We start from the raw sequence: 67,477 nt of genomic DNA, 5'->3' as shown, positions 1-67,477 counted from the left end.
CTGAGGCCATATGGCCACTTTGTGATGTCGCCTCACTCTTTAATCCTGGTATCATTACACTGCAGTTAAAAACAACGCTATCTGGTAGCATAGCGGACATAAAATTACACCAGTTGTTGAGCGTAGCGGCAGCTTTGGTAGAAGTAGCAGTATGATGCAGTATAGCCCAAGGTTATGAGGTAATTCTCTCTAGCACTACTTAAAGAAAATAAAAAAATCAACTCACCTCTCAAACTAATAGCTTCCTATTGAACTTCCTTGACGGTTATGAGAACCGGTCAGCGCAGCGTCCACTTTCTCTGCGCTCTGTTAGGCCTAACCTATACGTGGACAACGTATTCAATCCCTTTTTGTATGTCTTTCTTTTAGGGTATTTTAAAGTTTACAAGGTTACATATGCCAATAGCCTCAAGCAGGGCCTGTGAATGGTGCATAGGAAGCACGTGGTGTCATTTAAGTGGGTTTTATGGCCTGGAAGAGCTGACAAACCTTCGATATATACACATCATATATAATCTTAACTGTCCGGAATCGCAGCTGCTGGCTTCCCCTTATCGGAGGAAGAAAGGGCTTTGTGGCAGTGAGGATGCAGTACCTTTCTCTGGACTGTGTAGTCGAGTGGTGCGGAGGACTGAGAGCTGCTGCAGTAAGTTGGTTTTTACATTGACTACAGGCCTGGAGCTATGCCGTTATCTCAGTGAACTGCGTAGTTTTTGTTTTATAGAAGTGTGACTGGATGTGTGAGGGTTAAATAGATTAGCTTCAAAAATAGTAATTGGTAATTAATATTTACTAAACTGTGGCATGTTTTTAAGTAACCGGAAAATGCTCGTTTTCACATGTTTCAGGGGATATTTGGTCTTTTTATATTCAAAAAGTGGATCATACAGAGCTCTCCATCATTGATATTTTGTGGCAACGAGCCTCATTTTCAACGTTTTATTCTTGGCAAATAATAGAAAAATACGTATAATTTCATGTGGCAGTTTGAGTCAACGGTCTGCTTTGCACGTCAGAGTGAAAATATAAACATGTGTGTGTAAGAAAGGTGACTGTGAGGAAAATGAAAAGTTCAGCCAAAACTATCAAAAATCATCTGGCGTCCCGTCTCACTAACCACCACACCCTCTCATTTTAAATATCTCGCTCGTGCTCTTACCTCTACGTGATGTACGGAAATTCTAAATAAAGTCCTGTGGTGTCATGCACAGGCAAAGAAAATGTACTTTGTTGAAAGTATACGCTGCGTTTTGAAAATATTTTGTGGCATTTGCTCTGTGTTGTGCTAAAATGTTGTTCTGATGGTTAAATTAATGCATTAGTCCACAGAAAAATGGCTTAATAATGCAAAACCACTTAAGTTACTGTTTGTGCTCATGAGCCGGCGTTCCTGTTGTTTTAGGGTCATGTCTGGGCCAAAGGAACAGGTTTGAGTCAAAGGCATTTTGTAGTGCAAACATGCCATTATCCAAACTGAAATATTACGAAAGGCAGCTTACGTGTTAACTGGAGGCGTGCGTGTGAATGTTTTACAGAAATGTATATTTCTTGCAATGTAGGATTTTTTTCCCCCCTTCCTTTTCTGCACTGAGTTATCAGTCCTAAAGCTGTGTGATGTTATAAGCTAAACAATTTCATGTTGCTCTGTAGGCTACAGTATTAAAAAATGTCTTAGGGAGTAGTTCAGCTTAGAAAGGCTGCTCCTTCCTCAACGTGTGGAACTGCAAATGACTAAATTTGATATTAAGCCTTGTTTGGGTGTGTTCAGCTATGCTGTCAGGCACGAAGTGCAGCAGGGATTCACACGCTACTGATGCTGCATAATGTGGGAGTTAAAAATCACAGAAACAAAGTTTTTTTTTTAATTTTTTTATTCAGCTCTCATCCAGAGGAGTCTCGAGGCTTTAGGCTATGCACAAATGCACTGAAGACTGACCATTTACTTGATGGCTCCTGTCCTGCCTTTATATACGTACTTTTAATATTTTATCTGGATTGCTTTGTAAAGTCTGTGCTGGTTTGCTTTCAGGTGTGCAGGGAAAAAAAATGATACACTTTCAATAGGGGGCACTGTATAACACGCCAGTGTGTGAGTGATACACTGCGGGGGCAACGTGTCCAAGCCAGGGCATTGTTAGTTCTCCTTTCTTCCCATTATTTAATTTGATTTCTTCCCCCCTTTTTAAAGCAGTTTCATTGCTATTTTAAGTAATAGAGACATTTGTCATATCCCATTAACTCCCATAACTCTTTCACTAAAGTGAAACAAAACAAAAGGAAAATATTTGTTTTCCTGCAGAAATAACTGGTGAATATATTTTTTATTTAAAAATAAATGAGAAACAAATATGAATGCGTGTTCTGCCGTATTCATCAGGCTACCGGACGCTCATTATATTCGAAGTAATTTTATTCTCATCCTTTTAGTCACTTTGAATTAAAGATCTTGTTTTACCTCACTAAAACCGAGACTAACCTTCCCAAAACAGTCTAGTATCACCACAGTAAAAGTGAAACGGCACAAACATCCGTTTTCACTGCCATGTTCTGCGCGGTCTTATTCTTTTCTTTGACCTGTGGAGCTGACACTGTCATCATTCAATCCTCGGAGGTCATTTCCGGGTGAACACAGACTTCCCTTTCTCTGAGTCCAAATAAAAACCATAAAGTCTCATTAGATCGTTTTTAAGGCAGTAAGAATTTATTTACAATGTGAAGACAAAGTTATTATTGTTATTATTATTTAAATAGACCGATCGCTGTAATTCCGCAGCGCGTTGAAGTCCAGGGATTTCTATTCTTAGAGTATTTGCCCAAGGAAATACCAAAATGCTTATTAATTTACTTTTACTCTCTGAAAATGACCCGTCCTAAATTTCCGCCCTCGGTCCCAGTTCTGCGGGAACCCACATATGTGAGAGCTTTTCTAGGACAGGCTCGCAGTAGATAACAGGATATCAGAGGCAAGAGGACAGGCTGACGGATCATTAAGAAAAACTAAAAAGGAAACACATCAAAATAGTTTCTCTCTGTATTTGAACTCTGGGAGATTTATTGTAGGAAACATGGAGGAGATGTTTAAAATTAAATAAATTTGGGATTTCGATTATATTATATCATCTCCTATTCGTATTTTTATGTGGTCAAATTTCAGTTTTTAGTTTAATTTTTAGATTATACGGTGGCTGTTTTAAATCAAGCAAAAAAACCGAAATACAGTGCACACAGCGCACACATTTATTCCAGCCTTAAACGCGTGACGTATGTGAGGAGTAAGCTACTTCGTTAATTTAGAGAACGGGGGATAGGTTTTTGGTCTAATACATGTTTTAAAATTAAATATTAATTGAACAAATTATACAGCTAATTTCTTTCTCGAGCATTCTATTTTTTCCAGTTTGGGTACAAAAATTCATTTTGTAACTTAATCATCTTAATCTTTATGAACCTTTGTGAGCCATTTCTCATCATTAACCATTTAATTTTTCGTTCTTTCTTTCTATTTTTCAGGCAGTTCAACGAGCCAAAGTGAGTGAGACTGAGGATTTAATAGTAAGTGTTATGCATCGCCCAACACTTATCCAACTACCTTTAGTTAAGAGTGAAGTTTGTCTGGCGGAGTTATTTTTCTAATGACAACCATCTTGATATCTGCACCCTTAATTTATTCAGAAACTGTTTTCTTTGTCTTGTTTGTTGCTATTTCAAACACCGGATGCCTGAACAAAAACTCCAACTTAAACTCAAATTTCCTGCCTTCTCTCAACTTACTGGAGCGCAGGTTAACCGGATTTAACTGCACTGTGAATCTGATGAACCACATCATTGTTGTAAAACCAACCAGTGGTTTATGCGGGGAATCCAGTTTCTAAAACCCGCCTTTGCTCCCTTGGCTGCTGCGTTTTAAAGAGTATTCATATCCAACTAGTCTCCAGCCTGTCTGCACTTCATTAAAACTTTTTATTTTAACTGGACGATACAGCTTAACGTTATTACACCTGGGGAGAGTAAACGTGGAAAGGCTATTAAGTTAAGGGTTTGATTAAAAGCGCATCGTAGCCATTTTCATCAGGGAGCACAATATTGCTGCACCGTCTGCATCCAGGTCAGGTACTCCGCCACCAAATTAAAAAAAAAACAACAAAAAAAACAGCCCTGCGTGGACAGAACGACCTCCACATAGTTTTACACAGATTTATTTTGTTTACATATGTACATGTGTGAACACGCTTGTAGGCTGTTATTTTGTAAGGGGGGGGGGGGGGGGGGGGGGGGGGGGAGGAAAGCTTAATTTCTCAAATGAACAAATGAAACATCAAATTAGTCCGCCTGAGGGCCTCATTTTTTGTACTTCTACATTATAACTAGTTATTGAACTAGGTGCACGATCTGAAAGCCATTTGTGGGGAGAAAGAATTCATTGCTGTCTCTCCATCAATAATCCTTGGCAGTGAACTATTGGAACCAGTCAAACGCGAGGGGTGAAACGCGGGTCAGGCTGTCTAACTAATATTAAAATGCGTCCGCCAGAGCGCATGGGGCGAGAGGGAGTATGTGGCGTGCATGCAGCTCCTTTCACACTGGTTAGGTGCACGACAAACAGCATGTCTTTTGATGAGAATATGAAAAAAAACCATCCAAATGAATATGAGTTAGATTATTTTTGTTACCACTTCTTGACAGTTCAGTGTGTGTTGGGGCAGGACGCTTTGTTAATCAATTTTTAAAAATCTAATTGATGCGCGGGGTGCTCGCGGAGAAATATGTGGATTGAGATGTTTTTTGACAGTGTTTGAAGCACCCTGTGCATCACCACTGTAATCAATTCCATTGATTCACAATCTGAGCATGTTTGCTGTTTTTAATAACCCCGAAACAGGTCACATGTCTGATATTGCATTTTTCATCCGAGGCTTTTCTCATTAGCTTCCAGAGTGGCAGCGAGAAAGGTTACAGAGCGGTCAGTATGGTAATAGCAAGCAGAAGAAATGGTTGGGAACAATAGAAACTTATTTTTCATGTGTGCTGTCACGCCGTCCCTTTGTATCCTTCGTGTTTGTGGCTGAATATTCATATAGGAGGTACCTCAAAGGCAGAGGCTGAATGTTGAGAAAAGAGACTTTTTCGGTTCTCTGCGTACGACGTGTGTGTGTGTGTGTGTGTGTGTGTGTGTGTGTGTGTGTGTGTGTGTGTGTGTGTGTGTGTGTGTGTGTGTGTGCAGGCTTATTTACAGAAAGGACGTTAAATGTGTATTTTCTTGTAAATGTATCCATAGCATGGGGGTTGTTTGTGGCTTTGCTTCTTTAATCCTGATAAACAGCATCCGCTTTGGCGCACGCTTTGTGTGGTATTTCCACTCTGATGCTTCTTATGCCTGTCCAATTGCAGCCCCGATAACCTGCTTGCCACAGATATTTGCCCGGCAGATGACCTTTACAGTGTCTAACCTAAAAACACATTAGTTGCCTATATGTACCCTGTAGAACCGAATTTGTGTGAAGTACAAGAAATCGCAAATACGTCTCTACAGGAATACATGGGCAACTGAAATACCACGGCTTTCGATGGATTATTCTGCATCTGCTTCCCTTCACGTCTCTCTAGCAGTTTTTGTTTTTTTTAATTCCTGCTTTTGCATATACGAGCATCAACGATGACACATACAGCCTACATCCACTACATCCACAGGCTCTGGCAATGCAATAACACTGTCACAAGTGTATTCATAGCTCAGACAGCCACAGATTGTGTAGGTAGGCCACAGAGAACGTGTAGTGTGTGGCTACTACTGTGTCAGACCCTGTAAAACACGTTAGGAACCAGGGGTCGTTTAAAAGTGACTGATTTACGGCTTTTATTGCTCTATAAAACGCCTCTAACATCCTCACTAGGGGTAATAGAAATGTCGTGCGCATTCTTTACAAACAGTACAGCCGGAAATATGATAAGCAATTTCACGTCGTTTTTAACCGTATTATGTAACTGCTGCTGTGAAAATAGATGCTTAACTTGTAATGTGGTAGTTTAAACGAAAATATATCATTATCATGTTTCTTAAAGATTATTATTATTATTATTATTATTATTATTATTATTATTATTATTATTATTATTATTATTATTATTACTCAACACCTAAAGACGTAACAGTGAAAGAAAAAAAAACCGGGGGTGGTGGTGGTGGTAGGGAGGTTAACTTCACTCTCTCTGCTACAGCTGACTCTGAGATAACAGTGGGAAGAACATGACAAGTTTATACACCCAGGCAGTATCAGTTTACAATAAAACAACAGACCACCGGTGCTGTGGGCTGTGGGCTGTGGCTCATGGTCAGTGTTTCAGCCAGGATTAGCATGTAACATTTGGAAGATGGAATTTCCTAGACAGCTGAACAAAAAAAAAAAAAGTTGTTGCAATACTTTCAGCTTTTATATTTTAATGTTTAGATTATAGTTTGAAGCACTGTGTGTTTGTTTACTAATCATTTGCGATCATTTCTGCTCATACATGCATCCTGCAAGTCTTCCTCTGCACTTTTGATAATTTCAGCGAGTTCATCTGCCTAACAATGTTTTTTTTTCCCCACATAGATGCTGTTCATTGATTGTTCCTGCACTTTTTTTTTTAAAGCCATTACAAAGCTCAGAACATGTGCATCAAGTAACAGATAAGGGCTTTTCAAGCTGTAAAACTAAAGTCACAAGAAGAGGGAATTAGCACCACTCAAGACCACAAGGACTGGCTTGATTTCTATTTACAAGTATCATGAATTGATATTGTGCATTTAGGACAGATGTTCAGTTAGTCAAGAGTGTACAGCAGACTTTCTTGTCTGCACTGTGACACAGTACTAGTCCTGCAGTTAAGTCAGCAGCTCATTACACCCTCTGCTCTGTGACATAATAGTGATGTAGTTTCCCTGGTTTGTGAGCTCCCGGTGAATGCTTCTCTGTAGGGCTGTGTGGCCCTGATCTGTGACATCATATTATGTAAGTTTGATCAGTTGGATATTTCACGCCTGCTTAGCCTGCATCTGTGTTGCAGTTTGGTTGTGTCTATGACATTTTAGTCAGTGGCGCATCAGGGTTTATGCTTTTTTGTAGTTGTTGTTTTGTTGTGTCTTTCAGAAGCAGGGGTTAAAGGTTAAAAGTGTTTTGCCATTTCTGCTTATACAAACACAGACTATGAGTATCATGGATGTACTCTTGGCATCTTTTTATTGTAAAGCCTTTCAAATCTTTGGTTCCAGTAGATTTTGGTTAATGTGACATTAAAGCAGCATCCTCAGATAAAGAATAATTCTCTAATTCAGGTCAATTTTTACTCCTATTCTTACCAATTTTCAACTAAAAGTTAAACGTCACCATTAATGCACAGTCTGTAAGAAATTAACATGAATTCAAAACAGACAGGCTTGAATTTCTCATCGTTGAAGAACCTGCCACTGAGGCAGACTGTTTCTCTGTCCACTTTTGTCCAACATTACAAATGATCAGTCTTCACCTCCTCCACACCTGGAGAGCCCCTCACCTCTCCACCTTCATAGTCACAATTTCTGATCTTATATATTACTGCTGAAACTGTTTATACACAAAAACACTTTTTTCTTTAAAAAAAAAAAAATAACAACAAAAACCAACCCAGCCCCGATTCTTAAGTTTATGAAAGGACCCTGGGCTGTGTCACAGCTGAAGCTTTGTTGTCAAAGACAGCCTTTATTAATCGATCGTCTTGATGTAAGGTATGCTAACTAACACAATGAGTGGTTTGCCATTGTTGTACCTTATCCTTGTCCCTTTGAATAATTGAGAGCACTGTATTTGCCTGTTATATTTTTTCCTTGGTCAGCAACTAGCTACTAGTTTTGTCCCCAAGATCAATTGCCTTGGTAACGCAACCAGAGAGAGATAGGGGGAGAGAGAGAGCGAGCGAGAGAGAGAGAGAGGGGGGGGGGGGGGGGGGGGGGGGAGAGAGAGAGAGAGAAAGAGAGAGAGAGAAAGATTTGTGCCCACAATGGCGACTGTAGGTATGCTAAATACCTCTGGTTCCTTATCCGGGAACTACCTCTTACCCTGCTATTGGGCCACTGGGTCACGTGGTAAAAGTAACTTTACAGGGCTGCTCGCAAGTAGGAGGGCTTTATGGAGCAGAAAAACGACAAAGCTAGAAAAATTATTTTCCACTCCAGAAATTAATGATCATGAGCTCGTATTTGATGGAGTCTAACTACATTGATCCGAAATTTCCTCCATGCGAGGAATATTCGCAAAATAACTACATCCCCGAGCATAGTCCAGAATATTACAGCCGCGCAAGGGACACTGGCTACCAGCATCACCATCAGGAGTTATATCCTCCGCGGGCGAGCTACCAAGAGCGCCAGTATAACTGTGCAAGCATCCCTGAACCTGACACGCCAAGGGGACATGGAATACCCCATTCTGCGCACCTACTGACAGGGAAAGGGCAACCTGCTTCATGTGAAACCCCACAGTTGTCCATGTCCCCCGCCACCCCACCGGCCGCAACCTCCGCCTGCAACCAAGCTACCCCGGAGCATCCAAACAGCACAGCCTCTTCCAAACAGCCTGTGGTGTACCCATGGATGAAGAAAATTCACGTCAGCACTGGTAGGCAACTTGTGTGTTTATGTTCCCTGCACTCCTCATGCTCCTCTCTCCCCTTCCCTCCCTTTATCAGTCCCTCTGACTCCCATCTCGTTGCCAGCCCCTGCTCCGATAGCAGGGAAGCCTTTGAAATGGCACAATTGAGGCGGATTTACGACTCGGCATTGGTAATTACACCCACCATAAATTTTATAGCCGAGGTATACTCAGGGCAGCCGTATCACCATGTGGCTTCTGCTGTTATGTATTGCGCATTGGAGAGAGGGGGAGAAATGAATAAGGAAAAAAAAAAAATCTGAGCTTTGTAATCTTGCATTAATAATTTAGCTCATAGTTGGATGTGAGTGTCCTCTCATTACGCTGAGAAGTTCTTAACTTCCCATTTAAATTTCTCAAACAGCTAAACATTCATAACCAATAAATCTTTCCAGCCATATCTCAGTTGAGGCCATTCTTGTTTACCCCTCCTTTCCTCCCTTCTCTGTCTCCCTTTCTCTCCTCTTCTCCTTCTTCCAGTGAACTCTGGTTACAATGGGACGGAGCCCAAGCGGTCTAGGACAGCATACACCCGGCAGCAAGTCTTAGAATTGGAGAAGGAATTCCACTATAACCGATATTTAACTCGGCGGAGGCGCATCGAGATCGCACACACCCTGGTTCTCTCCGAGCGGCAGATTAAAATCTGGTTTCAAAACCGCAGGATGAAATGGAAAAAGGATCACAGGCTCCCGAACACCAAAGTGAGATCCTCCTCCTCTTCCTCCGGGTCCAACACAAGCTCAGCAGCCGGCGCTGTTGCCGCTGCCTCGGTCACTAATACGGGGGCCCCCGACGAACTTACCGGAGCCCAGCATGGCGAGGATATTACCAGGTTATAAAACCACGAACCAATACTGGGGGTAGAATAAGAACTGGTTATTTATAGAACACTTATATATTTTGTTTTCGTAGCTATCTTGTGCGGTTTCCTTTAAGTCCAAAGTTATATAAAATGCATGTTATATAGCATGGATTACTGCGAATACCGATGAATTATTTTTACGTGACACAGGGTTTAATTTATTTGAAGTTCAATTAAAATGATGTTTTTTATTAAAAAATGTTTTGAATGAAGGAAGAAAAAGTAGAAAAAAATATACATTTTATCAAAAATGTTATTGTGGGCCATTCTTTTGCCCTGCTGCCCAAGGTGAAATGCACAATCTATTTATTTCAAACAACACTGGAAGGAAATCACTATAATAATAGTTATTTTTGGTATAAAAAAAAAAGCTGGAACACACCATTGATCTTGAACTTGTATGTTTAGGAGAATAACAATGTGTGAATTACCTCGTGTATTTCAGAAACAGGATTTTCATTTGCAAATTTAGTTTTGTGGTGTTGATGTTGTGTTTAGACCGTTAAAAGCAGATTATTGTGAAATGCAATAAACGGAGTTTAGTGTACTTGTGCTAATCATATTGGTCAATAAAACAGTGAGTGTCTACTAGTTTTAAATACGTTTGTTCGAAGTTCATTTTAGGTAAGGTGAGGTCTACTGTTGCAGACTGGAGGAGCTCCTTTTAAGTGTACAGATGTGTGAATACTGGACATTTCATGAGGGAAACAAAAATCACTGTGTCTTCAAACTGTGTTTGTCAATACTGCAGCCCCCTTTTTGCGTGTTTATATTAGCAATGTGTACAGACATTAAGTGTGCGTGCGTGTGTGTGTGTGTGTGTCTGTGTGTGTGTGTGTGTGTGTGAGAAAGAGAGAGAGAGAGAGAGAGCGACAGAGTATGTGAGCTTGTGTTAAAGCTTCACTCATTATGGACTGAAGTTATTTCTAAAATATGAAAATGAAATAGTTTGCGCTGTGCAGTATACGTGCAACCTCATCAGTCTGAAGGGCATTCAATTAGTCAAGCCACTGAGGCCCTCCAGTCCCCACTGCACTGCCTCTGCCGGTGCCACAAAAGAAGCTCCGTGCTTCTTTCGTCCTGACTTGAACACAAAGATGCATGCGTTTAATTTAGAGTACATTTGCAATGTGTTAGAAATTTTAGATTGTTGTGAAAGATATTCATTTTGTAACAATAGTAGTTGCCCTGCTTTTTCTATAGTCCTCTGCGCCATGCGACTGGGTTTTCAAATGTGAAATAAATAAAATAAAGTCGTGAACTGCCGATAGATTCAGTATAATGCGTCGTGTGGTCTTCGTTAAATATCTGAGTGAAGATGCTGATGAAGTGCACTAGCTTTTTTTTTTTTTTTAAGGATCTATACCAGTGCCCTTTCCACAAAGAGGAATGCCGTTGTTTTCTTGTGTGTTCACGCTTTGACTCTTGCTTGTATAAACACTTTGCCTCATTTGTCTGCTGACTCCCCAGTGGGCAGTTTGCCTCCGTGGTATGCAGCAGCTCGCGAGACTGTAGAAACTTCAAAAAACGGCGCTAAGGCGTCTCTGTGCAACGTCATCGTGCGACTTTCATCTGGCAGGGGGACCAACTCACTGCAGGACTCTTTGCTGCTGAAAACCTGCTGGACTGATACAACCATTTAAAACAGAAAATGTCATTTCAAACTGAAACCTCAACTGAAGTGCCTGAAGTGCTTTTTTTTTGTGTGTGTCCCATTCTCCCTTTTTTGGGAACAATTTTGGGAAGAAGGATTTCAGATTAAAAATGGTTTGAGCCCAAAGACGCGCAAGAATTTGATAGATTATTGAAATTGTGACATGAATAGGCCTTATAAAATGCCTTGCGTAGTGGGAGGCAAAAGAACACAAAAGGATGAGGTATTTTCCATCATCAATCTTTCACTATAGAGCTTTGTGTTATGTTCTGGAAAACAGCTCTGACAACAACCAGTTTTGATCTTATCAAATATTATGTATACCAGGCCGCATCCGTTGCCACTTTTTCTTCCTTTATCTTTTTCTTTTTAACAAATGTGAAAGTTAAACTGGACTTTAAGGTGGACCACTTTAACAGAACCAAAGAGGTTCAAATCTACTTTTTTTTTTTGGGACGGGGCTTTAGATGGGTAGTAGAATAGTGGTGAGACGGCCCTGAAAAATGAATCCAGAAGCCTTTATGTTGCTGGACAGATTAGAGAAATTAATGTGCTCGCCACAGTCCCAGCATCCCTCCAGCCTCTTTCTAGGCCCTGTCGCCTCCATGTCGCGAGGCTGAAAAGGTACTTTATTGAAGTTTGGGGGCGAAATGGTAGAAGGCCGAGTTCACCTCGGGGACACATTTTCTGTCCCATTAGGCTCATTTCAGTCTGGATGGCCGACCTCTCCAACCCTGTGACCCAACTCACTCTCTATACGTGTACCTTCTGTGTGCGCCCTCGCTGGTCCCCTTCGGCCTCGGCTTTCTTTGTGGATTTTTCTGCGTTGTGCCGATAGGGAGGCCTGCTGCGGGGGATCACTCAGTGTGTTTTTTCCTTTGTTAATCAGGGGGACACTGGACAGGGCTGAACTCTCGGACAGTCGTCTTCCTTGCACCCAGCAGATTTGCAGGATTTGCACACAGGCACCTTCTTTAATCTAAGCATCTCTCGAGCTCATGTGAAATCGTTTCCAAACCAAACAGGCAAAGATTTGTGTAACCTTTGCCGGAGTAAATGGAGTGTGGCTACACACAGTTGCAATACATTTGCAACATATTTTTTAATTCTGCCTTTTTTCGGAAGGGGGGGGGGTGCACGATTTGCACAATTATTGTTTTGTAGACGCATTTAAAATGCAATTTTAATGAAATTGTAAGTTAGATATAAACAAAACTCCCTTTTTAGTGGCATTCCCTGAAGTCTCATCAAACAGGGGCATTAAAAATAGTGTCTCTTGGTGCAGTCACGTGACTTCTATGTGGCTTAAGAGAATAACTGGTCTCCGGTCGGCGCTTACATTCAGAAGTGAGCTGCCAATTATAGATGTTTCTGACAGTACTGGGACAGTTGGTCATTGTGATTAGTTTATGGACAAAGACCTTCAAAAACCTTCAAACTTCCCATGGAGGCTCGGCACTTCCCCAAACTTTTATTTTTAGCCACATGCATATTATTTATTTATTTTTCTGAGACAGAGGCGTGTGAACTTCAGAACAGATCACTAATTAAGTTTTGATAGAAGATGCTCAAAAAATGTGAGCGATGATTTCAAACCTTGAGATATTCCCGATTTGGTAAATCCGCACCAGTTTTTATGGTTATTTGGAAACTCGTATCCACTTTTGCAAGTAGATTGTTACAGTATTTTGATCTTCCTGTTGTGACCAGGACCAAATATTTAGCGTTGATGGGATAATATTCGACAGCCCCTCTTCCAGGATAAACAGTTAACACTGAAAGCCAAACTGCTCTCACTGTCTGTCAGTTGTTTATGTGATAATTCATCCTCCTCCTCATCGTGTCTGTACAGGTGAAGCTCGAATTACACTGTGAACAATGACGACATGTCCCTTTTTGTTTGAGCTCTTGTAACTGAAGATTATGTCTTAAATGGAAAGACAGTATATGAGGCACAATTTGACTTAGCGTTGCCAAGCATTTACTAATACACCTGTAATAGGCGTTGTCTGATTTATTATGGGAATAAACAAAACGTGCGGTTTAATATTATTGCTATTCAAACAAAAGGCCAGTCAATCATAAATCAGTGTCAGTCTGGTGTGTGGGTGTGTTGTTGTTGTTTTTTTTGTTTTGTTTTTTAACTTTGCTCTACGGCAGAATGGAAACTTTTTCTCATAGCAACACAAATGTTTATCAGCATTAAATTTAAGGTTAGAAAAGAATCATCGAGTACTTAAACACGAATATATTTCTGTTCTAAGTAAGCACATAATTCACTAAATCTATAAACTTCAGTTATATTCCCTTACCGGTGACAAGATCAGCATAAACAGCTGGATTAATTCTTTAAGTTAAATTAAGCATTTTGGTTTCACTCCATTCAGCTTTTTAGGGCATGGTACATTCTTTTTAATTTTTTTTTCTTTGGGATAAATTTGAAGAATTAATCTGAGATAAATTACTCTTACACCATCACCTTCCAGGAATCTGGTGTATTTTGTATATTTGAAGTTGAGTGTATAAATTCCTCAGTCTTTACTCAGCTAAATGGTTTCTTCTCTGACTTGAGATTGTTGAATCACACATGAATTTCAGCTCACATTGCACTGCTGCAGGCTCCCTGTGATTTACGAGCACCTCGGGCGAGGACTTTCTCTGGGAAGAAATAAAAAAAAAAAAGAAAACTTGGCACACAAACACCAATCGAGATGTTTGAGCAAAACCAAATACGAGATACAAATGATTCTGTTCTGACGCTTATGCGCTTTATTGCCTGCTTTTATTGTCTGTGCCGGGTTAAGTGCAAACTCTTTCCACTCGTCTCAGGTGAGTGTCTTCTTCAACCACTTCGGTTTGTCATGAAAGGTCCCAGTGCATTGTTATCGTGTAGTGTGTTTAAACGGCAGCCATGGCAGCTGCATAAAGGCTGAGAGTTGAAACTGGGGTCATGCTGCTATTTTCCAGGGATAGAAAGACTGTCTCACATTGACCAGCAGTGGGTGTGTCATAAATCCGTAAATCTCTCTCCCATCCGCTCACTCAAGGGAGCAAATGCGCCAGTCAGTGTGCGCGCGCGCATGCGTGATGGAGGTGGGGTTAGCTTAATTTACATAAAACTAGATTTTAAAAAGCCATCAGAAATGTTAAAATGATTAACTGTCGGTGCTGGCAAACATTTCAGGCAGGAGACGACAAAGCAGCTTGGACTGATATCCCACTGTAGACTTGACATCACACAGGAAATGATGGCCTGGATAAACTTACGAGTATACTTTATGTCATCATAACGCCTCGCTGAGAAATATTTAATTAGCCCATTTGCTGCATCGTTGAGGACCTTCGAAATTACAGTCATTTTCTTCCGTTAGAGGTGTCACAGGGGGCCCAGACAGTCACTAGATTGAGTTATGATTATGTTATTCGCTTTTCATTAGCAAAAGTGATCTGACTATGCGATCCTGAGACTATAGATCCACGATTATGTATAGATTTAGTGAAATGCGCTTTTTATTTGATTTGTTCTCTGAAAATGATTATCCGGTGTATTTGTGTGGCCACCAGTTGCACATTTGCAGAACTTTGTGCACTCTGAGGACTGCTGCTGCAGTTCAACTTTTGTGTGCCTTTGCGTACTGCTGCAAGATGCTGCATGTGATGGGATGTTAAAACGAAGGGTCACATCATCTTAAATGCAGGAATGGAGCAGGCCTCACGCCTTTTAAATAAACTATACAAAAAACGAAGCTAAAATAAACACAATGTAAAGCACGTTTATTTATTCAGACTGGTGACAAATGAAAGGAAAAAAAAAACCCAACATAAAGCAGCTTAGTAAGAGTAAGGTGCTGGCAATCAGAGCAGCTTTCGTGCACCTTGGCATTGATTCTTCAAGTCTCTGGGACTGTGCTGGAGGGATGAGACACCATTCTTCTACCCCCCCCTTCAAATTTGGTGTTTTGATGATGATGGTGGAGAGCGCTAACACGTGGTCCAAAATCTCCCATAGGTGTTCAGTTAATTTGCACTCTCTAATATGATACCATTTTTGATTCACACCATTCTCACGCCCACTAAACCATTCAGTGACCCTCGTGCCCAGTGGATGGGCGAATTATTATGTTGGAAGAGACTTCATCAGGGTACAAATGGTTTATCATAGAGGTGATCACTCAAGAACATCTTGCACTTATTTCCAGTCATCCTACCTTCTAATGGAAGAAGTTGACCCAAACAATGCCAGCAAAATTTACCCCACAGCACGAAACTACTAGAATTTCTTACTGGAGGGGTTAAATCCTGTATGTACATTTATGATCACTTGAGAAATAAACTACATCTTGGCTCTAGCTGTTAATTTACAGTTAAGAGTGCATTTAGCACGCTTGATTTCAAGGTAAAAAAAAAAAAAAAATTAGATAGTTTTTATTGTTTAAACGAAAATCATAAAAAATATTATAAAAACTCAAAAACAAACAAAAAAAATCTTGAGTGTTATTTTAAATGTTAAACTTTCAACTCGTACTTCTTTCTCTCACGGCTGCAGGATTGAGGTTTGCCTTTATTCACCAGACTGGCCGCGATTTACATCAGGGTTAGGCCCAAATTAATACTCTATGTTAATGCACATGCTTATAGGAAAGTCGGGACTAGTTTGTGAAATTGTCATTGTGTGTCTTTTCCTCACTTATGAAGTGCAGTCGGCAAACTCTAGTCTTTTCATTTCACTCTGCATTGTTTACAGCAATATAGGGCAGTGGGCCCATAAATCTTCTCCTTGCTCTGCCAAGACAGCGCCATTTGTATGCACCGTTTTAACCGACAGCATCCTCTGCCCATTAACGTCTTCTCCCCAGCTCTCTCTCAGTCTCCTTTTATCTGCGGAGCTCTGTCCCCTGGAAATACATTAACTGATCCGTGTTTCCGTTGAGTTTTGTGAGCTATTTATAGTTTTTATATTTAAGAAAAATACACATATTATAAATAAATAAAAATTTATGGGTAAATAACAAGAAAAGAAAAAGGTAATTGTGTTGCATTTGCCGGATTTCCCTGTTGTTGCGCAGCTGCAGATATTCTCGCGTTCCTTCTCTGTGTGCGTTATTGTTGTGAAAAATAAAAGTTTATAGACAATTTCCTTGGTTGTTTGTGTCAGCAGGCGAGAGAGCGGAGAAGGTAAGGAGGAATTGTAAAAGGGTTGACACCCAGAGCGACCGGCGCGCTTTTGTGTGAGAGAGAAAAATGATTTATTGCCACTGAGGCGGTTCAAACAGAGTTCACGGAGAATTGTGGTGGAGGCGCGGAGGAGCTAAATTATGGTCTTGCTGAGCTAGTATATCATAGATTCTATCTCCAATTCAGAGAGTATGTTCAAGGGTGTGAGGTAAGGAAAACAAAACGAATTTAATTACTTTCCCCACTTTCAGTCAGCCTTGATGTACACTGCCTTATTCAGCTGATAATAACACTAATGCTGCTATTACTACTACTAATAAATTTATTTAGGCGTGAGTCAAAATACAAACAGATGTCAGGTTTTCATCAGTTTATTTTCTATTGTTGGCCTACATTTACCTCACAGGGAATATGACAAATTTAATTTGTAACCAATTTCAATATAAGCACAAAACCTTACTATAGTCTTTATTTAACTGGCCACAATTAAAAAGGAAAAACAAATATCTACACTCAGCTTTTAGTGTCTCAGATTTTCTTCTTAAAACAGTCAAACTGAAATTATATTAATGTTGTAAGCAATATGCTATGGCAGCAGCTGCTTTATGTCCTTGATTTGATCTAAAATATTTCATTATGTAAAAAAATAAAATAAATAAATAAAATCTAAGGACGTGACACCACTCTAAAGGTTCAGGTAAAACATCGGTAATAGTGGCAGCAGGGGTGAAGCGGAGAAGGAGGAAGGTTTCTCTCTTTCGATGCAACCCTGAGTGCATAATCTATCACCTCTGAGACATCTAAAGAGGGTTTTCTCGACAGCTTTGTACTGAAACACCAGAAGGAACTTGCATCTAAAACCTGGTTCAACTAAGATTAATACCGAGCTGGAATATTATAGTCTCCAAAACTCTCTCATTTAGAGGATGGTTTAGGGAGCACTATTTATAATTTTGTGATAGATTCATTATTCTCGTTATGTGGCCGTTTTGCATAAAATTGCGCATTGCTGGAATTAAACAAACACATTTTATGAGTTCTTTTTTCCCTACAAGATAACTGAGTTAGGCCACAATTGATGTAGCTTTAAGCCCAAGTAATTTTTCCCAGAAAAATATTTATTATGGGCTTTAAAATGAAGTTGAAAAATTCATATTTTATTTAAGTGTTTTGCGCCTTCGTGGGCAAGTCCCCCGTTGTTTTGTATGCTTGGCACTGTGGCTGCAAACAGGAACGCAAGAGCTCTAAACTGAGCATTTCTTTTGGTCCATGCAGTCGTGCAGAAAGCGGAATTTAACTCCCAAAAATGTCCATAGTATTTGAGTGCTGCGTCCTAGAGCCACCGTCAGGACTTGATACTGTACAGTGATGCCTGATTAATGCAAATGCGTTGAATTGTCCTATAGAAAAAAAAAATCTTTAACGATTGCCTCCTTTGTCTTTGTGTGGCAATGACTGTCATGTCTTTGTTTGACCACTCCCAGTGAATCCCATTAAGCCAAAGCTCCACTTCCACTCCGACTGTTATGAACACACGCTGTGTCTTAAAGGAAAGCCCGCCGATTTATAAAAGGCATTTAAATTAGTTTCAGAGCAAGTTATCCAAAATAAGCGTAATGATGTCGTTTTACAGACTTAAAACAGATTTACTCCAGATAGTGTCCCCAGTAGAATGAAAATACGCGAATAAGAACCGTTATTTATAATAACGTTTGACTGGGGAGAAAACAAGGAGAGCAATTTATTTTTAATAATTTTACACCTTAAAATGTTCAGCAGAACAATGAGCTGTGATCCATAACCAGTTATTAACCACATCTTATTCCACCTCATAGACGCATACTCTAGTGCAGCGGAAATTCCTCGCATCGTATTTGTTAAAACCTACCACCAAAAAGTTCGGGATGTGCAGCTGCGAGCGGCGGTTCCTTCATATAAACGAGTCCTGTCAAAAGATTTACAATATTACAAGAAATCTGCGCCCAATTTCTAATGAGACGCTCCTCACCACACGTGTAAGCTTTGTCTGTCTCCCCCTTTTCTGCTATTTCCCCCCCTCCGTATACAAACACATCTCCCGCTTTCTCTCACACTGATTACACAGTCGTTTGACGTCTATTCATATTCCATTATATGTTTTTTATCCCTAGGTAAAGAAAGGCAGGCTGCTCATAGAAATGTCTGAAGAAATATGGCATTAGCGTCCTCGGGGCTCCAAGTTGCCAGTGGATTACTTTCCAACTCCAAAGCTCCGTCATTGGAGGACTGCCACACGTGACCACGGCACCCTTCTGGTAAATATTATTCAATTGTTCCAAATGGTTACTCAAAGTGCACTTTCCTGCGTGCCTTTTTACATTCAGGTTAATTGTGATCGAATATTAGATAGATACACGTCCTCGCATTTTACTGCTGCTGAGGGACTCCTGGTTTTATTTGAAACAGTTTGATGAGCTGGGTCCATGGACCCCCAACAGTTTGCCCTCCCACTGCAGCTGCATGGCAACAGTTTTGCTATGAGTTCTGGACAGGTGCCAAAATTAAGCGCGGGATACAATGAAGGAGGAGGAGGAGGCGGAGGAGGCCGAGAAGCAGAACTTAATCAGCAAAACATGACCCCCTCTTCTCGTGTCAGTTCCAGGTTGAACCCAGATGAACAATCTGAGTGCCCACTGGAGCCCGTGGTTCACTGCCATGGCAAGGGCAAGCTGGACATCAAGAACAGGAGCTGCAGTCTACTCACCATCTGCCGCTCAGAAGTAATTTTTCCCTGGATGAATCCACGGACCACTGGCTCTGAACAATCTGGTAACCGGTTTCTTTATTATCTGTATCTGTTAAAGCTAACACTGAGTGTTCAAAAATATTTGTGAAATTAGCTTCATTAGGCTCTTTACAAACTCATGTGTTTGTCCCTCTTTTTAAAATGTATTTATTTAATGTGTAACTCAAACACTCACTGGCTTTGTCACCTTTCTTTGTTGCAAGAGAACACAGCCAAATAACTGGCAAAACTTTTCAAGAGTGATTGAAGTCATCCACTTTATCACGCTTAAAAGAACTTTCATCCAATGTGAGGGCTCTTTCTGCTTTGTCAGTGAATGAGAGTTGGTGTTACTGAACAGTTAAACAAATGTCACTGTCATGCTCACAGCACACAGGGCTGTTTTTCTAGTCCTGTAGGCAAAGTGCTGCTCCAAACAGGCAAGATGCAGCACAAATGCTGCACAAAACTTGTTTTAATCCACACTTTCCCAGAAAAATCAGCACTTTGTTTGTGACATAGTCATAAAAATGGATTGCATCAGTTCATTAATTATGTCACACTGTGGCCATAAAGGTGAGTGTGTTTATTTTGAGAGCAAACTCTCTCTTCTTTTTAAAAAACAAACAAAAAAGCAAAAACTTTTTGAAATGTTCAAGCAAGAATTATTATTTTTTTAATTTCATGAACTAATCATGCAAGTATTTTGTCTCTGAACCACTTAAACATTGCTGTGTTGACAAGCTAATGTATAATAAGGAAGCAGTCCTCCAGTCTGGCAGATTATTATAATATAGTTTTCACCATAGGTCTTATTAAGTATCCATTAACCCTGGTATGTTACATTATTATCAACAGAGCCCGATATTGCTCATATACATGTCAAATTGAATCCCTAATGGTAGTTATTTTCAGTGGTGGTCCCAAGATACCTTTTAAGTGACTGAGATGAGGATTTGACAGGTCTGCTTCCGTGTGTAGCTCTGATTAATGTGTCCTGTCAGGCAGCCGTAGTGGCGTCAGATGTTTCCCCCAGACTGCTTCTTCGGGAGGTAACTTTCCCTGAACACATGACACAGTAGACAGCCAGTCTTGTATACTGTCTCAAGCATGACTGAATGCACAGTAAGAGCTGAGGGCTCCACTTGGTCTCAGGTTGATTGGCTGAGGATTAACACGGGCCTCCCCGGCACTTGAAGTCTTCCATGTGGAGGTTATACATTTCAGGATAGAACTGTTAGATGTGTGGCATTTCCTTTTAACAGGCTCTCTTCTTTATGTGCTTCCTCCATTATCAGTCAGGAGTGGTGTGGCAGCTGGTCTATCAGGCAGAGGAAGGCAAAGTGTGAGGCGGGAGAGGACAGCCTTTACCAACAACCAGCTGCTGGAGCTGGAGAAGGAGTTCCACTTCAGCCCTTACCTGTGTCGTCCTCGGAGGCTGGAGATGGCAGCTGGGCTGCAGCTCACTGATCGACAGGTTAAGATCTGGTTTCAAAACCGCAGGATGAGGTACAAGAAGGAGCAGAAGTATGGAAAGGTGACAGGTTCATCCCAGTTGTCCACCTGCAACCTGCCCCCCAGCTCAAACTCCTTTGTAGACCACCTGAGGTTTCCAGATGCAAGTGCTGTTAGACCTTCCTCCTCCTCAGACCTGCACTCCTCTCTCTTTGGCTCTTTCAGTAACAGCAGTTGTGGTCAGTATAGTCACCCTTCAGACCTGCCCCATTTGAACTACATAGTTCCATCTGTTGCAAATGGTCCATCGGCCTCCTTTACGGCTGTAGATAGTCATCATCGTGCTGGCATTTCAAAGTGGCCCTAGGGCCCCATAACGGCCAACTCCTCCTGTGCTCATCAAAATCTCAATATGATACATCTACTTTCACTTACTTATGAAAGACTGGAGGATGAGTCTGATCAGCAGGGCTGAAGTTCCCTCAACACATCCTTTCAGCATTCATGGAACATTTTAATTAAACCATATGAACACATCTTAATTAAAGGAAACCTACAGCGATATCTTTTGTGTTTCTCAGGCACAGTGACTGAAGACTGCAGGGCCTCAAACTTGCTGTGCCTTTTGTACATACACACAGCATGCACAAGACATTTAAACAAGTAATAATTACATGTTTTTTTCTGTAATCTTACGGGTGTATTGTTGCATGTTTAATGCATGCATGATGTAGACTTTGAGTGAGTTTTCCATTCCCTTCCTGTTGTCAGACACTAGCTAAGTGGTTGTCATTTTGTAAGTGTCACATTAGGATTTTTTCTCATTTAAATAGCAGGTTGTTTGTGTGAAATATTGGTAAGTGTTAAATGGGTAAATTAATGTTCATTTTGAATGATGTTATATTTTTGTTAAAGCCATTAAAAAATTCGGCAAGTCTTTGATACGTCTATTGATTAATTGAGATGTCACATACTGTACAGGCTTAATAAATGAATGTGGGAAAACTGTAGCTCTTGTGCAATGTTTACCCTATTCATCGCTTATTAGAATTACATTTTTTTCAAGCAGTATTTTATGATTAAAGATTCCTGGATTAGATCCCAAATGGAAAAATGAGAATGACTCTGTAATCAAATTAAGGCATGCTTTAGATTTGCTGAAAACTCTATAGTATTGTGCATTCAAGTTGCACAGTCTTGCCACATAAGCCTCTCCCTCACTTCTGCCTATGAGTTCCCCACCATTAATCACGGAGACAAGGCAGTCTTTCCAGCACTCCAACCACAAGCTCTGAACCCATTGGGCACTATGACAAGATCTCTTGCCTCCTCCTTCCCAGCCTTTGCCTTTTCAATAGCCAAATTGTAGTGCGGCAAGTTGGGGCTGGCCTCCCGCTCAGGGGGCATGTTAGTTGTGTAGCGTAGAAGCCCTTCCAACATCCCATAGGGCGGCATGAGACCAATGGCATTCAATCACTTATGACAAGATATTATCTTAAAGGACAATGAGAAGACTTAAAAAAACTGGCATTCACTGTGCCACTGTGACATGTGGATTCTGAAATGTAAACTGTGTCATGGGAATATTTTTATTTAGCTATTTTTGATTTTAAAAAAGCTGACTCTCATCGAGGAAAAAAAGCCATTATGTAGGCCTGTGTATTTGACAGAAGTAGGTCACATGTTCTCCTGCGTCTCAAGAGTTTATAAGCTAGACAGTTACTTCCAAAGGAGCAATTTTTGTCTTACGCCTGATAATGTGAAGCCCAGTATCAATACTGTACATGAATTATAAGCATGTATAAGGGTTGTTGTCACTGTGAATGAGCTATCACAGATGACTACTGACTGCCATGAAATGGGGGGGGGGGGGGGGGGGGGGGGGGGGGGGGGGTCTCGATAGAATACCTTTCTGCTCCTAATTCTGTGCTAATCAGCTGGCATTTGGTAAATATTTGACACCATTTGCAGCGCACCTCATGGGTGTCATGGGAGATATATGGCACCTATAAGTCTATGAACATTTTGATCTAAATAAAGCCAGGTCTGCACCACATCTGTATCAAATAGGTGGTGACAGCTGGGTAATTTAGGGGAAAAGTAATAAAGGGTAAAAGAGAGAAAGAGACAAGGAATGAAAAAGTTCCCCTCGAAGAATATGTTAGTTTACAAAGAACCAGAAAGAGGGGAGGGGAGTGTAAGGAAGAAGGAACAGACAGTGCTGGATTCCTGAGATTCTTCCATATGCTGGTTGATTTATGATTTTAACGGTGCCGTGGCTCAATAGGACTTTTACCTCTGGTTCCTCTACATGAGCTCCTTCTAGACACTAAAAGCAGGAGGTTCCACACACTGAAGTGCAGTAATTCTGTGGATGGGGTCAAGGGGTGGGTGTGCGGGGGTTCCCAAGGGTCAAACAAAGCCTCCCCCCCGAGGTCCCCAGTGCAAGGGCGAACAGACTGCTTTCATTTCAACATTAAGTTAGCCAGTTGTTCAAACACTGGATCACTCCTAGTTAGCAGCATAAAGTCATTATTTCCTTTTCACTCACTTGACTCCTTTGCCCTGTTTGATCACATCTGTTTTTAGGGTCTGAAGATCAGGAAAGCCAAAAATCCTTACATGTTTTTCCAGATTCTGGGCTTTGCCTTAAGTAGATGTTTGAAGTGACAAATGATTCCAGCCGTGGTACCGTGAAACCAGCTTTGGTTACGGTCCATCATTAATTTCAAAATTTTGCATTATGTCCTTTACAGTGACTGATGTTCAACTGTCCAATTTGCAGCTGTTGTGTAACTGATTTTGGGTTTAGATTTGAAAAATGTTCCGTGCATCCAGACTTTTCTTAAGCTGCAGTGAAAACAAAACGGCTCAAAGTTTAACAAAGATGTGCTGCTTTAAGTATCTTTCCCCTATAATCAGCACATGCCAGCTGCTCCTTATTTTACCATACCATAAGCTGCTGCTGTCCAATGGAGAAGTGATAATTCCTTTCATTATATGGAGATATATCAAAGCAAATAAATGATGATGATAATAATTAATGCTTATGAGTCAGCCCTTTCACTTATTAGTATATATTTCCATAAACAGTTTATTCTGTGATTGGCTGGCAGCCTAAATCGAAGTGAGAGCACCTAAAAATCCTCTAAGCCCCATTTTGAAGTTTTTTCTCAGTTTGTTCTTCATTTATTTACTAATTCGTTATCCCTTCCTAGGCCACGATCCATGCATGCACTTATTTACATCAGTAATTAATGCCAATGACTAACCTGCTTTGAAATGTCATAAACTGGGCCAGGCGTCCTCCAAAAGCAGAACACTGTTGCAGTAGTATGACCTCCATTTATTTAGCATTGATTTATTTATTAGGTTTTTGCTTTGGTAAACAAACCTTTATCAGGGAACACAAAGAAAGGTAACCTCCTCATTATATAGTGATTAAAAAACATCTCCAGGGGTAGTAACAATGGACATTATTTACATTTAAAAGTCATTAAAGAAAAATGTTCAAATCCCTCTTTGAAATTATCACGCAGTGTCTTAGGAAAATGTTTCTTTAGGCAAGTTTATAAGTAGGTATATAACCTCAATATTTACCGAGTTTATGGCCCTATTTAATCACAGATGAGTTCAGATCACAAGGCGAGTTTGACCCATTGCAAGAAATAAACAATAAAACAAAAAGATGAAAGCAACAACACAAGTATGCGTGCCTCCTAAACAACAGGAATGCATTGGCCACAACATATAAAACTTTACAATATAAACATAACACAGAATGTGCGCAAAAGTGTACATCATGCAGAAATAAAATTCATGCTAAAACCTATCAAAGTCTTCCATAGGGTACCATTATGTTTTCATTAGAAACTAAGCAACATATTTGGAATTTGTGGGAATTTTGCTTTTGTTCCTAACATAAATGAGTCCAAATGGAAGGCTGTATTTTCTAAAAACTTGAACGATCTTAAAAGGCTTGTTTGAAATTTGTCATTTGTATGTCTTAATGTAATGTGATGTTTTGTAAAAAGCATTTGAAGAAAACACCATCATTATAACTCTTATACTTTCCACACTATTTAAAAATTCACAGGAATCACCAGAGAAGTGATATAAGAAAATGGCACTCAGTAACAAAGATGTTATTAGAAAAAAGTTTGGTGAACAAAGCGGAGACTTAAATTATGAGGGACAAACTGCTGCATTGCACGCAAGCACCAACAGAGTCCTAGAAGTTGTTTCCAGGTTGGTGTGTATATGTTCTGCAGACTGGCCTCTGTGAATTACCATTTCATTAAATAAAACCTTTGATTTTGCATGTTCTCCTGGTTTTTATCACATCCTTGTGGGTCAAACTCTAATATCTACTTCTGCAAAATCATTTGTATGAGCATAATGCTAGCGCTTATGACCAAGCTGGGAAACATCTTCCTTTTAATTTTTAAAGCAAATCATTGAAATAAAACCTTGTGAATGTCACAAACACAACCTTGTTCCATTGTGCCGTAAAACGCAGAACTTTTATGATTGGCCTTTAGGAGGTTTTACTCTTTTTATGACCTGCTAACCTTCTTAGCTTTATCCCTCCACAGTAGTAACTGCTGCCCACCAGTCTCTCCAGGTGCTTGTTGCTCAAGATGATTGTTAAGTATCAATTTCCTGTGTCACCTTTATGGGTTTTATTTATTTGTCTGCTCCTTCTTGTGGAACAGAGCCCGAGCATCACTCAGGTAGATGGATTATAACTCAACTGCTACGACTCATCAATCTTGGAAATTTGACTTCCTGAATCTCATACAACTGTTACTGTCATATTACGGCACAGCATTATCAAGATCAATGGCATTTTAAATGCTTCCCAGTTAAGGATGATCGGTGACAATAAAAAGGTAAGTTGGTGATGAAACTGTCTCTGCTGTGGTGAGCTGCACTCAGCACAGCGAGGGAGTCACCTACTGCAGCTCACTTGTCCCTCTGAAGAGCTCTGCGCAACTGAATGAACTTGTAATCACAACAGTCACCCTGCGAAATGTCACATGTTTCCCATTATTGATCATTCAAGACTTATTCAACACCCGATGACTTCATCACAGAGTCTAATCAATAGACTCGTTATATTTTTTGGTTGTTCTCACGTATAAAAGCATTTTGATATTCATAGCATGAAAGCATTTTGCAGTGTTATCACAACATTGATATCAGGATATTGGAAATATGAACTGTATGTAAGTTTCAGATCTCAATGTTGTGTCCCCCTGGAGACAGAGGGACCATCTGTAACAGCACAAGAAAATAAATATAATTGATTTCCTTAATACTTTATAGTGTTTACCTATCAGCCTGCACACACAATTTTATAAACTGACGTAATGTTTCAGACCAGAAAAAAAAGGTGTTTCAGTTCTGAGAGACCCAGCTGTAGCTAAATATAGTGGATTCTCAGACAGCCTATAATCTACATCTGTAACTGGTATGGACAGTACTGTACTTTATTTTATACTGCATTTATTCTGCCATATCCCAAGTAATATTGCATAGTGTATAATAAGGATGTATATAAGTTAAGGTAAATTTCAGTTTTAAGCTGTTAAGCTGAAGTGTCTGGATAGCACCAGAAGTTATATTTCAGAAGTCTGACAGCTTCATTCTAGTGGACTTTCTGGGCTTTTAGCTTGACCTGAATTATATTCAAATAGTGTAATAGCACCGAATAATTCCAGTTTTTATTTATTAATTTTAGTTTTATAGAAGTGCTGATTTACTGTCCATGCCATTTACAGCAAAAAAAAAAAAAAAAAAAAGTGGAGCAAATATTATAAACATCCATCCATCCATTTGCTTTCTTCTGCAAAGGGGGGGTGGGGGTGGGGGAGCTATCACAGCTGTCATAGGAGAGGCAGGGTACACCCTGGACTGGTTGCCAATCTGTTGCAGGTCAACAGGATAATATTATTAAGTAAAACTAGCAAGATGAATCAACTCATCTCTAAAACAGTTTGAATGTAAGTGTTTTTCAGCTCAGTTATACTTTACTATTTCAATTGTTTTTTACTTAGAATAGGTAATAAAGTAGCATCTGGGTGCACCAACCTTTTAATGAGGAAAATCGAGTATTTTCAGAGAAATATAGCTTCTTTAGTTTTGCAAATGTATTCTTTTAGTGTCAGAGCTGCTGAACAATGAAACCATCACACTCTTAACCCAAATTAGTTGAGTTTACTAGAAAATCGCGTGGAAACTCGTTGCCTTAAACCATTCTAGTTTTTACACAAAGATGAAACTAAATATGTTTAGTAGTCTTTACTAAAATTGATTACCTCATATAAATTTCTTCCCATTTATGTGAGCTAATCAATTTTAGTAAATACTACTAAACATGTTTGATACATTGTACTAAGGTTCTAAGTTAACACAACTAAACATGTTTAGTAGTCTTAACTAAAATTGATTACCTCATATAAATTTCTTCCTATTTATGTGAGCTAATCAATTTTAGTAAATACTACTGAACATGTTTGATACATTGCACTAAGGTTCTAAGTTAACACAACTAAACATGTTTAGTTTCATCTTTGTGTAAAAACTAGAATGGTTTAAGGCAACGAGTTTCCACGCGATTTTCTAGTAAACTCAACTAATTTGGATTAAGAGTGAAAATTACTTTTAAGCTAAACTGTAAAGCAAATAAGCAATTTAACATTTAAAGCTATTTATATTTTGTTAATATAATTAATAACATTTCCTCTTACCCTCTTCCTATTACCCTTTTTATGTTCAAGTTGTATTGAATGTAACACTAAATTGTAAAGAGAATAAATCAAATACATTTCAACATTCCAATATTTTATTTTTTGCAGAATACTTACGCAAAAGACAATTTTAACTGTAGTTTGTCATGTTTTTCAGAAGTATAAAAAAGTATCAAAACAGTAGCCATTCAAAAAAAAGTTTGCCATACAAAAGGCAAGTAAAAATAGGCATATGTGCTTGAACTCAATTCTAACATGTTTAGAGAAGGAATACAAATGCAGCAGCATTCAACAAAAATATTTGCATCCTTTTGAAAAAACTGGACACCTTAAAATAGGACACAATCTCCAACTTGGAAAATGAACAGATCAACTATGTTTAAGGGAAGATTTTGCATGTTTTATGTAAATGTACAGTCTGTGTTGTTAGTAAATGTAATCAACTGAAGCAATAAATTCCTGTGCTGCTATTGACTGAAAAAACCTGTAAAATAAGCAGTAATGTTGCTGTTGAGGAAGAATTACATTATTTTGAATTTACTGCTTCAAATGACTACATTTACCATCAACACAAACTGGACGTTTACATGAAAAGTGCTGAATTTTCCTTTAACTGTATCAACTAAATATTACTATGGAGCCCTGAGCATACACTTCTAAATCCTGTTTTTTAGAGTACAAGTGGCTGGACACTGATGTCTCTTATAACACTGTAAGCTGAACATTACAAACTTTCTTAAGAAATAAAAGTTGTGGCAGTACTGCTGCACTGAACTGCATTAGATAAGAGCAACTTTATCAACTCCATCTGCATTGAGTATATTTTCAACCCCCTGACTGTTCACTGACAACACACAAGACATTTCGTTACATCGCAAGCTGGTTTTTCAATGTTTGTAACTTTGGTTTTAGTTCAACGTGGCCCAGCTCAAGAAATACCTGTTGGATGAACTGGAACGTGAACTTCATAGAAATGGGGTAACTGAGATGCATTGCATATGCAAGTCCAAAGAGAAGACACATAGCTTTTGGCAGGTCTTGAATGTTGTCCATCACCACTTCTCCCTCAATGACAATTTTTAGTGAGGCTGGACTGAGATGCAGGGAGGATGAGGGCACAGCACCTTCAGGTTCAACAAGGAGGATCCCAATGTCAATGTTGCGGAAAGAGTCATCATCATCTGAGTCCTTTATAAATGACAAGAGCACAACAGTGATATTTCAGTGACCATCAATAATTGATAAAAAAAAATAACTTCCACAATCAAATTGAAATTTCTGTCATATCTGTTTTATCATGCTATGCAGCCCTAGTTTCCTAGTGTAAATGTTGAATGAGTTGGAGCTCCACAAAAGAACATCTATCCAGCATCTTCATGTGCTAGTGCTAAGTGGAACAATACCTTATCCTTTGAATTGTTTAAAACTATGCTCACAAGTTTTCTTCAATCACTGGAACTGCCATCTGTTTTCCCACGCCTGTCTGTCTATGCCCAAATCCTGACATGAACCCAACACAGCATAGCATAAGATATAAATTAAGATATATATATAAAAAAAAAAAAAAAAAAACTATCCCTTTAAAGTGGGTTGCATGAGGTGCTTACAGATGGTCAGCATACTTACCTACAGTAGATGGTGGTCAGCCTTTCCCCACTTTGGAGAAGCAGCAGGTGGATCAGTGTAGGTAGATAAGCAATGTACTGCTGCAACTTGTATTTTTAGATAAGTCAAAAAATTTATATCAGTTTTAGTGGACGCATACTATTTTCAGCATCTCAAACTGCTGTCCAACGGACCTATCTGACTAGAAAATTAAGTTACAGCACTCTCTTCATGCCAACCAAATGCCATAGGAAAAATTAGTAATTTTACCTCACAGAACACAAGAGTTGTTAGTCTAGCATGTCCTTGATCCTTAAATGTGTGCTACTGTGTGATTTTAGTGAATCCAAACCAATCAAATAATAACACAATCGAACAGACTGAGGCAGCAGTAGAAGAGCCGTTCCTCTGTTCAGCAAAGTAAACAGATTTTGTCTATGAAGTTTGGCAGGAGAAATCTATATACAACTTATATAAAAGTAATTTTATGTCAGAAGTCTGACTGACAGTAAGGTAATGCAGTGAAAATATTCTGTGTATAGTGTACATTTCACTGATCTAGATTTTTTAGGTGGCTAAAATAATGTTGTTATAAACACTGATCACAGCAGTATATTGCTTAGTTTCCTACACCAGTACCTCTGCTGCTTCTCCAAACCGGGGCCGTGTCAAATGGCACTTAATTCAAGTAATACACTGACTTTGGATAAATAGGTCATACAACACAGCTGCAAAACATTATTGCAAAGTAAATATTAAAGAATTTAAAGTATTTCAAAGACCCATGAGAACCGTGTATAAGAGTGAAAATTCAAGATTGAGTTGTTATTGTTCCTTTAGGTAGTCTTTAAGTAAAATTACTTACAAAGGCTGGTTTGTAGAAGTCTGTGGGGTTGTCACCAAGGATAACAGGAAGTCCTCTGAGCACCAGTGTTCGAATATCAGTTGGCTCTGCAGTCTTTTGGGCAGTAAAATGACAAAAATAAGCAAGTAACTAAGCACAATTGATTGTATCAAAAAATATAAAGTCCCCACATCTTCTTAAGCATCGTTATTACGAATGTACAATATATCGGCATTAACATCGGTATCAGCCAATATTAGTCATTTGTTAACATGTGAGTATTGGTCCGATAAACAAAACTGGGCCAATATTAACAACCCATATCTATTTCCATCTTCTTGTCATTTGATTCCGGACGGGCAGGGGAGGAGGTTGGTCATGTGGTATTTGTTTGGTCATGTGACAGCAATGCAGCGCAAGATTGTGAGGAGTTCATCTGAAGCAGAGAATCAATGTCAGCTGTGGGATTGTTTTGTTTTTTCCAAGGTGTCGAAAGGGTAGTGAAATATATATATTGTATACATTATCAGTTATCTGCCATAACAGCAATATTAATATCGGGTATCGATATCATCCCACATTTTAATATCAGTGCATCCCTAATGGTAATCAAGGACTTTTGAAGGCACATTCCCTAAAATTTAAGAAATACATGGCTCATGGTTAATTAACCCACTGAGACAGTAACACCCTTAACACTGAGAAGAACTAGCAGGTTTTACTGAAGTTCTCTGAAAGTTTAAGTGAAGTTCAGAAACTCAGCCTTGTTTTTCCATCCCTAAATTCAAAATCTTTTAATCATTTCAACAATCTATGTGAAGCATGAAAATAAATACAGTTGGACTTAAAGCCAAGTCATTACATGAGCTGTTGCACACAATGCAAGTGATTAATAGGACCAACCTTTGTTTGTTGGGAAAGCTGTGTCAACATTTGGCCAATGTTCCCTCTCTTGGATCGAAAAATCTCGATAAGACGAGGACTGTGCCGATCAATGCTCTCATAGAATTCCTGTTTGAGATTCTTGCCAACAATCCTGTTGAACTCCATGCATACCTGCAAAATACAGAAAATGCTCCAATATTACATCTTTACAGCTAATAACTGAAGGTGGAAGCACCAGAGTGAGGACAGCAATAAAAATTGCACAGGTGTGGACATGGTCAGCTGTAAAACACAAAGCCCCCTTCAACTCACTCACTTAACACTTTAAATTTGGGGATATTTCAGTTATTCTAGTCAAACTTCTTTAACAAAAACTTTGTACCGCACACAACACAGGAGTTGCTTTTCTACTGCCCTGATTGTTTGTAGTATTGTGTTACTTTTGTGTAGCAGACCATTGCTACATATAAACAGACTATTAATATTTTGTGTCAAATTATATATTTTTGTTGGCAAGTAACCTTTTAATAAGCAGGATAGCGTACCGTGAATAGGGAATTAATAGATGATAAACCTCTTCAGAATAATCTGAAATCAGAGTTCTGCATCAGGGTGTTGATTTCACAATAACGACCAACTCAATATACAATATTCCTTACCAAAAAAAGATAAAGGCAGCTGTAGATAGCAACTACCATGTCCTGCATGGTAAAATTACTTTTTTTTTTGCTGACAGTGGGAATGGCTAACAGATAAATATTTTTAGGTTTTATAAAGGCAGTTTCCTAAGAGAAACACAGACACATATTTAAAAAAAAAAGTTCTCATTATTTTATTCATGAATGAACTAACCTGATCTTCTGTGAAAAGAGCAGGCCAACGTTCCACCATCTCACATACGGCAGGTTCTGACTCCACCACCTCTTTTCTTCTCAATGCAAACGTCAGATCCATCTTCTCTTTTACAAGCTGTCCATTTGGTGTTCTCTTCTGCATTTCATTAACCAAGTCTTTGCGGGCACCCTCAAGGGCTACCTGATTAAATCCGTCTGGAAAGTTGGGTAAGAAGTTGATCTCGCCTTTCTTTGCCTTCTTGATGTTCTTGTTGGCTGGTTCTCCTTCAGTTGAATGCCCTCCTCGTTTCCCTGCATTTACTGCTACATCAAGGCACCCTGATCTTCTGCGCTTTGTTCTGTAATTAGCCATTTTAAATTTTAGACTATTTTTCCAGCCGCTACAGCGACTGGTTGAGCCTCGCTCCTGGAGAGAGGGGTGCTTGCTTATGAGGGCTTGTGCAACACTTTCGAACTGAGCATTATTTGGGTATGCTGTGTAACTATACATGCTCTCTGCCAATCTTTCAAGAATCTCATGTTTCAGCTCTTTTGTTACTTTCAGGTGCGTACCATCACGAAGAAACTGAAGATCTGCTTGCCTAAGTCTATATGCTACATCAACAGAAAAATCTGGGATATCAAAACAATCTGGCCACTGTTTCTGTCGCTCCTGCGAGGATGTAGAGAGGATCTCTGTATCTGCTACACTGGGTGTGCCACTCAAAATTTCTTCAGATGTTGAGACAGATACCAACTCAAGTAGAGGGATGACCTTGACTGTTGGTTTTTCAGGAAGATCTTCGATATCTGTCAGATTGCACACTTCATAATTGAATTCAGGATCTTGGTACTGGAGACTGAAGTTGAAATTAAGTCCCAGTGATTCTTTAAGCTTGCCTATCAAATCCTCCACTGTAGTAGGTCTTGTATTCAGAACAACCTTTCTTATATCTGTCTCTGTGAAAATTACTCTCAAGGTCATCTTCTGGTGTGCTGCCATCTTGGAAATAAAAAAAATAGCTTATTAGAAATATATACACAAAGACATAGATATTCAGTTTAACATATGGCTTATCAAAAAAGATACAAAATTACCAATTAGGCTTACATTTAGACTCTATCCAGAGCAATGCTAGTACTGACAACACTTGTGGTTTCTCAACACAGAATATAGCGAGTGAGTGTCACTGCTGAATTTTCTCCAAATCTGTATGCTGACAGAGGGAAAACATCATTCAGCTCTTTTAGTTCCACCACACACAAAGAGGGATTTGCGCTGCCACAGAGTTCAAATGATCTGAAATGTTCATGGTACCATGCCGTCATTGTATTGCACACAAACAAGATCTCTGTGTTTATTGCCACAATCTGCTTGATCTGTTTGAAATTTGGGAGGCCTGAACATGAACCGACAGAGAGTATCATATCAGCACAATATCTAATTCCATCTACAGAGACTGATGATGCAACCAGAACCTTTGTAAGCTGGGGTACTCTCTTGCAGAAAACTTGTTGGACATTCTCGGGGAAAGATGTGATCAGTGCTGTGGTAACTTTGTCCAGCTCAACTGAGGGCTTGAAAAACGAACTTGTGTCCAAACAGTAAGCCATCATTTTCTGATGCTTTACAGCCAGTGTAAGTGCCACATGTCTGAAGTTGTGTGCATTACGAATGACCCGCTTGAAGAATTTATGTTTTCCCTCGAAACGCATTGTCCAGACATCTGACAGTGGGCCAAATGCCTTAATCATCTCAGGATAATGCTCAATGAAGTGGTGTTTTGGACGCAATTTGAAATTTGGGAATGTAGTTTGCAACAGTTCTCTGTGTTCTGACACTTTGCAGTCAAAGAAATGTATAGACTCTTCAGTGTGCCTTGTTGCTACAGCCAATTCAACAATATCTTTAAGGAGCATCAGAACGTTCCAGGCATCGTCCCCTTCAGGCACTTTATGGCCAATGAGAAGTGGGAGCAACCTGATTAGAGCCCAGTTCTCATGGCCATTTCCACCTATGGTCCCTTTGGTAGAGAAGCCTTGGGCAATAGGCTGAGGCTGGTCAGTTTTGTCATGAAAAGCATATGCAAAAGATTTGATAGCATGGTTCAGTGTTTCTAATGTGAAATATTTCTTAGAAATCAGTTCTGAAATGCAGAGTGATAACTCAACAGGAACAACCCCTTCAAAAAGGTCGTGTAGGATGTCAGGGGGATAGCCACGAGCAACATGAAAGTGCTCCAGACTGTCAGTTAGTACACATCGTCCCTTTACACCATACTGTTTTGCCAAAGTGGGATCCTGCTGTACCTCCTGTACCTGTTTGTTGTGAATGTCTGCAGTTCGGGGTTCAAAAGAGCCCGAGCTTACCTCCTTGTCTTGGATCTCACTCCTCGTTGCCATGCAGAACCTGCAGAACTTGTCCACTCCAAAGCTCTCAAAGAATCCTGCAAAAGAATGAGCAGCCAAGTTATCAGCAGCCACATACAACACTGTGCCTTTGACACATGCTCCCAACTTCTCAACATATAGGCCATCTTGCTCCAAAGAAACCAGATCCTGGATCAGAGGATGAAGAAATTTAGCATAGCCATATTCTTTTACATCAGAGGCTTTACATAAAAGAGCAAGTTGAATGGACTGGAGTGTGGACCTATATTTTGATGGCACATTGGCAAGCACCCAATACACTGCACTCATTTTATGTTTCTTCTTAGATGTCCCTAATGGATTGGACACTTCAAAATCATCTGTGTAAAGTCCAACAGCGATTCTGAATTCCTCGCTGTTAAGGAGGCCATTTCCTTTACAGTACAAACCATCTCTGTATGTACTGTACTCATGTGGCACATGTTTTTGTACTGGAAGAGCTTTATCTAAAATGTCTGCCCTGTTCAACATTTTCTGTAACATGGCATTTATAGGAACATATACAGCACTAGATTTCTTTTCCCTGGCAATAAAGTACTCAACTGGCATAACCACATCAAAGTTTTTGTTTACATATGCTGCTCTCCTTTTAGAGGTTGATAAGGAGCCACCCTTGCCACAATACTTTAGTATGATATTGCTCTCTGAGGCAGCCCTGACTACCTGTTTCACAGTTGAATCATCTACATCTGTGTGTAGCTTCAAAATGTCCTTGACTGAATTGTGCAGCAGTGGTTGGGACAGTTCACTTAAATGTAGGAGCTGTTGTATAACTTCATCGATAGAACTTTGTGGAATGTGGAGGATGGTTTGCATCTTTAAAAAAAGAGCAGCTAGGTTGTGCTCCAACTGTTTCCCAAGATCATGATGCTCTTCATTGCTGGACTCTTCGCTGCCTTCTAAATCAACAGTGTTGTTTGGGGGCCCATGTTCCTCTTCTGCCACTTCATTGGTTTCACTACCAGACACTATTTCTGGTTTGAACATCTTCCAATTGCCTGTTCTGTGCTGTTTACTTCTGTGTGCATTGAATGTGGAGTACACAGTAGTATGAAAGTTACACCCATTATATGGACAGTGGACTCTGTGATTAACTTTTAAATGTGTACTCCGCAAGTGAGTGATAAAAACTGCCTCTGTGCAAGCAGCAGAAAAATCACAGGACTGACAGTGAAAGGTCAGTGTTTCACACAGTTGTGCATCTTGGTCTTTCTGGTGAATTTTGGATAAGTGGACCCTAAGTGCACTGATGGACTTAAATGTGCATAAACACTCTTGGTGTAAGCAAGGAAATGGTACAGTTCTGGTGTAGCTTCCATGTTTTAGCCTGTAATGTTTTAAGAGGTAACCCCTTTTCTCTGATGTAAACTCACAGTATTTGCACTTCCACTGCATCTTCACACGGACCTGTAAGAACAAAAAATAATAAAAATTTTAGCACACTTGTCCACAACCATGTCATCAGTGATCAAGGAAATATGGTACTTTGAAATACTGTCTCCCTTTGAAATTTCTGTTCTCAGCCTGAAAATTTTGTTTTCCCATTTCACATTAGAGTTAAAATATTGCCAAATGAGTTAGGCTTACCCTTCTGTCTGCAGACAATTGACAGGTTTAATAACGTTTCTAACTTGTTGTCAGTTCTGTATTTTAAGAGTCTGGAGATCAGAGGTGGAGAAGAAGAACTGGCGATAACCTCAGCTTCAGCTCTTTAGTCATACAAGATTTCAACCTTTGTGTCCGACCATTACATTTCAGTACATACGAAACCGTATAGAAAAAAAAACGTGGACTAGGTTAACACAAGCACATGCTGTTACGAACGATGTGAAACGCTAAGCTAACGATAGCATTTAGCTGTCTTGACACTACTGGAGCGGCTTTTTCGATTAAAAAAAATTACCCTCAGAGACAGGATACACTCGGCTTAAACTTGGTGTAATAAAGGTTTATTTCAGCAAAGTACATCTCTCCTAAAGTAACTGTCCGTTATAAACTGAGACTCGTCAGTATGCTAACACTAAGCCAATGCTAACATTCGCGCTCGCCACTCCACTCGCGATATTTAACTTCGATTCCAAAACCCCTCACTTTACCAAAGTGTCGATAATGGTGGCGGTAGGCTGTAACTATAATTTTCAGTTATATCTGCACATGGAACTCAGCTATCTTTTAAGCAAAGAAATAGCTAGAATTATTTAAAATAGTTATTCTTCACACTTACCAGTCAGGAGTCGTTGAACTTGCCACGGTGCATGTTGCAGCAGGACTGAGTTTGAATATGCCCCGCCCCTTCACTTCAAAAACATAATATCTTTAGTAATCTCTGCTTAACAAGTTCATTACACTCTATATTTGTGTAGAAAAGTACAGTTAACTAATTTGATTTAGTAATGGGACAACATTTTTACCAAACACGAAAGAATAAGTAATGATTACTAAAACGTTTAATTACAATTAATATCTGGGTTAAGAGTGCAGAGAGCAAAGGTAACTTTCATGAAATGTTCAGCATTTCAAAAAGACTTGCATTAATTTTCACTGCATTATTAATTTTGCAGCATAGCAGTGTTGCTGATGTAATTTTCATAACAGAACTTTACATTAAACTTTTCACATATTACATGGTTAGTTTTAAAGAAATGTCTATATGATCCACAAAAAGCCAACACTGGAGCCCTAAAACTATGATTTAGGTCTGAATACCTAAATCATCTTAAATGCAAGAACAAGCTGACACAGACTGACAGGCATGGAGGACTAAGGTTTTCACTATCTAAAAGCTGCCTAATAAGAAACAAAAGCCATATAACTATACTATAACTATACTATAACTATACTATAACTACATATAACGACGTTGTTGACATTTCCCTTCTTACGAATAAAAGAATAATCCATCTTAAATCTAAACAGAAGATTAGTGCTTTATTAATACAGCATCATTTTTCTATCAGCATTTTGCTATTAACCATGCTTAGCATGCACAGTAGACTACTGATTTGCACTGTGAACAAGCAGGGGATGTTTAAGTAAAAAAAAAAAAAAAATAAATAAATAAAAACAACTCCTCTTTCCCCGCAGCTAAAACAATGCTGTATGAGGGAGAATATTACAGAGTGTGCTGCAATGATGAACATTTCCTCCTGTTTCATGTTTAACCCTGCTCATTTCCCACAGTAAGAACTCCGGAAACACACAAGTGTGCACAGCAGCTTGGGGGGAAGATGACTGATGGCTTGTTGTCATGATGTTTGGGATTCTGCCGACTCGAAGCCTCCTGGCTCACTGAAGCTGTGAAGCACTGCAGCACATACTACAGGCTATAGTTGAAAAGTCCTGGTATTAGTAAGGTATTGCTTCATTGTCACACTGTTGAGCCTGTGCAGGATGCAGTTATCTGTAATGTCCCTGGCCATTTGCACAGTAGTTGCACTGGATTTATGATTATGGCTCATGTGCTAAGACAGATTTCTGCTATTCAACAATGAAGCAAGAACAATTATTAGAATTTCACACTGAGCGGATGGGTTATTTTGTTTTCAGCTGGTATTCCCTGGATTGTGTGTGGCCAGGGTATACACTAAGCTAAACCTTACTTCTGACCTGAGGATTTTTCAAAAATGTCAATATTAGGGGAAAAAAGCTGACACGCTCCATCAATCACACAGATAGCCATCTTTCAACTGGTCAATGTGCCACACTTCTGTGTGTGCTTCTTCTTTAGTCCTTTCTCTGTGCCTTGAATTATTTCTCTTTGTCCCTCTGCCATATTACAGCTCTATCATGACACCTGATGAGCCCACCATAAACATGGCATAGATAGCTGTCAGCTTCCCCTCTTGGAACTGCATTAACAGCAGTGACCCGTCTGGCTGGTGGCGACAGTCGTCTGTCAGCGCTGGTTAATTCTCAGCCTTGTGAGGGTCAAGAGCTGACACATAATGAGAGTTGACAGTGTTGCAGGGCTAGACAAGGGTCTGCAGTGTCAACAGCGGTCGCAGCATCATGTCAGCAGCGGCAGGATGAGAGTTCACTTCAAAACCAAGGAGGTAATCTGAGCACGGCTGCACTGATCCCAGGGCCTTGACTGCCTATTGACACACATCAATTCAATTCAATTTTTCAATTCAATTTTATTTATATAGCGCCAAATCACAACAAACTGTCGCCTCAAGGCGCTTTGTATTGTGGGTAAAGACCCTACAATAATACAGAGAAAACCCAACAGTCAAAACGACCCCCTATGAGCAAGCACTTGGCGACAGTGGAAAGGAAAAACTCCCTTTTAACAGGAAGAAACCTCCAGCAGAACCAGGCTCAGGGAGGGGCAGTCATCTGCCGCGACCGGTTGGGCTGAGGGAAGAGAACTGTGGAAGAGAGCCAGAGATTAATATCAATTAATGATTAAATGCAGAGTGGAGTATAAACAAAGTAAATAAGGTGAATGAGAAACAGTGCATTATGTGAACCCCCCCAGCAGACTAGGCCTATAGCAGCATAACTAAGGGATGGTTCAGGGTCACCTGATCCAGCCCTAACTATAAGCTTTATCATAAAGGAAAGTTTTAAGCCTAATCTTAAAAATAGAGAGGGTGTCTGTCTCCCGAATCCAAGCTGGAAGCTGGTTCCACAGAAGAGGGGCCTGAAAGCTGAAAGCTCTGCCTCCCATTCTACTCTTAAGTATCCTAGGAACCACAAGTAAGCCAGCAGTCTGAGAGCGAAGTGCTCTGTTGGGGTGATATGGTACTATGAGGTCTTTGAGATAAGATGGTGCCTGATTATTCAAGACCTTGTATGTGAGGAGAAGAATTTTAAATTCTATTCTAGATTTAACAGGGAGCCAATGAAGAGAAGCCAATATGGGAGAAATATGCTCTCTCTTTCTAGTCCCTGTCAGTACTCTAGCTGCAGCATTTTGGATCAGCTGAAGGCTTTTCAGAAAGCTTTTAGGACAGCCTGATAATAATGAATTACAATAATCCAGCCTAGAAGTAATAAATGCATGAATGAGCTTTTCAGCATCACTCTGAGAAAGGATGTTTCTAATTTTAGAAATATTGCGCAAATGCAAAAAAGCGGTCCTACATATTTGTTTAATATGTGCATTGAAGGACATATCCTGGTCAAAAATGACTCCAAGATTTCTCACAGTGTTACTGGAGGCCAAAGTAATGCCATCCAGAGTAAGTATCTGGTTAGACACCGTGTTTCTAAGATTTGTGGGGCCGAGAACAAGAATTTCAGTTTTATCTGAATTTAGAAGCAGGAAATTAGAGGTCATCCAGGCCTTAATATCTTTAAGACATTCCTGCAGTTTAACTAATTGATGTGTGTCATCTGGCTTCATTGATAGGTAAAGCTGAGTATCATCTGCATAACAATGAAAATTGATGCAGTGCTTTCTAATAATACTGCCTAAGGGAAGCATGTATAATGTAAATAAAATTGGTCCTAGCACAGAACCCTGTGGAACTCCATAATTAACCTTACTGTCTGAAGAAGACTCCCCATTTACATGAACAAATTGGAGTCTATGAGATAAATATGATTCAAACCACTGCAGTGCAGTACCTTTAATACCTATAGCAAGCTCTAATCTCTGTAATAAAATGTTATGGTCAACAGTATCAAAAGCTGCACTGAGGTCCAACAGGACAAGAACAGAGATGAGTCCACTGTCAGAGGCTCTAAGAAGATCATTTGTAACCTTCACTAATGCTGTTTCTGTACTGTGATGAATTCTGAAACCTGACTGAAACTCTTCAAATAAACCGTTCCTCTGCAGATGATCAGTTAGCTGTTTTACAACTACTCTTTCAAGAATCTTTGAGAGAAAAGGAAGGTTGGAGATTGGCCTATAATTAGCTAAGACAGCTGGGTCAAGTGATGGCTTTTTAAGCAGAGGTTTAATTACAGCCACCTTGAAGGTCTGTGGTACATAGCCAACTAATAAAGACTGATTGATCATTTTTAAGATTGAAGCATCAATAATTGGAAAGACTTCTTTGAACAGTCTAGTAGGAATGGGATCTAACAAACATGTTGCTGGTTTGGAGGAAGTAACTATTGAAGTTAACTCTGAAAGATCAACTGGAGCAAAAGAGTCTAAACAAATACCAGCAGTGCTGAAAGCAGCCGAACATGAAGAATAATCTTTGAGATGGTTATGAATAATTTTTTCTCGAATGTCTAAAATTTTATTTGTAAAGAAATCCATGAAGTCACTACTAGTTAACGTGAAAGGAATACTCGGCTCTACAGAGCTCTGACTCTTTGTCAGCCTGGCTACAGTGCTGAAAACAAACCTGGGGTTGTTCTTATTTTCTTCAATTAATGATGAATAGTAAGATGTCCTAGCTTTACGGAGGGCTTTTTTATAGAGCAACAAACTCTTTTTCCAGGCTAAATGAGCATCTTCTAATTTAGTGAGACGCCATTCCCTCTCCAGCTTTCGGGTTATCTGCTTTAAGCTGTGCGTTTGTGAATTATACCACGGAGTCAGGCACTTCTGATTTGAAGCTTTCCTTTTCAGAGGAGCCACAGTATCCAAAGTTATACGCAGTGAGGATGTAAAACTATTGACGAGATAATCAACCTCACTGGGAGCAGAGTTTAGGTAGCTGCTCTGCACTGTGTTGGCACATGGCACTGAAGAGCATAACAATGAAGGAATTAGATCCTTAAACTTAGTTACAGCACTTTCGGAAAGACTTCTACTGTAATTAAACTTATTCCCCACTGCTGTGTAATCCATTAAAGTAAATGTAAATGTTACTAAGAAATGATCAGACAGGAGGGGGCTTTCAGGGAATACTGTTAAGTCTTCAGTTTCTATGCCATATGTTAGGACAAGATCCAGAGTATGATTAAAGTGGTGGGTGGGCTCCTTTACATTTTGAGAGAAGCCAATTGAATCTAACAATAGATTAAATGCAGTGTTGAGGCTGTCATTCTCAGCATCTACATGGATGTTGAAATCACCCACTATAATTATTTTATCTGAACTGAGCACTAAATCAGATAAAAAGTCTGAGAAATCAGACAGAAACTCTGAGTAAGGACCAGGTGGACGATAGATAATAACAAATAAAACATGTTTTTGATTTTCCCAATTAGGATGGACAAGACTAAGAGTCAGGCTTTCAAAAGAATGAAAACTTTGTCTGGGTCTCTGATTAATTAATAAGCTGGAATTGAAGATTGCAGCTAATCCTCCTCCTCGACCTGTACTTCGAGCATTCTGACAGTTACTGTGACTCGGGGGTGTTGATTCATTTAAACTAACATATTCATCCTGCTGTAACCAGGTTTCTGTAAGGCAGAATAAATCAATACGTTGATCAATTATTAAATCATTTACTAATAGGGACTTGGAAGAGAGAGACCTAATGTTTAACAATCCACATTTAATTGTTTTATTCTTTGGTGCAGTTGATGAAGCTGTATTATTTATTGTTTTTGAATTTTTATGCTTAAATAGTTTTTTGCTGATTTTAGCTTTGGTTTTTGGTGGTCTGGGAGCAGGCACCGACTCTATGGGGATGGGGTTTTGGGGGGATGGCAGGAGGAGAGAAGCTGCAGAGAGGCGTGTAAGACTGCAACTCTGCTTCCTGGTCTCAACCCTGGGTAGTCAGTTTTTAGGAGGGTTAATAAATTTGGCCAGATTTCTAGAAATGAGAGCTGCTCCATCCAAAGTGGGATGGATGCCGTCTCTCCTAACAAGACCAGGTTTTCCCCAGAAACTTTGCCAATTATCTATGAAGCCCACGTCGTTTTTTGGACACCACTCAGACAGCCAGCGATTCAAGGAGAACATGCGGCTAAACATGTCGCTCCTGGTCTGATTGGGGAGGGGCCCAGAGAAAACTACAGAGTCCGACATCGTTCTTGCAAAGTTACACACCGAGTCAATATTAATTTTAGTGACCTCCGATTGGCGTAACCGGGTGTCATTACTGCCGACGTGAATAACGATCTTACCAAATCTACGATTAGCCTTAGCCAGCAGTTTCAAATTTCCATGAATGTCGCCTGCTCTGGCCCCTGGAAGACATTTGACTATGGTCGCCGGTGTCTCTAGCTTCACGTTTCTCAAAACAGAGTCACCAATAACCAGAGTTTGTTCCTCGGCGGGTGTGTCGCCGAGTGGAGAAAAACGGTTAGAGACGTGAATAGGTTGGTGGTGTACCCGGGGCTTCTGCTTAGGACTACGCTTCCTCCTCACCGTCACCCAGCTGGCCTGTTTTCCCTGCTGCTCGGGATCTGCTGGGGGGGAGCTAACGGCGGCTAAGCTACCATGGTCCGCACCCGCTACAGGGGCCTGGCTAGATGTAGGATTTTCCAGGGTGCGGAGCCGAGTCTCCAGTTCAGAAAGCCTGGCCCCCAGAGCTACAAACAGACTACATTTATTACAAGTACCGTTACTGCTAAAGGAGGCCGAGGAGTAACTAAACATGTGACACCCAGAGCAGGAAAGTGCAGGAGAGACAGGAGAAGAAGCCATGCTGGTAGTGAGTCGGCTAAGGGCTAAGCTACTAGCTAAGCTAAGCTAGCGAATTTCTAAAAACAAATAAAGTGAGTAATGTGAATACAGGTGATTCAGCAAAGAGTATGCTATTTAAAGTAGGTGAAGATTACACTAAAATATGTTATTATCCAGATAAATCTAGTTATACAGATATAACAGCTAACAGACAGCAAAACACTGTGCTCCGAAACAGGAACAGGAAGTGATACAATACCGCAGTGAGAGCCAACACCAAGTGACAGCGCCATCAGAGCATGGACGCAAAACAAATTAGCATCAGTCAATATCCCCACTCCCCACACCCCTCCTCCTGACACAGCCACCCAAGTGCTGCCATGTTTACCTCACCTCCAGTCAAAACAATAGAGACCACAGGGATAATGATGAAAAAAAAAAATGTCTGTACTCAGTTTTAAGAGGGTATTTTATGGGCAGAATATTCCCATTTCTGGTCTGTGTGTAAAAGTGCAGAGTTTGGTTTGAGGGGGATTAAATTCTGAATTGTATTTGCAGGATCCATTTCATTTAAACCGTGAGATTATACCCTTTCTAAATCTTGTGCAGAATTTGTGGTTTAGGGGACACAAGCTGTCCAGAGGAAGGAGTCTCTGCTAAAAAATATCACGCAACTTCTGTTCCACTGGGCAGTGATGTGGAACAACACCTCATATATGCTAATCAAACATATGGCACTTCTAGGAATAAACATGAATTGTTGTTGTTGTCCTACAAGATTAAAAAGGTTACTTGGTTTTGAATGCAATTTGAATGCATCCAAGGGCTGCAATAGTCTGTGGCTGCTGCATTAAAAAAAAAAAAAAAAAAAAATCATTTGCAAATGTAAAAGCCGAGATTGCCCGCACCTGTTTTTTTCCTCTTCCTCTTCTTTCCCCTCTCTGCAACCCTTTCCCGTCCCCCGCCTCCCTCTGCTGAAAGCCATTACAGAAATACAATTTCTAATACCTCCGCACAGGTCTTCGATCGACTGCAAACAAATTTATATTCAGGCGGTAAACAGAAAGCTGCAGAGATTTATTTATTGAGTGTGGAGGAGAGAAACAAGCTAGCGCGTGAACCCTGAGTAACCTCCGAGCTGACATGAAGATGGATCAGTGCACCATGCAAATGCATGGAGAGAAGGGATATATTGCACTCAGTCATTCAGCACATCGCTGCCTGTAGAATCCCATTAACTCCCACAGCTGGGACCATATTTCTGTGTTGTAAGAATGCAGTTAGAAGTTGTTCATTACGCTGAATTATTTTGTAATTACTGCAGACTTAAAAGACATAGGAAATATAGTTAAAATAACGCGATAAGAACGGAGGCAGATATTTTATAGGTTAGGGTTTTAATTAAATGTTACCTGTTAGATAGCATATAATACTAATATTAATAAACTTAATAATAGTTCTACTACTGCTACTGCTAGCAGTAGTAGCAATAAGAATAATAAAACTAATATAACAGTTATTGTTTTTAAGTATTAATAAAATGCATATATAAAAATTAAACGTATTCATTAATATGATTTTTTTGACTAATTAATCCAAGAGTCCATGGAAAACATAAATACTGACATAAATAAGTTAAAAATAATAAACACCTTAAGATATCTTCAACTTATTGGCAACATCACAGCTCATCTTCAGAGATAATTTAATAAAAGTGCCAATCACACGAAACACGATTAAGAGACTTACAGCTTAAAACAGCAGGCTAATTATTTATGTTTTTGTCACTCTTTTTCCCCCCACTCACAAGTACTGGATTTATTGGAGCTATAAGATGGCGTCTCTTCGCTATAAAGTGAAAGTAAAAATAATTTGGTTTGGAAATTCACATTAGAAGTCAACACTGGCACATCAGGGTATTATCAGCTCTATTAATTCCCATGATTTAAAATTTATGCGGGCAGACAGGCTGAGCGTCACAGTGATGCGTGAATTTGAAAGTAGGTCACCGTAAATAAATAAATAAATCAAAACAAAAAAACAAAAAAAAAAAAAGGAAGAAAAAAGAAAAAGAAAAAGAAAACAGCTGCACTGTGGAGCTCCTCGATTACTTCATTCTGTGGGTGAAAAAATACTGAGGTGCTCGCTGTGTGCCTGTGGCTCTGCTGTGTTTAGGACAGTGCAGGCCCAGCAGACGCTCACTTGTGTTATTTTTAAGCTTGGTTTGTTTTTTACTGTTTGCTTCTGTCACTCACACAGTGGTTCCTTCCCGACTAAACGTATGAAAAGTACAGTCCTAAAAGCAGACCGCTGTGCTGTGATCGCACGATATTCTTAGTGCGGGGACCTGCGAACCCAGCTGATGCGCAGGTTTAACTTGAGATGAACACGTCCTCTCTGTCACTTACAGCTTCTTGATCTTCGCGCGGAGACATTTTTTGTATTTGTTCGAGACTAATTACAAATCTGCTGCCACTGAACTTCTAAATACCAGCTGTCACGACCTCTGAACCCATCAAGTGTGTCTTTCACATGACCTAAGCCCTTTGCTAAAAAGGACCCTGGGTTTTTCAAGAAGCCTTGAAGAATTTGCATAATCCATTAGCTACATCAATGTAGACTTATATTATGCTAATTCGACTTTAGGAGGAAAAAAAGTTTTCATTGTTATCTTGAAAATGTAGATGTTCTCTAAAGGGACAAAAGCTGTGTTTTGGCGTCATATCCTACCTGTCTGAAGGTGAGAGGCCCACAGAGGCCCTCAGTGTGATGATGATTGACTTTCCTGCTGCTTTCTAAGGATGTTTGTAGTTTTGTTCTGTGGGTCTGCTTGCTGTGCTCGGACACCATGAAATGTTGACCTTAAGTGAGTCTCACAACTTGCTTGCTCGGCTTAATCAATTTTGTCCTGGCTGATGACAGAGATGTCCAGCTATTGGCCGAGAAGGGGAGGGCACGTCATCTCCATCAATCAGGGACTGCTGTTTCTCCTCTGAGGAATGTCCCCACGGTCGTCCAGCCGCCTGACCATGCATGAGAGGCCGGGCATGAAGTGCAAGCCCGTCCAATGATTATGCAGGGGAAAGGTGATAATGACTTCCTATCGAGAGTTAACGGCCGAAGGGGAGAATAGCCCTCTGTTAACAGGCTGCTGCCTAGTAAAAGAGGTCATAAACCAGGACCTGGGCAGCAGGTCTCATCCTGAACTCGGTGGCTGTGATGAGGAGAGCAAAGTGGAGGTGGAAGTTGCCTCAGGATTTTATTCTCCGCATCTGACTTTGTGCACCTCTTCGGACAGCACTCCTCCTCCACCAAGGTTTGAGACTCTGGAGGGATTCTCGACACTGGCCTGCCCCCACTCCTCCCGTGTCCCCTGGCGGTGTAGGGCGCAGGGGCAGGGCTCTCCAGGGCACGGATACCGCGCGTCAAATAAAGAAAAGCCACACCGCTTTGGGTCACTTACGGAGGAAATTCACATTTACCCTCACAATAGCCCCGCGATTCACGTCGCCGTGGGATGTTCCACCAGCTCGGACTGTAACGAAGCTGATACGGATGAAAGGAGTAAAACTTTTGAGTGGATGAGAGTAAAGAGGAGTCAGCACCGGGCGGGTAAGTTTTTGTCCAAGGATAATGAGCGAGAGAGGGAGGGATAAAACCGGGAATTTATTTAGGGTAATTATTTTGTATATATATAAATATATATTGTTCAGCTGTTACCTTTAAATAACTTTCCTTTATAGTTGAGAAAGTTTGATCGAAGTTTTCTATTCGAGCAGGGGGAAAAAAGAAAAAAGAGCTGACGTGTGTGGTGCGTCACCGTGAACGATTTCCTCCGTCACCAACAAACAAAAGATGAATTTCAAAGATAAAACGTTCCCCCTTAAAAAGCAAATCAAAACGTTTCAAAGGCTGCTATAGCTGTTTTTTTTTTTTTTCTTCTCGACGCCACATTTGAATATGCTCATGAGAACTCGGGTACAATTTTCTTAACGGTTTCATGTTAATGTACGTCTGTTAGGTTATTTAACATTTTTTGCTCCACCTACTGTTACAAGCCGGATTTAGACTGTGCACAGAGGGAGAAGGTGAAGTACAGTGAAAGGCCTGTTTAGCCTCAGTGTATATTCAACCCAGAAAACAATCAATTATTTACCCTTGCCCTTACTAACCAGCAGACTTTGAATAATGCAACAGACCACTGCCTGTCGAGGCTCGCAGGAAGTTGAGTAAAACTTACTCCTGTAAGCTGGAGTGCTCCCTGAGTATTGATTAGTTGTCTGTTTGTAATGAAAGTCCTTGTGTATTGATTTCAGTTTGCAGCACCTTTACATGTGTCCACCTTTTTAACATAATTGCTGTCACAGATCATCATTTCACTGACTGATGAGTTCTGGGCAGAGAGCCCACAGAAGAATACATAGTCCAGACTTAAAAAAAAAAAAGAAAATTACCAGGAGCCTACTAATGTGAAAAATGCCTATCAATCCCCAATTTTATGTGAGTTATAGTATCTTATATAGATCCGTCATTTGATCAATAATGTCACTTGATTGACTGGCCACTGTACTTGGGTTGGGTTTCATAAATTTTACATGGAGGAAGATTTACAACAGTGGTGGTCCAGTCCTGTTTTTTTTTTTTTTTAAACAGTGCAGTCTGTGTCTGCTGCTGACCCAAATATCCAGTAACCAAATCTGAAACAAACAAAAAAATAAATAAAATGAAAACTGTCTGTAGCAGAAGACCCCAGCTTCTCTGAAAGGGATGCAACAAAAAATTGTGCATAAAATGATGTCATCGTCTTTCTGATGCTGCTCCTGCATGCTCTCACAAAGAGGACCCACGACATTTGATTTTAATCTTGATTGTTTTATGACACAGCAAACACATCTCTAGCACCCAACTGCGTGCTCAAAATTTAGATTAGTGGTTAAAGTAAGGCTCCAGGAGGTCCCAGTATAAGAAAGTATATGATGATGGGACAAACTCAAACCTACAAAACAACAGCTGCATTTAAAAAAAAATAAATAAAAAAAATCATAATTTAAAAAAATCATAAGTGGCTAGGCTACTGATGTGCATTCACACATTCATATAAAGATGCCGCTGTGACAGAAATAGAAATGTCCCATGAGCACAGCTGATTTATCATAAATATTGAAATGATGTAAGAAAAACAAAAAATAAAATAAAATCAACACAACTTTCATGTTTTTCAGACTATAGATTGATGCCAAAGTGACGAAGGTAGAAGGTGACAACCACACTGCTGATTGATCTTGAAGTCATTTTATCCATCAAACACATTGGAGACACACTCACATGATTCAAATCCATGTGCTTGAGAAAACCATTTGCTCACACCCACCCACGCAAAAAGACATTTCCTGCCAGTATTGTTTGCATCTCTGTAACCTCTTTCTGTATCTCTCTGAAGGAGATCATCTGTAGGAGTAACTCATTAGCACTACTGTGTAACTTGTAAAAAAGTCATTAGTGAAAGTATGCTTTCCTCTGGAGGTTGTATTGGTTTTGGCACCAAAAAGAAAAAAAAATGTCTTGCGTATTCTTCTACGTTGAAAGGCCTCCACAGACCTGCTGTAACCTGATCTCCTGGCTCAGTGTATATACTCCCAGTGCGTCATTCTTCAATTATGCTTTGACAGCACCTGAATTACTGTGGGCTGGATGCCCAGATGACTGAGGCAATGTGTATTGATCTATCCCTTTTCTTCTTCCCTCTCCTTGGCTTGGAAGGCCCTTCCATTCCCTTTGCTGGCTGGCTATTTTTAAGCGTGCAAGTCATTCCTCAAATATTTAGTTTGATTCTTTTATGCCTTCTGGCTGGCATCAATTCTATTATCTTTAGAGCCATTAATCAGAATGTGCATGTGATTTGCACGCCAGAAAGCTGAAGTTCTTAATTACGTACAGTTTCTCTGTATTGGTTCTTCATATTTGCTGCCCTCTAATTCTCAGGTTCGGTTACCTTCGCATTCATTTTCTTAAAACACAGATGTTGACATTTATCCTATAACTGACCTTTCCATCTGCTATGCTTTTCCAAGTGGCTGGAGGCCTGTTAACCTTCCTCTCTATGAATTGTGGTGGGAGGCATTGCTCTACACCTGGCACACTGACTCCATTATGCAGAAGCAGCAGCCCATTTTCTCAGAGGCAAAGACACACTGACGACTGCCCACAATGTCAGCAATGAAAAATCCAGACATAGCTGCGCTTCCTGTCATTCATTGCACATAAGTAGCACAGATGATACTTTAATGTGTAACCCAGAAACCTCAGAGGACAAAAATGGAGACATTTGTCATTAATGCAGCGTTCGAAAGGATTTGTAAACTGTTAAACTGTCATTGACACAGAAAGACCCAAAGGCAAATAATTAATGATTCTGATGAATACAGTTAATGGACTGTAAATGCTACAAAGTTGTGTTGAATCACCAAACATCTGACTGCTTTACATCAGAATATGTAATGGCATATATTATTTTCTATATGATTTTTAATGAGCTCGCTGGATGTTTTCATGAACACACTTTTAAAACATTATAGAGCCTTGTAATACTGTGAAACAGCCAAACTCTCAGAGGTGCCACTTTATATCTCTGGGTTTCGGACTTTTTTTTTTTTTTTAAAGCCTGTCATGTCTGGCACTGTTTGCAAGCAAAATTGTGATCTGAATGCATTGTTGTGCCAAACATGGGTTTCGGACTTTAACCCTCTAAGCTTGTGGACTGCAATGTGCTGCACAGATCTTTCTGTGATTATGTCCACTGTAGAGAGCACAAAATTTCAAGTCTCTCTGCTTTACAGTCCCTCAGGCTTTTGTGACGTGCCTATGAGCTTTTGGTAAAGTTAATATCATCTTTATTATACAGACAAAAATTGGAACACTTTAAATCACCAAACTGGCAGAGAGCCAATTCCTGTAAATGAGTTTTATATAATTTTATGAATGCTTCAACGCTTACTCTATGTCAAAAAGAAAGAAAAAAGAAAAAAAAAAACCCTGCTATTATTTATTTAATTTTTATTTTCCATTAGATTGGATATCTGTATTCATAATGAACATTTATTTTTCAGGGAATATACCCGAACAATATGAATGTTTCATGTTTCAACTCTGGAGTAAATGTTCATCTTATTTTCAGGATATGGGCGTGGATAATTTAATTCAGGAAGGTTTTGTGCTTCTTTTGTTGGTTGCCTCATTGATCTTGCTGAAGAAGGTTTTCATGTCCTCTCTCCCCAGCCAGGACGCACATGACCTGTGGGTTCAGTATTGTTGACTCGGGCCTCGGTGCTGTGGAGGCTGGAAACCGCATCTGCGCGGATGGCCATCCCACTTCGAACGGGCCCCCGAGGACCAGTTATAGCACCAAGCAGCTGACCGAGCTGGAGAAGGAGTTCCACTTCAACAAGTACCTGACGCGGGCCAGGAGGGTGGAGGTCGCCGGCGCCCTGCAGCTTAGCGAGACCCAGGTGAAAGTTTGGTTTCAGAACAGACGCATGAAACAGAAGAAATTACAGAGAGACGGGCTGCTCTCCGACCCGAGGCCCGCGGCTCCGCACTCACACGCGGACACTTTGGACACCTGCCCCTTCCCCGGACCGACCTAGCCAAAAAACACCTGCCCCTGAACTTGTGAACAGCAGGAGCTGCATCGTGCGTTACAGGGCAAGCCTACAAATGTTTTGATTGGCGGTTGCATCATTTTCAATCAGGCTTCACCTTTATTTGCTTACAACGATGGATGCTTAACGCAAGAAGCGCAATGGCAAGTTTCTTCATGCAAGAACGGGTCGAAACGATCAGTCATTCTCCCCGGCTTCAGACTCTGATTTGAATATTAAAATTCAGCTCATCCCATTGTGCTCTTATCTACACAATGTAAACGAAGATACAAACTTATATTAATTGCCCGTGGAAACTGTGGAAGTCCGTTTGCATATTTTCTTTTTCTTCTTTCTTTTACAGTTTATTCGGGAACAAACTTGAATACATTTATTTAACTCGTGCTTCGCAGATTTCTGTTTAAAATGTATTCTTTTTATTTATTGAAGATATACTTATAAAATTATTTATTATGATATTTTACAGCATTGAGTTCCGAAAATTATTCTATCAAATCCCCTAGCTGCGGTCTCAAACAATTAAAGTCCAGAATTATGGAGCTTTCCTTTGCTATTTAAGCTGTTTGCCTCTGACAGCTCACATTGGAAGATAGGGGGAGATGCACCTGTTGTAAGCAGAGCACACGAAATATGTTAATAAATAAGTTATCGGGTTAATTTAGCAGCGCTTGAATTCTGCCTTCGTGTTGTGCGTTTTATCCACTTCTAAGCTTTCCTTTATCCACACAACGATTAAAATACCGTGATTGATGGAGAGATTTATTGACGGGCTCGTACTGGAGTATTGATCCGTTGTGATCCATCTATTTGAGGCACAAATATGGGAGCATTTGCATGCATGTGTAACTGCATGTTAATGGAATGTAGAAACGTCACGATCGGGAGCTGTTGCGTCTTTTATTGCCTCCATATATGCATCAGAAAATGATAATTTAGCTGAAAGACTCATGCGGGAGAGCAGACAATAAAACGGTGCCTGTGCTGTTTTGCAGATCAACCAATAAACTGTGTGGCCCCAGCAGTTCGAGCAGCTAAATATTCCTTCCAGATTCACATCTCATCTCATATAAAGTAAATGATGGTAAACACGGCCCTTAAACACTGTTATGTTTCCGGTATCACACTGCGTTTCTATCATGTTAATGTCTACTTTAATATCAAGATATGGGCCATCAGGCACATTAATTTTGTGTAAGGGAATATTTTTGTTTAGCTTTCAATTAGCGTGTTTGCACTGGATATGAAGGTTACTAGATCCAAAACGGATATTAATCATAACAAAGGAATTAAACTTGAGTGTTGGAGATTAGAAATAAAGTGCTAGGATTAAAAAAAAAAAAGGAGGAGGAGGAGGAAGAAGAAATTGGGCCTGTTTTGAACCTTTGACAAGCATGCTGGTTGGAATTTGACATGTAAGTAAAATGCTACTGGTAATACTTATTTAAAGTAATACAATCGCACCTTTGTGGGGCACAAGAGTAGACATGAAGGCTGCAAGGCCAAGCTAATATATGCAGTTACACCAGAGTTCACCCCTCACCTCCTGACCTTTGCCTTGCCTCGGAACAACGATGACCCGGTCAGCGGCTCAGAGAGAGCAAGATGCACCATTAATTTGGGTGACCTCGAAGTCTGAGCTTTTCTCTTTCTTTCTTTCATTTTCTCTCTTTTTTTTTTTTTCCAACAGGCAACTCCAAATGCTTTTGTTCTGGTGTGGGGTGTGTATGTCCACACAACAATATTTCATCGAGCTGAATAGAAGGGCGAGCAGGCCATATGATAATTGTTCATATTATAATTCCATACCAGGCCAGATAATGGATCCCCCCCCCTACACCTAGAGGTAACCTAATTTTGCCCCATCTCTTATTTTAATAAGCCAAAAAAATATGCTACTACCTCAGTTTATAAACTGGATGAAAGAGTCTTTTCACCCAATAAGTTTTTGGATATAAACTACAGACCTATTTTTAATAGCAAAGTTGAAATATTATAGTTACTTGAGCATGCTCAACAGTTAATATGATTCTATGTCAGAGCCAGCATAAACAATATTTGGAATAACTATTCATTAGAAGCTTGCAGTTTATATATTTTATGCATATTTGCTTGAAGAATTAAAAAAAGAAAAAAAAAACACAACCCTACACACACCTATTATTCACCAACCCCCAAACAATATCTTTTTAATGTGCATCTCATTAGTGAATGCCAGAAAGGAAAAGAAGAAGTCCAAAGTTAAAGAAGAGGGGTTGACTTTGCAAACATTTAAAAGTTTTTTTTTTTTTTTTAATGGATATGCAAGATTTTAGATGCAAGCAGGGTCAAAATATGTTGAGTCCAATTTATTTTGAATTTGCATTTAAACAAAACAGACACCATTAAGGCTGCCTTCCTCTAAACAAAATAGCACAAAGTGGAATGTTTAACAAAACCATCAAATGTGTTTGTCTCGTTAATGCAAAGTGTGCGCTTGTGAAGGTCATGAGGATAACGATGGGCACGGCGATGTTGAAATCATGTGATTATAAAGCCAGCAACTATAAAAATGCTCTCTTATATCCGCTGTTCTCACTGAGAAGTATTGTATATGCTGACCTTATTAGAAACCCTTTTTATCATCTTGTGCACATCTCCTTCACTGTGACAGGGCTTCATGTTACAGGTTGTAATGTGCACAGAGGATGCTTGCAGCAGGTGTGCACTCCAGCTTTTTAAATAAAAAAAAATCATATGTGCTGCACTTAAAACCACACAGCAGGTTTAGTAATAGCAAAAAAATAAATATGCGAGAAAAGGGAAAACTTAATGTAAATTAGAAGAAATAGGGAAAGGTGGGGAAAAAAAGAGTTGATTTATTTTGTGTGAACTATCACTTTCATTTCATTGTGTGGCAGCTTCAGCATTTGTGTCTCAATTGATGAAAGGAGAACTGCATTGTTTGTTCAGACCTGACATTTAGTTCGAAAGCATTTGAGCGTGACTCGGCTCTGATGAATTTGTACTCTCCTGTAATTCCTTCCTGAAGATGTACGGTTGGTACACAAGACTGACAGCTGCACTCTCCTTAGACACGCGCCAACACGTGGCAAGTGGAAAAAAAGTTCAAACCAAAATTCCTCAAACCCAGATGTATTATTGCCACATCATAGTGCCAGCATCATCATGGAGCAAGTTACACTTTTTCTCTTCTTTATCTAAAGCAGTTATTTCTCATGATGAGAAAAGTCTGTATTCTACTCATTAATTCAGTGAGAAACAGATTAATAATTTAAATAAATATAATAATTTGTTTTAAAAATAGCTCCACATATTTTGTTACAGTATTCCTGAACAGAAAACTGAGATATTAAAGTAAATCCACTGATGTATTAGTGTATAATGAATGAGGCTATTGACAGTCTCTCATTTCTTCTCTTCTCTATTGTAAGCTGGCTGATGTGGGCAGCTGTTACAATCCTCCCGAGGAGCACTGAGGCATGAGCAATGTGTGCCTTACAGAATATCTTACACTACATTTTAAATGAACAAATATAAGTGGGTTCTTGTTCTAATTAATGCTAAGTTAACCTGAAATTAACTTAATGCATAATATGCATGTAATATTTTCACCAAGCTCAAGGGAATTAAATCAATTGATCACGTTAAGCTTTTTCTAACTTTATGTGAAGCACTTACAGAATAGATAGCTTAGTTGTTGTTTTAATTATAGGCCATTTGAATGCCCTCCTCCCTTTTAGTTTTCTCCTGCTTGTCTGATTTTACTGTTTTTCTTTATTTGCAAAGACTTTCATGCACTATTAGTCTTTTTGATCGGTGTCATTCACATATTTGACTACCAAACAATTTGTACATCAAGAAAAGTCGAAATGAGGTGCACCTGTTTGTGCGCGAGCGTGTGCCAGTGCATATTTGGATGTTCTGTGTACAATTACACAAATATGTGTTTTGTTTCCTAGGTGCTGCTAATAATGCGCTCAAAAAGATACAAAGCACCTATTTGAATAATTGTTCACTCACACACGTGCGCACACGCACATACAAATCCATACATAACACATTCTGATAGAGCTACGCTAAACAACATGCACACCAGTCCAGTCCTTGCCTCTCCTCTCTTGCTCCACTCCAGGGAGCAGATGTTTGGGGACAGCTTACAGCCTCAGCGAATTTCTGTGTACAAAGCAAACAGCAGCACTCAGCACTTCTGGCTGCAATGGGAAATGTGCTCTTGGAGTGGGGGGAGGGGAGGCCTTTGAGTCACTGTAAGGTATCATGAGAATGGGAGGAGAGGGGAAAAGAGTGAGAAGGAGGGTACACACAGAGGTGAAACTGTGTCAAGGTTACAAGTGGGTTGCATAGGAAAATCCCCCCATTTCCTGAGACTTCTGCTGCTGTGTGCCGAAGCGGTGCAGGGCAGCATCCTGGCCAGTATACTTAGCATCTCCTGTGTGACATCATCAGGAAAATCAAGCCACATATCTGATTGTGTGTCTACATGACCTCTCCAATGCAGCTCTGTCTACTCACTAGTTTGGATTGCCCTTTGAAAAGTTGCAGACAAGCATAAAGTGAAGGGAAAAAAAGGGGGGAAACAATGTAATAAGTCGTTGCAGATATTGCTGATATTGCATCTAAGACATCAGCTACAGCATGGGAGCAGTTCTGCTAATAATGCCAGTGATATAATGCACTGATTTAAAGGTGCTGGTCCTGTGGCAGTATGCTACCCATGCCCTCTTTCATTTGCCTTCTACAGAAAAAAAAATATGCCGTCTTATTTAAAATGATCCCTAAACATAAGCTGTCAAGATTTCTCATGAAAATCACAATATTATATTGCATTTAAATAAATGCCTTGTGCCCTTTTCATCCATTCCAAAATATTTACAGTGCAGCTTTACCACATATGCTCGCCAATATGCTGTACACAATTAGCCCGAACATACACATGAATACACTTTTACTTGTGTATGCAAGAAGACACATTTTGACCTCTCATCAGTGTATTATAATCCCTAAACAAACCATCATAAATGAGCCCTGCCATGCTTATTTGTCTGAGCGAAAGTAACCCCCCCCCTCCTCTTCTGCCCTTGGGGTGAGGTTGCCATAGTGACAGATTCATAGACATATGGAGAGAGAGAAGAGGAGCTTGGCTGAAGGGGTGGGGCTGAAGGGGTGAAGTGGAGGGAAGACAGAGGAGAAGGGGATGGGTACCGGTTTGAGGACGCTGGCGCTCTGTCTTTCAGATGTGTCTTTGTGTTTCATCTGTCAATCAGCCATCCGTGGCAGTTTGTGCTCAGCGAGTGAGCAGTTCATGAACTTTACTCTCAGGCGCCATCTTGGCTGTATTTCACAGGGGACTGAATTGATTTTTGAGGCAGCTTCACAGTCCCCAAAACGCGATAGGCAACAAAATGTGTATTATTAAATTGACTTGCAAATTTGTGTCCGCATGCTGCAGTCTCTTGTCATTTTGTTGCTTACGCTAATGACTAATGAGCATTAGGGAAACAAACATACAGATGTTTTTGCTCCTCGCTAATTAGATTTGGATGATGTTTTCAGCCAACCTGAGGACAGCTTGACAATGGACACGGAAAGGGAGGGAGAGAGAAAGAGAAAGAGTGAAATAGGGAAATAAGTGAGAGTGAAAGGAAGGGGTGTAGGTTTGCAGCGGCCATCAGGGCTGGCCTTGGTGCTGTAAAAACATATTTTTTCATCAGACATTTTATGCAAAAGGGAAAGACCAGGTGCTCAATCAAACCTCACGCCCACTGTTTTATTTTTCATCTTCAAACCTCCCAGTGCCTCTCTGCACAAACCTTCTGTGTGCCTTCCCTCTACCCTCACACCATTCTTCTTTTCCTCTTCCCTCTCTGTGTCATTCGTCTTCCATTCTGCCCCTCTGCTGCCTGCTCTCCAACTGATATGAGAGAGTGACCCTTGGGCCCTCAGGGGTCAAGTGATACAAGGTCATTGGCAGGTCATCTCTGCTGACTGGCTGACCTCTAAAAGGACTTCTGGAAGGAGCCAATCGGGTCTTGCTCCTTCCCCCCTAAGGCGGATCCCCCTCCCCAGCTCCTCAGCAGCCTGTGTCACATGACCAGTGTGAGGCGTCAGAGGGAGGATGATTAATGATGCTTTTAGTACCTGTTTAGAATGAAGCTGTCCACACCGCACTGTAATTACCCACTCCCAGGCGGCAGCTGCCCAACGTAATTGCTTTTTGTTTGTTGACCTGGTTTATTGAGGAGAAAGATGGCTTTGGCTGGGTAAGACGGTGCTATGTACAGTATACAGAGGTGACAATATATGTATGTCAAAAATTTTGGTGTCATTGTATGGTAGAGATTTATGTAAGCTAGGAAACTGTGAGCGAGGAGACGTGTACCTCAGATGTGTGCAGGAGATACAAATGAGGCAAGACACAAAGTCACTTTAGGTTGGTTCTGTAATACAAATCAATTTCTTAACACACAATAAAAGTGTTATGGTACGCAGCCACAAAATGTCAACAACAGTTGTCAACCCTTGCACAGAATTCCACAGACCTCCTGTGCAAGGTTACTGTGTAACACTAAAATACACACATGTTCAGCATGTACAGTCACTCAGGGGTATGTTCTGTCATGCACAATTTATGACAACATCTCAAAGGTGAGAATTCAGAACTAAGTTCAGAAGGTCAGTGGAATCCTGCACCTAAAGCCCCCCCCCCCCCCCCCCCCCCCCCCAACCCCCATTTCTTGTTTGGCTACATGCCTAAAGCAAATATGAAAATTTCAGTACCTGCGGTGCAGTGCCACGAGGACAGTGACAATGAAACTCAGATAAACAGCCCCTCGTTTGACCTATGGAGAGCATAAATTTACCACCCATAAATCCCTGAGTGTTTCAGCTCTGTTTGGCGCATTTGCAGTGCCTCTCTACCCAGACTGAGAGAGGCAAGTGTCGGGTATCAGTGCTTCTGTATGAGCAGCTTTCATCCTGCTCCTGGTTCTCACATAACTCAGTCCTGCAGCCTTTATCACCGCCTCATAAATAACGAGGCTATCGCCTGATAATGTCCGCTTAATGCTTAGTCAATAAAGCCCACAGTAAGAGGGGCCTTTTTTAGCCTCTCTCTTGTACATAAATATAAACAGTGCAGTAGATTGATGTGATGGGCAGGCTCTTTCTACACTGGGACAAAAAGAGGCAACGTGTGGGCCCGGGAGCTGAAGGTGGGCTGTGAGGCTGCAGGTGTTTAGAGGAGATAGTGGGCTGTAATGAGGGGGCTGCAAGAGAAAGGCTGAGTGGATAGCCTTGACTGATCACCTGTGAAAGGCACATGCACACATATACACACAAATGACAGCACACAGACATTAATGCACAAAGCCACATGTGCACATCGGCACAGTCATTCACACACCAACACACACTCTAATGCCATCATTAGTTAACCCATTGGTGTCGATGCCCAGTGCACAAAAGCTCATCCTCCCTATTTGAAGGGCATTAGACCATTATGATAAAGAGACCCAGTGAAGTGCTTTTGTATCTTGTTAGCATCGTTTCTTAATCTATTGACACAATTGCAAAACCAACCATATGCCGCTGCCACAGAATTACAGCCAGGGTTGTAAGTTTCATTGTCTTGTGTGCACGTTGCATGGACATTTATCGACCCTCGCACTAGTCATCAAACCATCCAATTCCAGGGTGGCGCCAGGGGCAGCTGTAGCCAGTGTGATGACTAAAATGGGATCAGACTGAGCCCTAGGGAGACAGAAGAGACTGACAGGGATGTTCCTGGGTTGAACGAGGGGGCTGATTGTGATCCATGAGCTAGTCAGCATAGCAGCACCTGGGCTTGGAGTAGTGGCTTAGAGACACAGAGTGTGTTCAAACTGAGAAGGATGATACCATCAGCTCATATTGACATGCTTGGTGGCATGCAGTTGGTGGTTTTGAATTTTTAGACAGATTTTTACAAAGCCAGGTTTGTACTCAGTATTAGAAAATACAAATTTAACCTGAAAGTGAAATCCTCAACGTGAATTTTATGGAAGGGATAATTATACAGATGTCTGTTTTTTTTCTTTTATTATAACTAAATAAACATATTAAAGGCAGCTTTCCAAAGCCTGCCATTGCCTGATGATTTGTGCCATATATACCTCTGGGATACATTCATATCCATTAAAATTTCAAGAGTCCATGAAAGTAAATAAATAAAAACTGAGTGTCATGATCTCAGTTGCTTCTATGCTTTAATTTCAGTATATTTTATACCTTAATTTCATGTATGATTGTGTTTTTGTATTTTGAGAAGGGACAACAGGAAATATTAATGTTATGTGTAGTCTGATAATTAAGGGTGTCTTCTTCAGTATTGATTTTGGGAATTTTCCAGTATAGAAAGAAGTTAGCTTAAACAGTACAAAGAAGTCTTTGTGCGAGATGGCATGTTCTACAGATCCATCCATAGCCTCCCTGTGTTTGTGTAAACTGAGAAATTTTTTCCACAACAAAAAAGACAGTTTACTTAAGCAAATATAATGACTAAGTATAATAGTAAGGGTTTATATCAATGGATAAAAGGACACAAAAAGAAAAAAAAGTATTCTGTAAACACAACACTGGCAAGTGATAACAAACCAGCCTTTTCTTCAGCCATAGTTAGGTTTACCTCAAAGTAAGGCTTGTGGCATATAAACTTCTCAGAATTCAGACACAAAGACTGTCTCTTTGGGCCAAGGATTGATTTGGCAGAGAATGTGGGTCAAAATTCAGTTAGAATTTTAGTTTTAGGGCCCACATGACAAATTAAGCAAGCTGAGTCATTCTCCAAATGCACAGGAGTAGACATGACCTAGGAAAAACTCATTTATCCCCAAACTGTAGGACTTTTATTGCTTCACAAAACAAGATGGAAAATGTACAAAATCAAGCAGAGATGTGTGTTTAATCTAAACCACATGCACAACACAAACAGCAAAACAACAAGGTAGCCTACACTCTAGGAATCACTATTCGAGAGAAAATAATGAACTCATAATTTATGCATAACATGTAAGGCAATGTAAGACAAATTAATGACCAACCATCCAGCCTTGAAGTTGCTGGAAGGACCATTTCCTCACTACAGGGATGTTAGCTGCTCTCAGTGTAGCTCCCCTCTTAATATGCTCGGGAGTTAACAGCAGCGCAACAGCTATTTTTCTACAGAAGCCAAAGAGATGGGATTATTACAGATGAGTTTGTCTGACTCTGGGTAAGTAATACAATAAACCTATTTGATAAAATGTTGGATGTACTTAAATGCATTATATCCAGCGTGTTTGCAAAAGCATCACTGTCATCTACCGCTCACACTGGACCTCATTTGTCAATATTTGCTTCAGTAAATATTGCTGGAATACTCTGAAAAGCTTGAACAAAAAAATGAAGCTGACATGCAACACTTCAGCATTACTAACTTCTTGTTGTGCATTGGCTTAACTAAAAGTCGTACTTTTGAGCTATTTAAGCTTACCAAAGACATGCATAGGCATGCAAACTCAGATGAAAACCACAAAAACCTTTTAGTGCTAAAAGGCAAAGCAGATTCAAACTACATATTCAAATATTTTTACTCTCATTTAATTTGAAGTCACTACATAGGAGGCAGTCTTCTAATGACTCCAGTTTCTGGTATTTACAACTTCCACACCACCTCAGGCCACAGATTTCCTGCCTCCCGTGTGCTGCACTAATGTAGGAGGTAGTCGCCCAAAGGGTGACATGGGGCACGGGCCAGATTTTGGAGAAAGGTTAGCTTGGAGGTGCCCACAATAAGGGAAGCCACTGCTCCAAACACTGCGGCAAATGAATCTCCCGGGTAATGGAGACAAAACTATTGCAAAATTAGGAGAGACATTAACTGGGGTATCAATAAATAAACCTCTAATTAGGAAAAAAGAAGCAGAGCGAAGCAGGAGCTGCAGCACGGGGGGAGAATATCAATGGGACGTTCACATCTGTATGCAGGCACAGCTCTCTTGTGAGGGGCTGGGCCTCACAGGGGCTTCACCAATGGCGCTGGCTCACCCATCCATTCCCATCTTGCCCTGGCGGTGAGTGTGCCCACTCTTTGACTGTGCAGTGAACCCAGTGTGCAACCTCCCCTCCTTCCAAGGCTTTCTCTAAGTGCTCCAGCTCCCAGTGTTTTCCACCTTCTCTTCTCTTCTCTTCCTTCTCTTCTCTTTCTCTTCTCTTCTCTTCTCTTCTCTTCTCTTCTCTTCTCTTCGTCTTCTCTTCTCTTCTCTTCTCTCTCTTCTTCTTCTCTTCTCTTCTCTTCTCTTCTTCTTCTCTTCTCTTCTCTTCTCTTCTCTCTCTCTAACCAGCTTATCTGCACAGTGCCCTGAGTGTGCCGCTGTGCTCTGTGACTTCACCATGATTGATTGTGGTGGGGGTCCTCCACTCCCTTGGTGAGAGCGAAAATGGAGGAGCGAAAACAGGAGAAAGCAAAGAAGCCTGGAGAGAGAGTCAGTGATGGGTAAAGTGAAACAGAAGCAGTATCTGTGTATGCACATCTGTACATATGTGGGCCTATATGTATAAATATACATTAGGTTTGTGAAAGGAGTTCATGTTGGTAGGAATGAAGGTTAACTAAGTCGGTTCAGGCCTGGAGTCAACATGCAGGTATTTATCCAGTTATATGGATAAAGACTAGTGATGTTTGGTGAGCAGAGAGATGTGAAAGTGCAACCTAGGTGTTGTGGGGCTGGGGGTTGAGGGGTGCATAGCGCTGACCGCTCCCTGTCTCTCCCCCCCTCTGTTCCCTGGAGGGTAATAAAGACTGATGACACTGATGCTGTGCCATCCGGCTCCACAGTCTCCACTGCACAACCATTTGCGCCATCATTTATCCCGTTTCCCCCCCCTCCCCGCTCTAATTCTGCTTTAATAACCGCCAGCTCCATTCATCAGTGTATTGACGGGCATGACAGGCGGTGCGGCACACACTAACTCCCTGCCCTTTACTCGCTCACAGCCGGGGTCAGTGCGAGGTCACACAGTCAATAATCACAACACACCTCACTGTCACCTTGGAGCGACTACATGCCCCGCATATCTATCCTCACATATGCCCAAACTCCTCATTGACTTTAGTGCTTCGTACCCAGTAATGTGCACAATTACTAAGGCAGAAGCTGTGGGCAGAGGCAAAGCAGTACTGCAAGAAACACGCACAGCTGAAGAACGATGCTCCACTGGTGGTCCGAACATAAGAATGTAGATTCAAAGGACTCTGTACTGTTTAAGTGAGTTGGATAATGCTATACCCAAATCCAAAAGTATTCTTTTTATTCAGCAAGAGTAAGTCTGTCATACAAAACATCATATCTACTCTTTACTCCCTCTACTTTTTGTTTTTTGTTTTTTTTTTCATTTGGAAGGGGATGGGCTTTTGGGGTGTGGTGGTGGGGGGTAATTGTGGGCAGTCATTTGTTACAGGTGCAGAGCCTCCTTGTCTCTCCTTGGGCATTCACCTCTTCATATGCAAAACATGTCCTGCTGTCCTCCAACTCCAGCACAGTTTGCTGCCGTGACACATTTTTTCTTCATTTCAGCTTGACAGTGACATTTATGTTCATTTGCTCTGTGCAATTGTGAAGCATCTGGAGAGGCTGTATCTCTTTTTTTTTCTCTTCCCTCACCTCTTTCTTTTTTCTGTCCTGACAAAAATATTAATGCACATTTGCATGCCACAGTGACTAAGCCCTTGATGAACAGTTGGATTTTTGGGAACACACAGAGGAAAAACTCCTCTGCAATTATACATGGCAAGAAGACTGAGGACTGCGATGGAGTCTACTGTTTTTAGATAGATTGCATTGTGCAAGTCAGGATATAGCCAAGATCACTGGCACTGGGAACCTACACCAGTCCATGAATCTTGTGATGCTGCTGAGTATGGTGGTGCTGGGAGTTGTGGTGCACTGGGGAGCTGAACATGCTGCACACAGTGCTGGGCCAGGTGGCACCCACCCTTCTTCCTCCTCCTACATGGTCACATGATTAATCCCTGCGCTCACTCACAATTTGTAGTATTTTTCCTGACCGCTTCTACCTACACATGTACATAAGCACACAAACATTACAAAGGGACAAACAAAAGAATTTTATGTTTACTATAAAACACATGCTTTATGTTGAAGCATACATATATGCATACATTTCCCTACCCCCAGCTCAACTTCACCTATCCTGGACAGGCAGCAGCAGCAGCCAGGGGTGCGGGTGCTGAGGGCTCTAATCTGCGGTGCAGGTCCCATCGGCAAGGATCATTGAGCTAATTAATAATGTGGCACAGAGAGGGATGGCAGTCATTAAGGAGCCATGGCTGTGTGTGCTGAGATGCTGTGGGCTTCTGCACGGTAGTTTGTGTGTGTGTGTGTGTGTGTATGCATGGGGGGGCATAGAGTGGGGGGGCGCAGATAGAAGAGTGGGTTGGTGTAGGGAGGGGGCACTGCAGACACAGGGACTGACTACTGCATGCAGCCTTTTGATTCATAATTCACAGAGGCCAAGCAAATAGGAAGACACATCATTATACCAGACCAACATGCACATATGCAAACACACACACAGTGTGATTATAATTGCAGGTACAACCAATGTATCACATAATTTCCTGCAGGTATACTCTGTTGAATTTCATTAAGGGTCATCCAGAGTGTAGCAAAGCAGGATTTCCCTGTCTCTTTTTGCATCAATAAAGACAACTCTGCATTCCAGTTAGACCACACTGTAAGTCAGACACAAGTGGGGCAGCACAGTGCTCCATGGGGTTTTGTTTCAAACACTCTACTGCACCAGGAGAGCCTATCATTTCCAGTTTACAGCCATATGTTAGGAGGCGCTGTATACATCACCAATATTTACTATGGGCAATGGTACCAGAAGGCTAAGAGCACTTGGTTGTGTGAGGCAGCCCAATAGCTCAGCCTGGGCTAATGAAAGGAAACAACAGGAGCAATTAGCAGTGTAAACAAACAGCTCGCTGAGGCCCCAGTCTCCAGCCTCCCCCCTGACAGCAAAGGGACTGGCAGCCTGGAGTAGGAGGTAATTGGGGGAGCTAGGAGCCGAGACAAAATCAATGGCAACGCATGCACAGACACGGCGTGATTACTCACCACCCCATGTCACAGCGCCAGGGACTCAAACACGACAAGGTATTACTGCAGGTTTGACCCTGCCAAGTTTACACTCACTTCAGGATGTGCTGCTTGACTGTATATCATTGGTGTTTACGTGTGCATTTGTTCTTACAGCCATAGTAAACCAGATACACACACACAGGCACACTGACAGTTGACACAACACAGCATTCAAGCATCGCACTTGGACCACTAGCCATATAAGAGCCTAATGACCTTCCTCTCAGTCTAATTGATCTCATCTTGTGCCACTTATGTGTCTGCCTCTACACTAATGTCTCCTATTCACTCACTCATTGGGAAGTATCAGCGTCTACAGTGCGACCATGTGGCTGCGGCCTGCAGACAGTCGTGCAGAACCCATGGCCATGTTTGTCTCCTCCCTAACCCTGAGTGGAGCCACAGGGCAGAGGGGCATCACTAATGCAGAAGGTTGGCTGGGATTTCTACACTGCAGGGCAATTCTGCTGCAGGCACGGCGCTTCTGCTGTCTGAGTGCTGGCCAAGAACATAATCAGCAAGAGAGACTTTCCTGCAGAGGTTTACAATGTCTACCATGCATCCATTATGGGATGGGAATGCAGGTTTCATTGAATTAGGACTTGTTGACCCCTCATTTTGGGCAGCAAGATGTAATAATGAGTGGCAAGAGCTTAGCAGCAGTAGAAGTTCTCCATTCCTTCACTTATTTATAATTAAAAATACCTCATTCATGGATGTAATGAAAACGGACATGAAGACCGTTGGATGCAACAGAAGAGGATGCAGGGATAGGCTTTAGAAGGAAACAGATGATCCACTGTGGTGACCTCTAAAGAAGAGGCTGGAAGAAGAAGAAGAAAAGAAGAAGAAGAAGAAGAAGAAGAAGAAGAAGAAGAAGAAGATGATAAAAAAAGACTTGACTTTTTACTCAATTAAACATTTCAGCACCAACAGTGGAACGAGGCCTCTTTTACAGAGCTATTTTGTATTTATTATTTGAATTGAAAATTAAAATTCATAAGTGCATACATTTGTAAATATCAAAACCAAACATTTGTTTACTATATGTAATTTTGAATAGTTTTACTCTGTGTATTACTGTGGTCCTTAAAGAATTCAGTCCCTCCATGAAGTATATTTTTCAAGCCTATAGTTTAGTGAAACTTAAAGTGCCTTAAAAAAATTAAGCATTTACTGTACTTTAGTAAAAGCTCAAAGACACACTGAACCTCAGGTTTTGTGTTAATAAACGTATGTCTTCTATTATGTCTTGTGCAAGCATCTGGAATCCAAGCTACCTCCAGGATTGCTCCAATGCAGCTAAAAATTAATTCTCAAGTATCCCATTTTTATAATAATTTTTCCTTCTTTCTTTTTTTTTTTTTTACTCTCAGTGATGGCAGGAGTCAGCAAAATGCCAAAATGTGAGGCAAACTGAAAGATTTGAGACTGTATTTCAAAAAGGATTCCACATGACATGAATTTTGAGCTCATACTGGAGCTTAATCTGGATCTAAGAGACTTATTCCATCATTTATGCTTCAGAAAATTGGGAGGAGAACACTACATTAATCACCTGCTTCAGCTACATTTCTGATTTAGTGGTCAAATGGATGGATATTGCTTCTATTAGTCCTCATTATTACTTGTAAATTCGGCAATACCGCAAGGTCGGCTCAGCGGGGGATTATGGACCATTATCAGCAGAGTGGAGACAGAGACAGAGATACCTTCTCTACAAGTTGCCGAGGCAGGCAAAGTAGAGGGGCAGGAAAGGGGAGTGCAATCAGGCTCCACATAATGTTAATACAGGAGACAGAGCTCTGATTGGGTGTTGCAACAAGGTCCCATTCAGCTATACTTACAACATCCTCCATAACAGCAATCCCTCAGTTTAGAGAGCCAAATGTCTGCATGGTGAAGATGCACACACTCACACATTCCCTGGGCTCCCAAATACCAGTGCATACGGCCCCTGCTCATCATTGACAGAGCTGCCACTCACCATGAAGATGGATGCTTCTCCTGGGACATTTCCAAACCTTGTTCATTGACTAAGTTGTTTTGCTGATCTAACTACCTTTGAAAACAACACAGAGGGTGAGTATGTGTGCTTTCAAAGAGGGGCGACGTTAGTGTTTTCTGTGTGCATTTTTGGGCCAAACTGCTCTACACTACTCTAACACTTCTCACTCACTTGGTACTGGTAAAAACACACTCATGGGTGCTTCTAAGTATTGGTACTGAATTAGAAAGCCAGGAACCAATCTGGGTTTTTTTTTTTGCTCCAACTTTCCTTTCCCGGACTAAACTACCAGTGATTCTTTCCCTCCCGAGATGCTGCACAAATAAGGTCCTGTTGCTCATTTATGCATGTTTCCCTCCAAGTTCCTTGATTAAAAACATGTAAATGACTGGTTTAACATCCCAGCTTCCCTGAGGCATTATATTAACCTCAAACAAGTCTTTAAAATTTGCATTTTCATTCAATTTGAGGAGCTCAAGGATTCTCCAGCCACTGGTGCCTGTTCCACTTTGCACCTCTAGAAATATCTTTATCTCCGATCAGTCTCCCTTGGGAGTGTGTCACTTCTGTGGCCTACACACACATTTCACAGTCTTGCATTCATCACACACTCCCAGCAATGTCGATAGTCGCCTGGCTGAGCAGGCTCATAATGAATTTGAAGAGTTGCACACCTATAGCAAAGTCATTTACTTTATCAGTCCGATAAAGGAAGTGATAAGATAGTGGCTTGGCACTGTAAGAGTATCAGCCTCACTCCGCTATTCATCTCACCAAGATCTACAAATGGCAAAGCTCATCCCTCAAGGCAGCTGCAGAGAGTCTTTATCTAAAGAATTTAAAAAATGGCTAATATCTCATAAGAATGTGTTGCTTATGAAAGCCACCATTTCCATATCATTACCAACCAGAGCGTCTGACGCCATACTAAGAGGCTTCGCTGGCCTCTCTGTCTCTATTCTGCTTCTGGTCAGGAACTGCTTGGAGAATACGGTGCAAATATGATTTTTGCCTGTTCCTCTTATGAAGTTGACCTCCTGTAATTGACACAGACACACTGGCAATTTGATTAGCTCTTCCTGCTGCTTGAGGGCATTTGACCATAGCAACCTCATCTGTTTACATGTATATAGCCCCACCTATTGGTGAAGTCAGGGCATAACAGAGGAGAGCAGAACAAACCTAACTTCCATGACTCACATTATGTTTGGAAAAAAGCCTCTGGGCTAAATCAAACAGCCTTTAACAAACCAGGACCACAGCTGAACGCACACCTATTCCATTAATGCTGCGTGAGCTTCTCTGCAGGTGAAAGGTTATGCAATAGGTCTGGGAATCACAGATCCAATGTTTTTTTCATTGTGTCATGTGTCAAGTGATCAAACAGCCCACATTAAATTGAAATATTGCAACATTTTTTTTCTCCTGCTATGTCAAAACGCATTTACAAGTGTGTGAGAAAATGCCGACATTCACATACAATGATTGCATACAGCTAGAGGTGTGTGGGTGAACAAGGGAGTGTGTGTCTGCGTGCAGTCAGCTTGTATGTTAGTTGAGAGTGTGTTGCGCGCTGCTGAAAGTAATTCATCCAGTTATACAAAGAAAACTGATAAGAGCCTCTTGAAGCACTTGAGATAAGCTTGCCGGCTTAAGTGCACTGACATTGTCACCAAACATGCAAGGCGTAGGAATGCAAGTCAAGAAAAATGGAAATACACACACACCACACACCTCACACACTCATAGGCACATAGACAGCAGATTTACTCACAGCCCTGAACAAGAATGTGTCAATAGCAAAAGAGTGTGTCACATGAAGTGAAAATTACTGTATATCAAGTCATCAAGTATACATCATTTAAGCTGTCAAACATCAAAGGCTCTCTGATCACAGCTCATTCTTGAAAGAGACACCAATAGCCTCATTTAATCATATTTGTTTGAGCAAGGAAAGACAGGGGTGAAGCAAGATGTAAAAAAAGAGAGAGAGGAAGACAACCGGAGAGAGGGCTGACAAGTAAAGTTGGGGAAAAAGTCAATTAATCTCTAAAGGAATGAAAAACATAAAAATCAAAAGAGTGAAAATGCCGGCATTAAAGACGCACAAGTACACAAACATAAGAGGCAGACAGATCAGAAGGAGAACGGGTGTGAATGTATAAAAGTAGTTGTGCCAAATGAGAGATAATAATAAGCAGC

The 67,477-nt window shown here is 40.5% G+C and overlaps 4 protein-coding genes across 9 annotated transcripts; 3 read left to right on the top strand and 1 right to left on the bottom strand.

Annotated features, from left to right (window-relative positions):
* Positions 1 to 7,977: 7,977 nt before the first annotated feature.
* On the top strand, positions 7,978 to 19,135 carry hoxc4a (homeobox C4a). 3 transcript variants are annotated; one of them, XR_004020176.1, is made up of 4 exons: positions 7,978 to 8,630; positions 9,144 to 9,367; positions 18,508 to 18,651; positions 18,993 to 19,135. XR_004020176.1 is itself a non-coding variant. In XM_030733182.1 (3 exons), exons 1-3 carry the CDS (start codon positions 8,195 to 8,197, stop codon positions 18,509 to 18,511), a joined length of 795 nt encoding a protein of 264 aa, XP_030589042.1. In that variant the 5' UTR covers positions 7,978 to 8,194; the 3' UTR covers positions 18,512 to 18,643. The 3 variants fall into 3 exon arrangements, 2 of the variants coding, with proteins under 2 accessions (XP_030589042.1, XP_030589041.1); XM_030733182.1 differs by lacking the exon at positions 18,993 to 19,135 and having other exon boundaries at positions 9,144 to 9,498; positions 18,508 to 18,643; XM_030733181.1 differs by lacking the exons at positions 18,508 to 18,651; positions 18,993 to 19,135 and having other exon boundaries at positions 9,144 to 10,793.
* Positions 18,693 to 21,571, top strand: LOC115782768 (homeobox protein HOX3-like). The gene is made up of 2 exons (XM_030733178.1): positions 18,693 to 19,165; positions 20,420 to 21,571. The coding sequence occupies exons 1-2, from the start codon at positions 18,820 to 18,822 to the stop codon at positions 20,941 to 20,943; spliced, it is 870 nt and encodes a 289-aa protein (XP_030589038.1). The 5' UTR covers positions 18,693 to 18,819; the 3' UTR covers positions 20,944 to 21,571.
* Positions 21,572 to 27,426: 5,855 nt separating this feature from the next.
* On the bottom strand, positions 27,427 to 36,313 carry LOC115783786 (uncharacterized). 4 transcript variants are annotated; one of them, XM_030734787.1, is made up of 8 exons: positions 36,150 to 36,310; positions 35,299 to 35,332; positions 33,866 to 33,942; positions 32,607 to 32,712; positions 31,515 to 32,498; positions 30,681 to 30,833; positions 29,799 to 29,891; positions 27,427 to 28,516 (listed from the first exon to the last, which is right to left on the bottom strand). In XM_030734787.1, exons 5-8 carry the CDS (start codon positions 32,496 to 32,498, stop codon positions 28,196 to 28,198), a joined length of 1,551 nt encoding a protein of 516 aa, XP_030590647.1. In that variant the 5' UTR covers positions 32,607 to 32,712; positions 33,866 to 33,942; positions 35,299 to 35,332; positions 36,150 to 36,310; the 3' UTR covers positions 27,427 to 28,195. The 4 variants fall into 4 exon arrangements, with proteins under 4 accessions (XP_030590647.1, XP_030590644.1, XP_030590646.1 ...); XM_030734784.1 differs by lacking the exon at positions 32,607 to 32,712 and having other exon boundaries at positions 36,150 to 36,313; XM_030734786.1 differs by lacking the exons at positions 32,607 to 32,712; positions 36,150 to 36,310 and adding an exon at positions 35,829 to 36,128.
* A 9,083-nt stretch (positions 36,314 to 45,396) lies between these two features.
* On the top strand, positions 45,397 to 51,407 carry hoxc1a (homeobox C1a). Its single transcript, XM_030734235.1, has 2 exons — positions 45,397 to 46,022; positions 49,686 to 51,407. The coding sequence occupies exons 1-2, from the start codon at positions 45,503 to 45,505 to the stop codon at positions 50,051 to 50,053; spliced, it is 888 nt and encodes a 295-aa protein (XP_030590095.1). The 5' UTR covers positions 45,397 to 45,502; the 3' UTR covers positions 50,054 to 51,407.
* The last annotated feature ends 16,070 nt before the right edge of the window (positions 51,408 to 67,477 follow it).

Source organism: Archocentrus centrarchus, chromosome 7, assembly GCF_007364275.1.
Source record: "Archocentrus centrarchus isolate MPI-CPG fArcCen1 chromosome 7, fArcCen1, whole genome shotgun sequence".
NCBI classification, from domain to species: domain Eukaryota; kingdom Metazoa; phylum Chordata; class Actinopteri; order Cichliformes; family Cichlidae; genus Archocentrus; species Archocentrus centrarchus.
Note: the sequence above shows the minus strand (reverse complement) of the source record. Positions and strands in the feature narration are given on the sequence as shown.

Coding starts and splice junctions, on each gene's coding strand:
- LOC115782768 (XM_030733178.1), top strand. CDS start 18,820: ATGGACCCCCAACAGTTTGCCCTCCCACTGCAGCTGCATGGCAACAGT. Junction 19,166..20,419: donor CACTGGCTCTGAACAATCTG/GTAACCGGTTTC, acceptor CTCCATTATCAG/TCAGGAGTGGTGTGGCAGCT.
- hoxc4a (XM_030733181.1), top strand. CDS start 8,195: ATGATCATGAGCTCGTATTTGATGGAGTCTAACTACATTGATCCGAAA. Junction 8,631..9,143: donor GAAAATTCACGTCAGCACTG/GTAGGCAACTTG, acceptor TCCTTCTTCCAG/TGAACTCTGGTTACAATGGG.
- LOC115783786 (XM_030734784.1), bottom strand. CDS start 33,898: ATGGCAACGAGGAGTGAGATCCAAGACAAGGAG. Junction 32,499..33,865: donor GTGAGATCCAAGACAAGGAG/GTAAGCTCGGGC, acceptor TTTATTTCCAAG/ATGGCAGCACACCAGAAGAT. Junction 30,834..31,514: donor CTCTTTTCACAGAAGATCAG/GTTAGTTCATTC, acceptor TGTATTTTGCAG/GTATGCATGGAGTTCAACAG.
- hoxc1a (XM_030734235.1), top strand. CDS start 45,503: ATGACTTCCTATCGAGAGTTAACGGCCGAAGGGGAGAATAGCCCTCTG. Junction 46,023..49,685: donor GAGGAGTCAGCACCGGGCGG/GTAAGTTTTTGT, acceptor CTCTCTCCCCAG/CCAGGACGCACATGACCTGT.